We start from the raw sequence: 72,089 nt of genomic DNA on the forward strand, positions 1-72,089 counted from the left end.
TGGTTTAAAAAGTAGAATTGTGGCAAAGAGTCAAACTTTAGCGTAAAGAGCGAGGGATTGCGGAGGGGACAACTCATTTCATATACGGAGTAATTTTTGTTCGTTTTAAGTTTTAATGTCGCTCCTTACTTTCAGCTAAAAAAATTATTTTTTTAATTTAATTTCTGAACGTTTTTGAATTAATGCATGTTTGGTTTTGGCTCTCCGCACATAAATTATTAAAATGAAATTTGTATATTAATTCTTTTTTTGGCTAAATGGCTTTCTCTTAGTTTTGATCAGACGATTTTGAGAAATAAGGGGTAGAGAAGGAGGCCTAGTTGCCCTCCAATTTTTCGGTTACTTAAAAAGGCAACTAGAACTTTTAATTTTTAACGAACGTTTTTATTAGTAAAAAAATACGTAACTTAAGAATTAACTGACGTAACAAACTTTCATAACCTTATATTTTTATTATGTATACGAGGGGGTTTGTACCCTTGTTAATACCTCGCTCTTTACAATAAATCGTAAGTTTTGTCCCAATTCTTTAAGAATGACCCCTGAATCAGAAAGGCCGTAGAATAAATAGTTGAAATTACTAAAAATACTTTAGCATAAAGAGCAAGGTATTTATCTCCTCCTAAATACCTCGCTCTTTATGCTAAAGTATTTTTAGAACCCCTCATATGCGTAATAATCTCTGTTCGTTTTAAGTTTCAATGCTACTTCTTCCTTTCATTTGAAAAAACGTTTTCATGTTTATTTTTCATTGTTTTCTTATAGTAATGCTAGAGAATCCTGCGCCCTTGTCATTGAATTTTTCTTCCCCCATGACAGATTCCTCCAAGGAAAGATCCTCCAATATAGCCCCCTCTCCTCAGCCCCACCCCCAAACAAAATAAATCCCCCTGAAAACGTCTGTACACTTCCCAATAACCATTACTATATGTAAACACTGGTCAAAGTTTGTAACTTGCAGCCCCTCCCCCATGGATTTTGGGGGGGTAAGTCATACCCAAATACATAGTTATTATGGTTTTCGACTATGTTGAACAAAATGGCTATCTCAAAATTTTGATCCGTTGACTTTGGGAAAAAATGAGCGTGGGAGGGGGCCTAGATGCCCTCCAATTTTTTTGGTCACTTAAAAAGGGCACTAGAACTTTTCATTTCCGTTATAATGAGCCCTCTTGCGACATTCTAGGACCACTTAGTCGATACGATGACCCCTGGGGGAAAAAAAAGAAACAAATAAACACGCACCCGTGATTTGTCTTCTGGCAAAAAATACAAAATTCCACATTTTTGTAGATAGGAGCTTGAAACTTCTACAGTAGGGTTCTCTGATACGCTGAATCTGATGGTGTCATTTTCGTTAAGATCCTACGACTTTTAGGGGGTGTTTCCCCCTATTTTCCTAAATAAGGCAAATTTTCTCAGGCTCGTAACTTTTGATGGGTAAAACTAAACTTGATGAAATTTATATATTTAAAATCAGCATTAAAATGCGATTCTTTTGATGTAGCTATTGATATCAAAATTCAATTTTTTAGAGTGTTGGTTACTATTGAGCCGGGTCGCTCCTTACTACAGTTCGTTACCACGAACTGTTTGAAAACAATTTTTTTGTGATGGATGAATATATGACATCCCTTGTGCCCCATTCCCGAACCTGTCATTCAAGAAGGCTTAAAGTTTGCCTAAATAGGAAATACGAAAATTATTCGTGATAATTTTCCCACCATAAGTGTATTATATTGATCCCCAGATGCGGCCCTATAAACATATAATTTGCATAAGGCCCGCTCATTCAACATATTTTCGTCTGTATTAAGACTCAGCTGGTCAGCTAATCCATTTTCGCTCTCTTGATCATTGGCCCCTATGTGAGCTGGGGTGGTGTCCATTGAGATATTGGGGAGAATCACATTCTTCTCTCCAAGACGTTCTTTTTCAAAAATTTATCAATCCACTCTGGGTCATCGTTGTTATCAGAGGGCAAGTTGATAAGGAGATCATGATGAAGTAAATTACACATTATCAACATTCACCTTTCCAAAGCAATCTTTCCGTAATGTATTATACCATTCTAATTCGTTGTTATCAGAGGGCAAGTCAATATGTTGATTATCTTAAAATTGTACTGGCGGTGTCAACATTGTCAAAGAAAAAAAACTCTCCATGCGTAAAATTGAGCCGGCAACGAGAAAATAGGACATTTCGTATAGGAATTTAGGCAAATTCCCCGAGTGTAAAATTTCTCTTGAAAAATTGCCCCACTGGAAAATTCCCTCCTCATGGAAAAGCATTCTCATGGAAAATCCCAGCAGTAGATAATCCCCCCTCCCCCCAAAATATATGCTTACTTCCTTATAACAAATACGGTATGTAAACAGTGGGAAAATTTTGCAACTTAAAGACCTTTCCCCAGGGGCTGCGGGAGGGTAATGATATCCCAAAAGGTAGAGTTATTAGGCTCAAAATTTTGTTCGGACGATTTTGAGAAAAAGTAGCGTGGGAGGGGGTCTAGTTGTTCTCCATTTTTTTGGTCAATTAAAAGGTGCAATAGAACTTTTAGTTTCCGTTTGAATGAGCCCTCTCACGATATTCCACGATCACTGGGCCGTTACGATCACGCAAGGGAAAAGGAAAAACACAAATAAACAGCCATCCGTAATCTTTCTGGTCATCCGTAGTTCTTCTGGCAAAAAATATAAAATTCCACATTTTTTCAGATAGGCGCTTGAATCTTCTACAGGAGGGCTATCTGACACGATGAATCTGATGGCGTGGTTATCATTAACATTTCAAGACCTTTAAAGGGTGTTTCGACTTTAAAAAAAACATTCAAATTTTCTCAGGCTCGTAACCTTTGATGAATAAGATTAAACTTAATGAAACTTATATTTTAAATCAGCATAAACCTCCAATTCTTTTGATTCATCTATTGGCATCAAAATTCTGCTTTTACAGATTCGGCTACTATTGAGTCGGTTCGCTCCTTACTTACTGTTCGTTACCATGAACTATTTGATCAGTAACTATTTTAAAAGTGCTAAAATACTGTAGCATGATGTTTCAAGTTTTGATGTTGCTCTTTACTTTAAGTTGAAAAAACATTTTTTTTATTATTTAATACTGATTAAGAAGTAGATTTTGGCAGTTTAAGGCTATGTAATTATTTTAATCTTCTTTCATTCATCTTGTTATTTATCAATCTTAGTCTTTTAATTGATTGAAATTAAATAATGAGCCAGAAACCGTGCTGACCAACAATATTTTGGGGAGTCCTCTACGCCCGACGCCCCTGAAGGCTAGCTTTACTTGATTATTCATTTCAATTGCTGTTTGCTTATAGTTTCACTTGATTATTCAGTTTATTAACAATCCGTTCTAAGTTTTTTTTTTTGTTTATCCATAGTAGTATGTAATATTTTTAAGTTTGATGTGATTGATCAGCACAATTTATATTAATTTTTCAGGTTCATTTATGCCTACACAGTAATTTCAGTTCTTTGTCAGTTTGAACAATTAAAAAATCTTATTTCTGCTCTTTTTAACATCACTCTTTATTTTTCTTGAAAAACTTGTTTCTGCATTTTTTTTTGCTAAATCTTGTTTCACGATAATAACAACGTTATCTTTCCTTGTAGATAAAAGATTTCATAATTTGATTGTAAATATAGGATTAACTTAACACCTTTTCGTTTGTAAATTGACTTTCCCTATTTGCCCTGATAAGATTAGGACTGAACTTAGCTTTATTTTTAAAAAGTTGCTTTAGATAAGACGTGATCTGACTTTATTGGCTGATAAGATATTTGGCAAGGTTTTCACACTCTAAGTAAAAAGATTTAAAAAAGTAACATGTATCATTTGAATAAAGTACTTTTGAATGAAGAAACATGTGGGGGAAGCACAGAAGCTTTCAAAAGTAAAAACAGGTAAAGAAGGGTCGATTTGAACCACCAAGGCTCCTCTACTAGTTTCATCGGTTTGTTTGTTTATAAGAACAGTTTGACACATATGCCATTTTTTTTATAAAACACGTTATGAAAGAGATATTCATATTTATTTGTATTTAAGATATTTTATTTTTGGTTGTTATTCATCAGTTGTGAAATTCGTAAATACACTTGAACTTCTCCTGATGGTGAAACAAGAAACCAAATTGATCATTTTCTTGTATAAAATGACACAGACGTTATAAAGAGGATGTGGGAACGTTTTCTGGTGCAGATACACACCCAGACCACCTGCCACTGGGTGCTAAATTTTCACTTATCTTAAACACTGTTACGAAGAGCAAAAGGACTATTACGGTATTTTGGAAGCTTCGACTATTCGAAAGCTTCGGGACAAAATTGTCGGACAAGCCTATTGTTTTTAAAAGCCTATTGTCTTGAAAATACGTTTGCAAGCCTTGCGAGTTATGTTGTAGCTCTAACAGGCTATGGTAGTTGGAAATGTATTGTAGAGTGCATGTGAAGGGCCGCGGAAGACATTTTAAGATATACAATAAAGAAAAGGGGACAGTATGTCGGTGGCAATTCTTGGAAGGTCTTTGACAATATGCTATTATTCATCCGTAGAACGCACCTGAATCATCTCAACCTTTTTCTCAATATAGCCCTAGAAAGCGGGATTAAATCACACTTTTCGTACCGCATACTGTTAAAAAACACGGTTAGTCAGCCGGGTACATACAAGAATCCGTAGGTAATTTTTCTGGGAAACATCTAGCAGATCTTCACCCACTTTTCAGAACGCCCGTGCTTCAGAACCATACTTGACCACTGTCTTCACTGTAGCTTCTAATATTCTCATCTCGGTTTTAAGATTTAACTTTTTTCAACTATGAAAAAAAAAGTCTGAGTCTTCGATATTGTAATTTTAACATCTTTCACTGTTCCTAACGTCCTTACCAATAACACTACCAAGGTAAGTGAAGTTGTCCCCCTGATCAATCATTTCGTTGCCCAACATTACATTTTTATCTTCACTTATTCCTAGCCTTAGTGACTTAGTCTTCTTAATATTTATTTTCTAATCTATTCTAGCACCATGAAATCAAATGAATTTAGACAGAGGTCATAACAGCTTTTATTGACTTCCTAAACGTAGTTAACTTTGTCCACAGGGACTTTCTATAGAGAATCCTATGTCATTTGGGATTCCCCGACAGGATTGTGCGTATGATTGTTGCACTGTACGAAGAACAGCTGTATGCTGTACAGAGTGATGACGGAGACCTTACTGAATGGTTCAGTATAGTGTCTGGTGTCTGTAAAGGGCGTATTATGTCCTAAATGCTGTTTGGTATCCTTATAGAATTTATACTTCGAATATGTAACTTCAAAAGTGGAACAAAACTGAACCAGAGCCTTAATCTGTGTGACCAATCTGTGTCACCAAGCTGGCAAAACAAATTTTTGTCAACATGAATTTCAATTACAACGAAGAAAATGAAGATCACGCGAAAAAATTTGTAAATAAGTTATCCGCCTGTCCACTTCAAGTTGAACTGATGGACTTATGAAAATTGAAGAATTGAAGTACATTGGGATCTTCATTGCATTTGACTGGAGCCTTGAGCGTAAAATCTCTACATGTGATGTATATGTAGGAAACACTTTAAATTAGCTTAGGAATATGTAGAAGGATATGGTTTATTCCATGGTACTGAAGCTACAGGTCTTTAGTAATGACGTTCACTCCGTACTGATATACGGATGTGAATCATGAATGAATAAATGAATGAATGAACTTTATTACCCGTAAAGTATAAAAAACACAAAGTACGGAGTATTATAAATAAACAAAAACAAATACGATAAACAGCGAAGAAAAACAAAATTCAAACTAACAAAATGTGATCATGAGTGATCAGGATGTGAATCATGAGTGTTAACTAAGCAGCTCGAAAACAAATGCAGGGGTTTGGAAAACAATTGTCTCAAACACATCCTTAGAATTTGTCGGACTGACAGTATTACAAACGTTGTGATCAACACAATCACAAGTAGTCGGTGGCGTAAACGGGATAACACGGTTTACATGAGCAAAAGTCACCACTTTTAAGATTTATAGATTGATTGATTCTCTGAAATTTAAGTCTATCAAACACTTCATTGGACAACCAAAATCTAACATGCCTACAAATTCTACTAAAACCTATCTGTGAAAAATGGGTAATTTATATAATTCAGGGCCATCGCCCTTTTGGCTCTTGGGGTCTTGTTGACACCAGAGGCACACTTATTAGACTTTTCTATTGTTTTGAACGAAACGGTTATCACAAAATTTTGATTCCAATATGGTTCGGAGACGCGGAGGTATCTGAGGGACAGATGGAACTAATAAGGGGGCTCATTATGCTTTAGTCAGATTTGGTTCTGAAATTGGGCATTAGAACTTTCATTTCTTATCGAGTCTCAGTTGCCATGTTTTCCCTACGAAGTGGTCAAGGGGAAAAACAATATGGAGTTGGAATATGATTCTTTAATAGAGGAAAGATAGCGCATTGTCTTAATTTGTTGCCAAAAACCATTCCAAAACTGAGTATTAAGTTTGAGTATGCTCAATCACAAAGTTCAAAACTTTTAGCAGAAAAGAATTAGTTTCTTCGCATTCTAAATTCCTTAATAAGAATTATTCTACCTAAGTTCTAAAATTTCAACTAGCTAAGATGAATATTAAACTGTGTTTTATGAAAATATTAGTGAAACAGCGAAAAAACTGCTCTCGGGGATAGTGCTTATTTATTAGGTATTTTTGCATTTTGTTTGGAATTGTACAAAAATGATGTAATTTCTCTTATTGATAGTCATTCAACCTTCTTAGGGCAGAACTAAGGTAGTTAGACACTAAGTAAGAGCAATTCAACTATTCTATCATTTCAGTGAGCCATGTTAAGGCAATTGGAGACCCCAAATAAAAGGAGCAGCTTGACCCAATAGTAACTGAAACTGAAAAACATTAAATTTTGATAACGACTGACGCATTAAAAGAAATGGCTGATACAGAATATAAAACTGATTAAGTTTGATGTTACCAATTAAAAGCTACAACTCTGAGACGATATTACTGATTTTAAATAACTGGAGGAGACATCCCCAAAACTCAAACTGTCATAATGAAGACTACACCACACCTTAGGTTCAGCATATAAGAAAACCCTGTTATTGAGGTTTCAAACTCCTATCTAAAAATGTGGACTTTTGCATTTTTTGCCATAAAATCGAGGATGTATATTGATTCTTTTTTATTATTAAATAAAAAACAAGTTTTTTTTAACTGAAAGTAAGGAGCAACATAAAAACTTAAAACGAACAGAAATTACTTTGTATATGAAAGGGACTGCTTCCTCACCAACGCCCCGCTTTTTACGCTAAAGTTTGACTCTTTTTCTCAACTCTTCTTTTTAAAAGAGTAAAAAACTTTAGCGTAAAGAGCGAGGCGTTGGTGAGGAAGCAGCCACGAAGTAATTTCTGTTCGTTTTAAGTTTTAATGTCGCTCCTTACTTTCAGCTAAAAATTTTTTTTTTATTTAATTTCTGAACGTTTTTGAATCAATGCATGTTTTGATTTTGGCTCTCCGCAGAGGAATAATTAAAGCGAAATTTGCATATTTTTTATTTTTTTATTTTTTGGCTTGCAGGCTTTCTCATGATTTTGATCGAATGATTTTGAGAAAATAGAGCGGGGGAGGAAGCATAGTTGCCCTCCGATTTTTTGGTTAATCAAACAGTTAGTGGTAACGAACTGTAGTAAGGAGCGACCCGGCTCAATAGAAACCAAAACTCTAAAAAATGAAATTTTGATACCAATAGCTACATCAAAAGAATCGCATTTTAATGCTGATTTTAAATATATAATTTTCATCAAGTTTAGTCTTACGCAACAAAAGTTACGAGCCTGAGAAAATTTGTGTGATTTTAGAAAATAGGGGAAAACATCCCCAAAAGTCAAAATTACACCATCAGATTCAGCGTATCAGAGAACCCTACTGTAAAAGTTTCAAGCTCCTATCTACAAAAATGTGGAATTTTGTATTTTTTGCCAGAAGGCAGATCACGGATGCGTGTTTATTTTTTTTTTTTTTTTTTTTTTTTTTTTTTCCCAGGGGTGATCGTATCGACCCAGTTGTCCTAGAATGTTGCGAGAGGGCTCATTCTAACGGATATGAAAAGTTCTAGTGCCCTTTTTAAGTGACCAAAAAATTGGAGGGCACCTAGGCCCCCTCCCACGCTAATTATTTTCCCAAAGTCAACGGATCAAAATTCTGAGATAGCCATTTTATTCAGCATAGTCGAAAAACCTTATAACTATGTCTTTGGGGACGACTTACTCCTCCACAGTCCCCGTGGGAGGGGCTACAAGTTACAAACTTTGACCAGTGCTTACATATAGTAATGGTTATTGGGAAGTGTACAGGTGTTTTCAGGAGGATTTTTTGGTTGGGGGGAGGGGTTGAAAAGAGGGGGATATACTGGGGGAACTTTCTATCGAGGAATTTGTCATGGGGGAAAAAAATTTCCATGAAGGGAGCGCAGGATTTACTAGCATTATTTTAAAAAAACAATGAAAAAATAAATATGAAAAAGGTTTTTTTCAGCTGGAAGTAAGGAGCAGCATTAAAACTTAAAACGAACAGAAATTATTACCCATATGAGGGGCTCAACTCCTCCTAATACCTCGCTCTTTACGCTAAAGTATTTTTAGTAATGTCAACTATTTATTCTACGGCTTTTGTGATTCAGGGGTCATTCTTAATGAATTGGGCCAAAATTTAAGATTTTGGCACAAAGAGAGAGGTACTGACGAGGGGGCGAACCCTCTCATATGTGTAAGAAAAACATGAGAATAAAAAATTCTTTACGTAAGCTAGTTTATAAGTTACGTATATCTTTTACTAATAAAAAGATTCGTAAAAATTAAAAGTTCCATGTTTTAGAGTTTTGGTTACTATTGAGCCGGGTCGCTCCTTACTAAGTTCGTTACCACGAACTGTTTGATTCTTTTCCCCAGGCGAGACCACATCAAACCAGTGGCTCTAGAAGGTCAAAAATGGGCTCATTCGAACAAAAATTAAAAGTGCAAGTCCCTTCTTTATATGGTAATAAAGATTGGCCCGTAACAAAGTTGCGTTTTCTGCCATTTTACCGCACCAATCTACAGTATTGCCCAAAAAGGACCAAGTTGCTATGGATTGAAAATTCTGAGATAGCCTATGGATTTATAAATATAAAAATACTATATATTGAGCTTCCCAGTTACAGAGGAAGCAAAACCAAACGGTAACGCATTCCTTACAGACAAATCACATAGTCCGTACGAGATAAATGGTTACGGTGCCATTGACGTTAATTCTTAATTTTAAGGATTAATATTAATTTTTGGAATAAATCCAAAAGCTAATTTAAATTATCCGGGAGACTCAATGCTCTAATAAACCAAATGGGTAAGTCCCTCAAAAGGAGAAGATACAACTCTGACTAAGGTTAGGGCTAGAAAAGTAACTCAAAGGATTGGATTGACAACTTATTTCAACACAGAAATAGGAAATCTCGGTTAAAACAAAGTGACGAAAAGGTTTTGTTATTACTATTTTAACTTTACATTTAAAGAAATTGTGACAGGGCAGGTGGTTGCCATAATTAATTTAAGAAAGATTACTTACCAAAGTTCCTTTCCTTTCAACTCTGATCTCCTCAGAAGATAACCCAAATCTCCTTTCACCTTCTATCTCTTATTTACTTAGCGCTTCATTGTGATTTGTTCAGGGACTGGTTTTGTCTCGACCCCTTTCTAAATTTTAGGCAATCCATAGCCTCTTATAAATAAGTAGTTTTCGCCTTTATTTTTGGGCCTTGCTTCTAAAAACTTGCAATGTCGTAACATCTTACGATATTCATTTTAGTCATTTAAAAAACTGGTCTGAATTGGGTCTTCAATTATTTTTTACGGTTCAAATGTTTTAATAGTTGCTATCCTCTGAAACAAAGAGATGTCAATTCATTTACAACTGATATTTTATTAAGGTTGATATAAAAAGCGAAGGTATTTTCAAGTTTTACATTGAAAATTGCTGGCTAACTAAGATAGCAGGTTTATATTCGACTTGTTGGAAAAAGATAACTTCTAGACAGAAGATTTTCATGGTATAAACCTCACTATGACAGACTTTTATATAAAAAAGAAGCTAATAGTGCATTATTAACGAGATAGTGTGTAATCAGCCCATTAGCATATCAATGTATTAAAAGCCATATAAGTATTAAATTTGCACGACATTACCTCACGCGCGTTTTTCCTGTGCACTATACTAGGCTAATCTAAAAAACGAGATATCTTTGTCTTATAATAAGCTTGTATGCGATTAAATATACAAGAAACACAATTTCGTCAACATGTAACCTTTCAATAGTTTTGCTTCATATACATTGAAGACGACTTCATTCTTCATGTTACATTTTCCGACCAGTTTCAAGCGCGATATTCACATTGTGGTCGATATTGTGGCAATAAAGTTAACATTTAAATTGTTACCACTTCTTACAACAAATGGAGAATTGTAACATTGAGCACGCAATTATACATAAGACAAAATACTGCTTTCATTGGACTTTTAGCCGAAAGATGGCACGTCAAGTAAAACTTTTAGTGATATGTTTTCCATACTTAAAATCTCATTTTCCTTTTCAAGTTTCTTGATGATCCCGTCTTTATTTTCCATTTCTTTCTCCAGTATTTCAACAGTTTTTTGAAGTTTTATAATGTCGTTTTCCATATATTTTCTTCTTTCGATTGACTTCTTCCTGAATCTGTTTGCAGCTTCTCTGTTCCGCCGTCTCCTTAACTCTATTCTTTGAAGAATAATATCAGATCGATCCATTCTCACTGGAATAAGTATGTTATCATTATTATTTTTCTGTGCTTTCACTATAACTGATTCTTCTTTCCCATTATTATCATCCAAATTAAAAAACTGGCCTGGTATCGTATTACTGGTTCCAGGTTGAATCATACTCACTTGAGCATTGGTATCATCATTTCTTAACATCTGCTCCTCTGCTATAGCCACTTTTCCGTTATCACAAGTGAGCTCAAAATCAATGGACTGGCTTGCATTTGTGCTTGATAAATCGTATAGAATACAATTATCCGCAATGACCATTTTATAGTCACCTCTATTCTGAAAGTTGGAAATAGCTGATTCCGTTTTCACGTTAAAAACATTCAAATTTAAGAACTGTCCTGAGACTGCATCGTCAATATTCTGTTGAATGGCATTCAACGAGACATAATTCAGGTCTTCATTCAGAGTCTGCATCTTAGTAAAGTCTTTCTCACCATTAATAGCCTCCTTATTGAGCAGAAACTGTCCTGGGATTGCCTGGTTGATATTATGTTGAACGATATTTATATCAAAATGGCTCTTTTGTTCATACGGAGTTTGCATACTTTTAATGGTTAACTTTTTCTCTTCGTTAATAACATCCTGATTTACTAGCAACTGTCCTTGGATAGCACCGTTCATATTATGGTGAATAGCATTCATTGGAATGTGATTCAGTTCTTCATTTGGAGTCTGTATTCTAGCAGTGCCTAAATCTTGTCCACTATTATTAAAATCCTCATTTAGTGGATGACCCCGAATTGGTTTATTTGCTTTTGTACTGCTGCTCTCAAAGAAGCATTCCTGTTGTTGTTCCTCAGTCTCGTTTCTCAAGGTGCTTGGAGCTAATAACACATCCAATAAAAGGGACCGTTTTGCTTTATCGAAATGTGGGGCCATTTGCCTGCAAATTTAAAAAAGGTAAAAAATCCACACACACAACCAACAATTTCATTAAGAAAGGGGGCGTAGAGAAAAAACTCTGGTAATGTTTCAAACACATTTTTTGCACTTCCTTCAATGACGACACAACGACAATCAGATCTAACATGTTTTTAGATTTTGGGCTGAATGTCCTTCTCTATTGTGGGTATGGAACTAAATACTTGAGGTCTTTGTGGTAAATAGACTAGTAAACAGACCGTATGAGCTTGCATTAAATAATACTGTAACAGTGATACATAAAGCAGGCAAAGGAGAGCAATAGCTAAGTAAAGCTTTGAAAGAATCTTTCTGTTCAGACTAAGCTATAGAGAGACAAGATAACGCTTAGGATAGTAAGGTAATTCATATATAGCAAGAAAACTCGCAAAATGACTATTTAGTATCAAATAAAGCACTCTACCACTGAAAAGAAGAGAGTCCTATGCATTTAAGGGTTTTTTTCTTACCTAGCTATTATGTATCAAAGGGGAGATTGCCAAAAGTTCTGAGGAGATTCTAGTACCTTCTCAATTCGAAAGTGATGGGAGGGCAACAAACCCTTTCCATGTGCCTCTCTTAACCCCCAAGACATCCGATCCAAACTTTGTGACGGTCATCTTGTTTAAATTATTCAAAACGTTAAATATACGTGCTTTCTTGGATGACACTTCTGGGAAGAGGGCCATAATAATACTAATTGCTGACATAGGTCTTGTGATGCAAATAGGGGGCTTGTTTGACGGTGAGTGTTCGATTTACTAAAATTTTAAGACATCGTTCTCTGAGTCTAAAATATCAAAGAGTTTGTTTGAAAGGGGGAAGGGGGGAGGTGGCTAGGGGCAGACAAGCATCCAAGAAGTTTTTCCAGGAAACGCACACCCCCCCCCTCCTAAAAAAATTAAATTCAGATAAGTAATTGAAGTTTCTTAGAAAGTTATTTTCGTCTAGTTTTATGTAATTTTAGTATAAGCAGAATCATATTCTTAATTCCTTGCGCCAACAATACCCCAATGCAGACGGAGAAATAAAAAAAATACTGTTTCCTTTCAAAATGAAGCTTCTACTAGGGGAGGAGTAGGGTTGAATCAAAATATCTCGAGGAAAGGTCACGGGGTGAGCTCTGAAATATCAGGTACTACTGGGGAGAGAAAGGGTGTTGGCTGGAACAGAGGAATCTAAATTTTTTACTGGGATGGGGGGAGGGTATAAACATTTTTGGTCTCTGTTTGATCAGAACAGTTTTTGCTATAAGCACCTGTGGGACTCATAATCTATGCAGAGTTGAAAAGTATAGATAGTCAAAAGACAGTATGTGATGCCAGTTTATAAAAAGACTTTATCTGCAATACGCCGGGAACAGCTTGGGGTATCTGGTTGAAATTTTTAAGGAGTGTTGATAGGGGTGTCTGCGTGTTTGAGTGGATGTTGGATAGTGTCTGTGTCTATCTTTATGTTTGTGTTTGTCTGAATATGTATTGTCTCTCTGTTTTCTCTCTCACTCTCTCTCTCTCTCTCTCTCTCTCTCTCTCTCTCTCTCTCTCTCTCTCTCTCTCTCTCTCTCTCTCTCTCTCTCTCTCTCTCTCTCTCTCTCTCTCTCTCTTTGCCTGTGAGTGTCTTAGTAGGTGTTTGCTTGTTTCTTTCTTAGTCTTAGGTTGTTTGTGTTCCTGACTCTACGCATATTTTTATGCATAATCTCTATGTGTTTTTATGCCTGACTCTGTGTGATTGTATATTTTGGCCTCTCTCTGTCTATATGTTTGTGTGTGTGTGAGTTTCTGTGTGTTTGTGTGTGTGTGTTTGTGCGTGGTAGTGGGAATTTAATTGTCCCCGTGTCTTTCTTTGTGTGTTTATATATCTGACTCTCTGTGTTTATGTGTATTTTCTCTCTATCTCTCTCTCTGCACCTGTCAGTCTGAGCGGGTTTGCGCTTGCCTCTGTGTTTGTATTTGTGTTTCTATATGTCTGAATCTATGTGTTTGTATATGTTTTGTTCCTCCTCCTCTCTCTCTCTCTCTCTCTCTCTCTCTCTCTCTCTCTCTCTCTCTCTCTCTCTCTCTCTCTCTCTCTCTCTCTCTCTCTCTCTCTCTCTCTCTATGCCAGCGTGTCTGAGCGGATGTTTGATAGATCTTGTGTGTGTCTTCTTGCGTCTGAATCTGTGTGTTTGTAAGCGTTTTTGTCTCTCTCTTTCTCTCAGTACTTGTGTTTCTGAGCGGGTGTTTGCTTCTCCTTGTATCTTTCTTCGTGTGTTTGTTGGTCTTAATCTGTGTTTTTGTATGTGCTTTTGTTTCTCACTCTCTCTCTCTCTCTCTTTTTCTCCCTCTCTCTCCCTCTCTCTGTGTATGACCAGATGTTTGCTTTTCTCTCTGTCTTTTTTAGCATATTTGTTTGCCTGACTCTCTGAATTTGGGGGTGTTTTCCTCTTCTCAATCCCTGTGCCTTTGTGTCTACGCATGATGTTTGATTGTTTCTCTGTGTCTGACTCTTTATGTTTGTATGTGTTTTCTCTTACTCTCTGCACCTGTGTGTCTGAATGGGATGTTTCCCTCTTTCTCTCTGACTGTTCGTCTGACTCTCTGTGTTTGTAGGTATTTCTCTCTCTCTCTCTCTCTCCCTCCCCCTCTCTCTCTCTCTCTCTCTCTCTCTCTCTCTCTGCCTCTGTATCTGAGCGGGTGTTTGCTTGTTTCTTTGTCTAGATCTGTGTGTTTTTATGTCTGACTGTGTTTTTGTCTGTGTTTTTATCTCTCTGTGCCTGTGTGTCTGAGCAGTTTTTTTGCTTGTCTCCCTCTCTCTCTCTCTCTCTCTCTCTCTCTTTCTGCCTGTGTCTGACTGGCTTTTTCTTCTCTCACTATACCTGTTTGTCCAAATTGGTGTTTGCATGTTTCTGTTTCTGCATTTGCAAGTGTGAATGTCTGACTCTGTGAGCTTGTCCGCGTGATTCTCTCTCTCTCTCTCTCTCTCTCTCTCTCTCTCTCTCTCTCTCTCTCTCTCTCTTTCTCTGTGCCTTTGTGTGAGAGGGTGTTTTCTTGTCCCCGTGTCTATCTTTGTGTGTTTGTGTTTCAGACTCTGTACGTTTCTAGGTGTTTTTGTCTCTGTCTCTACGTGTCTGTGTGTCTGAGGCGGTGGTTGCCTTTCTCTGTGTTTTTTTTGTGTTTGTTTGTGTGTCTGACTGTGTGTTTGTATTTGTTCTTGTCTCTCTCGCTTTGTGCTAGTGTAGCTGAGTGGATGTCTGTAGCTTGTGTCCCTCCTTCGGTGCCCAAGTATCTGACTAAGTGTTTGCTTGTCTCTCTCACTATGCCTGTGTGTCTGAAGTGGTGTTTACATGTTTCTCTGTCTGTATTTATGTAATTGTATGTCTGACTGTGCATGTTTTTATATGTTTCTTTCTCTCTATCGTTGTGTTTGAGTGGGTGTTTACTTCTCCCCTTGTCTGTCTTTGTGTGTCTGTAGGTCTCTCTCTCTCTCTCTCTCTCTCTCTCTCTCTCTCTCTCTCTCTCTCTCTCTCTCTCTCTCTCTCTCTTTCTCTATGCCTGTGTACCTGAGTGGATGTTTGCTCGTTCCATTGCGTTTCATAGTGTAGCTTCCTCTGTGTGTTTGTAGGCGTTTTTCTCGCTCTGTCTCTGCGCCTGTGCGTACGAGTGACTTTTTCACTTGTCTCTATCCCTTTCTGTGCCTATATGTCTGAGCGGGTGTTTTCTTATCCCCGTGTCTGTCTTTATGTGATTGTATTTCAGATTCTGTGTTTTTTTGTGTATTTTTGTATCTTTATCTCTCTTTTTGCCTTTGTGTCTGAGCAGCTGTTTTCTTGTCGGTATGTCTGTCTTTTTTATCTGAATCTGTGTGTTTGTATTTTTTGCCTCTCCCTCCCTCTCTCTCTTTCTCTCTGTGCCTCTGTGTCTGACTACATTTTTTATTATCTGTCTCACTATACTTGTGTGTCTCAGTGAGCATTGGCCTGTTTTTGTGTCTTTCTTTACGTGTTTCTATGTCTGACTCTGTGTGTTTGTATGTATTTTTGTCTCTTTCTCTGTCTTTGTGCTTGCTTGCCTGACTTAATCAAATCTAAGTAACCGAACTGTCAAGACCATCCAAAAAAAATATACAATCCAAAAAAAAGAAAAAAATGTGTTCGAATAATTGACAATACCTGAATATTAAGTGACAAAATGTCTGGGTAGGGGCATTAGGAGCATTTAGAGGTAGGATATGACGAACATAAGTCCCTTTAACAAATGCCAAAGCAGTTGATTCATTGGGAAGTATAAGTTGGCGGGTTTCTGTTGCCTAAGCGCATGTCACGAAAAAAAGGGGTAGCAAATTTGTCACTTTTTTATTCACTATAATTCGGTTCGTATTATAAAGTACCGATTTACTTTATTCAAGCTCGCGTCAAAACCAGTTTCATACAGCCAAAAATATAAACAAATATTTGAAATAATTGTCATGACCTGTTTATTGGGTATTATTGTAACTGGTTACAATAATACCTAATATCACTGAAGGCAGGATAAACTCTAATCATATCCTGAGAGTCATTCTCCCAAATTTTGTTCTAATGTGATTTTGCTAATGATGTATTCATGGGAGTAATTAGAGGGTCAGGCGTAGAGTGTGTAGTATTGTCCCCCATAACTAATATATGCAATAGTTCGAGGATGATTAGTGAGGAAAGAACTACTACTTTTGTAGCATTAGGGGGAGAAAAGGACTTCAAGTATTTTTCTTAGAAGGGGGGATGTTGGGATCGAAAATCTTTGTCAACTATATGCCAAAAATTTTCGGATTATTAGCCCTAATTGAAATTCCAATCTATACGCGGTGAATTCAAGAGATACAAATGAAACAGTATGCTTTTTTGTGTAGCTCATAGTGAGAAAGGTAAGGGTAAATATATTCCCGGACCCTCAGGGGGTTCCAAAATACGGATTTAAGTTATCTAGTTAGTTTTACTTTGACTTAAACTAAACATTTCCTATAAATGTCTGCAAGATTGAATTTTGGAGCCACAAAACATATTCATTAAAATCTAATTGAGAGGGCATTATTTTGGAATTGCCTTTTAGCATTGCAAGTGTGCAAGGCAACTGCTGTAAGTGGATGCCGAAATTCAGGACAAAAAAAAATAAATGAATAACATGATTTAAAATTTGAATTTTAAGTTACAGAAAAGAAAATCTCACTATAGCTTTGTTTTGCATATTGCAATGTTTCTTATCTATTGCTTTTTTTATTTTTGCTTAGGTATAGAAATCTCTTTACAAAAATTAACTAGTAATACATCTTTTGTCTTTATTATCCGTGCATTATTACTTATTATAAATAATCAGTACAAATGCACTTTCATTTCGTTTGTCTATTAAAAGCATATTGTATAGCACTTGCCGACAAAATGGTTTTGTTCAATAAGTCTTAGGGATTATACTGTTAAAGTTAATTAATTATTGAAATAATAAAACAGTTTCTCTTCAATCCTTATTTGATTCAAAACAATTACTATGTGCCTTCAAGATACACGGGCAGCCAAACACTGACAAGCTAGATCCTTGGTAGGGTAAACTTGAAAAAGACTCCAAAAGAGGATAAGAGAAGGTACGTAATAATTTTTACGAGATAAATAAAACTGACTTATTAACTTCAGCTATATAGTGTAACTATAGACATGATTAAAATTAATAGGCCACCACGATCTAGTTTTTTCTTTAACATAAACGCTTTTTCAGTTTACTACAGTTATAAATTATTTTGTTGATAAATTATTCATACACATTTCAACTTATTGAAATATATAGGTCTATTATCAAAATAATATTTCACTTTAGTCATACATAACTGGTTTTAGTTATCCGAAGTTATTTCAAGTCTCCCTTGCAGCTTCTCCAATGCCCATTATTCTTGAGGCCTTAAAGGTTTGATTTTTATGGCACTTGGTATTTACTAAGTGACATATAGCAATCGTGATTTCTGTCCGTCGGTCTGGCTGTCAGTCAGTCTGTCAGTCCTGGTTTTCTAGTTCGGGTACTTCCAGATAAACAAGGACAATGAAAGTTGGCAGGCGTATCAGGGTTCAGACCAGATTAGATTAGAAATAGTTCCTTTCTCGATTCAACCATCTTGGGGGGGGGGCGAGCGAATGAGATAATTGAGAAGAATTTTTATTTGCGATAAAACAAATGGTTGTTCTTCTTGCATGTATCTCGTTGGTTTTGTGGTATGATTCTTGGTTTTGGCGATAGAGGTCTGAGGTTCGAATCCTGGACGAACTCAATTTTTACTTGAGGAAGACCTGAAACTAGATACGTGATCGACATAGCAATCACTAAAAGTTTGCGAATTTTTGACTTTCTTATGATATACAAGTTTTATATCTATTATAGTCAAAGAATAAAGTAAATCAGCCTAATCATATAATTATAATAAAGAAAAACTAATATAAAGGCAGCCTAATAATCCTAATTAGATCGTAAGTTATTTTTTTTACCATTTTACTAATCTATATATATATAAAAATAAGTTGTCTGTCTGTGGATCTGTGGATCAGGTGACGTCATGTTTCTGTGTCGGCTGACGTCATGTTTTCGACTGACGAAATTACGAAATTACATTGGGACACAAATGACGACCAGGACACCGGCACATAGGGAATATAAATGACGACCGGGACACTCAAAGAGAAAGCGACCGGGACACAAGGAATGTTCAATTAGCAATCACCATCAACAAAACACCGTCAACAAACCATCACAAATGACGACCGGGACACAGGGAGTATAAATGACGACCAGGACATAAGTAAAAAAAAAACTAAAAAAAAGGTAAAAACTACAAAAAAACTAAAAAGAAAAAAACAAACTAAAAACTAATAAAAAAACTAAAAAAACTAAAAAACTAAAAAAACTAAAAAATAAAAAAAACTAAAAAAAGGAAACAAAAAGAAAAATAAAGGAGAAAAACAAAATTAAAAAAATAAAAATAAAAAAAAACTAAAAAGAAAAAAGAAAAAAAACTAAAAAAACTAAAAAAATGTAAAAACCAAAAAAAACTAAAAAGAAAAAAAGGGGAAAAATACAAAAATTTATTTCATCATTTACCATTTCAAAAACGAATGTATATACAGACTGGGACACCGGAATACAAATGACGACCGGGACACAGGGAATATAAATGACGACCGGGACACAGGGACACAACTACAACGGGGACGCCGGGGGGCACAGGAGGATATATAAATGACGATGGGGACACAGAGAATGTTCGATTAGCAATCACCATCAACAAAGCTCAAGGGCAATCATTAGAATCATGAGGTATAACTAAAAAAAACTAAAAAAAGGCAGAAAACTAAAACCTAAAAAAAGACCAATTCAAAAACGAATGTATATACAGACTGGGACACCGGGACACGAATGACGACCGGGACACAAGGAATATCAATGACGCCCGGGACCCTCAAAGAGACAGCAAAGAATGTTGTATATTCGCAAGTTTTACGTAGTTAATAACATATATATATATATATATATATATATATATATATATATATATATATATATATATATATATATATATATATATATATATATATATATATATATATATATATTCACAGGTCGGACATAGGGACACAACTACAATGGCGCGTAACTAATATGGCGCGTAACGACTTATGTGCGCGGGGGGCTTGGGGGGCGCGAAGCGCCCCCACCAACTAGGTGTCGTCTATATATATAAAAATAAGTTGTCTGTCTGTCTGTGTGTCAGGTGACGTCATGTTTCTGTGTTGACTGAAGTCATGTTTTCGACTGACGAAATTACGAAATTACATTGGGACACAAATGACGACCAGGACACCGGCACATAGGGAATATAAATGACGACCGGGATACTCAAAGAGAAAGCGACCGGGACACAAGGAATGTTCGATTAGCAATCACCATCAACAAAGCACCGGGACACAAATGACGACCGGGACACAGGGAGTATAAATGACGACCAGGACATAAGTAAAAAAAAGCTAAAAAAAAACTAAAAAAGGTAAAAACTACGAAAAAACTAAAAAGAAAAAAAAACTAAAAACTAATTAAAAAAAATTAAAAAAACTAAAAAAGAAAAAAAATAAAAAAAGGAAAAACAATGAAAAATAAAGGAGAAAAACAAAACTAAAAAAAATAAAAATAAAAAAAAATAAAAAGAAAAAAGAAAAAAAAACTAAAAAAACTAAAAAAAAGTAAAAACCAAAAAAAAATAAAAAGAAAAAAAGGGGAAAAATACAAAAATTTATTTCATCATATACCATTTCAAAAACGAATGTATAGCCTATACAAACCGGGACACCGGGATACAAATGACGAACGGGACACAGGGAATATAAATGACGACCGGGACACAGGGACACAACTACAACGGGGACGCCGGGGGGCACAGGGGGATATATAAATGACGACGGGGACACAGGGAATGTTCGATTAGCAATCACCATCAACAAAGCTCAAAGGCAATCATTAGAATCATGAGGTATAACTAAAAAAAACTAAAAAAAGGTAAAAAACTAAAACCTAAAAAAAAGACCAATTCAAAAACGAATGTATATACAGACCGGGACACCGGGACACAAATGATGACCGGGACACCGGGGACACAGGGACACAAATACAACGCGGACGCTGGGGGGCACAGGGGGATATATAAATGACGACGGCGACACAAGGAATCGTCGATTAGCAATCACCATCAACAAAGCTCAAGAGCAATTATTAGAATCATGAGGTATAGATCTGAATACGGATTGTTTTCCCATGGACCATTATATGTTGCATGTTCAAGAGTCGGTAAACCTGACAATCTATTTATATGCACAGACAATTGGACAGCAAAGAATGTTGTATATTCGCAAGTTTTACGTAGTTAAAAACATATATATATATATATATATATATATATATATATATATATATATATATATATATATATATATATATATATATATATATATATATATACACAGGTTGGACATAGGGAGACAACTACAATGGCGCGTAACTAATATGGCGCGTAACGACTTACGCGCGTGGGGGGGCTTGGGGGCGCGAAGTGCCCCCACCAACTAGGTGTTGGGGTGGCGCGAAGCGCCACCCCAACAGCTAGTACTATATAATTGATAATCAACGAAGCACTTCTATATCATGGACAATGGGAATTTTCATGTAACTGTTTTTATCTTTTAGAAGAGTTTTAGAAGTCCAACGTTAGGTTAAACAATTTACTGGTAAATTTTGTATGACAATCGATTACAAATACGCAAAATATAATTAATAACACAGAAATCTCTGTTTGTATCTTTTCTTTGGCTGTTTATGCGGTTATACAATATTGACAAAGTCTATGAAAATTGATAAAATATGTACTTTTTCGATTATGGCCAAGGGAAAAGAGGCGGAGAAGAGCATCGTAAAAGAATGAAAAAAAAATAGAAAATGCAATGAAAATGAAATAAAACACTGGCAAGTTTAAAAAAAAACATAAGACAACAGAAAAAGCTTACACAGCAAATAGAAAAGTCGATTTTCGGGATCGGATGCCTTAATTGTACTTACATAACGACAACACGTCCAAACAAAGTATTTGAAGTATTCCATCTTACCCAGTACCCGAACTAAGCTTCTGAACGAGGATCACCCAAGATGATATATCTTGTACCAATGCTTTGGCAAGCATTAACCAGTGCTTGTCAAATTTATGGCCAAATATGTGGCCCATCTTTCAGCAAACACCAATTTTTCAATTTCCTTCCTATTCTTCGAATCCGCCATGTTGGTAAGAGTTCAAAAAAATATATGTGTAATAAGGCATTATTTGGGGCGATTTAAAGTGTTTCCAAGCCAGTAGAGCCGAAAAAGGTTGACAACGCTTGACACTTTGTCGATGTTGAAACAAGGTCGGTGGATATCGTCGTTCAAAATTGTATCTGATTTCAGGAAGCGCGAGACTGAACACATGCAACTGTGGCCAAAAACGTCTAGAACACGTCCCTGAGCTGCTTTGGCGGGCCACCATTCAACAATCTCGTTCACAATCTAATATATCGAAGGCGAAGGACCCTTCGAATCCATGTCGAGTCCCAAAAAAACACCAAAATGTCAACTTTCCCAAGTGAGAAATTATTACGGGTAGGCTGGTAATCGTTTTTAATGTTCAAAAGAGAATTTTGTTTTATTCAGGTTTATTCATAGACTTAGGTACACCACGAAATGGGCCACATCGTGAAGTATTTACTTGGCTAAGTTTGGGCTCGGCGTGAGAAGAATTACGTCGTTTGAGCAGTCAAGGTCCGTCAAGTTAACATTTCTTCTAACTATTATTTCTTTGAATCTCGGTAGCGCATGGTGTAAAATCCAATCCATACAGTAATTAAATCGGCCAGATGAAAGCGTAAAGGCTTGTTTCAAACCCCAAATCTCATCAAACAAAAACGACTCTTCCCCATAGCCTCTAACTCAGGATATACGTCCTTCGTAGCAATGCTTCCAAGGTGTCGATCCAATGTGTCGACGAATCCTTGTAGCATGCCATCTGGAAGGAAAAGTTTCTACAAGGCTGATCATTCACCTGTATCAAAGGCTATAAATAAACTGTATAGTTGATGAATATATTTATAAGGTGGAGATTGTAATTTTCGCCTTGCTGCAAGTTCATGTGGGAGACAAATCCTTATTTGATTTTCTTCTAGCAGACCAGAAAATGTATAGATTTTCCCGTTTTCACGTATCGTTGTAGTCAAATGGCTAGAAAATAACTTGGCCACAATGTCAATGAAAGATATTCTTCTGTAATTAGCATAGTATTCAGCTTTTCCAAAAACGGGAAGGATGACTGAAATTTTTTAGTCTTTTGGGAAAATTTTGGTTTTCTATATTTCTGTAAATAACAGCAGTATCTGATTTGTAACTAGATGGTGTGTAGGGAGCCTTGTAATGCTCAGACGGAGTACTATCCTCACCAGAAAACATGTGTTGGTTGAAATTTTGGACTACGCTGATAGTTTTGTCAAGGTCTTGCGGAGACGTGTTTAAAACTTAATGCCCCTTGGAGACCGAGTGTCTTTGCCACTTTTCCAGTCATATTTACATTGTGGTTTAGAAACTTACTAGATTAGATTTTTGATTGCTCAGCTTCTTGAGCATAATCAGTTATGGCATTGCCTTGTTTACCTTTTACACAATCAGAAACAGATGATTTCTTTCAAGTTCCTTCTTCAAAAATTTAATATACACGTCTAGACTCGTTGTTTCGCACTGCTCTTCTAGAGTATGAGCAGCTTCTTCCTAGTGAAGGATGTGCTTGTGTGACATGCTTTCTCAGCTCAGCTTTCGAGGCTTGCCAAGGAGGCTTAAGTACGCATCTCTTCGATCAATTTCAGAGTCTTTTGGAAAGTCAGCTCTATTTAGAGGGGTGGGAGTAGCTAAGCATATCGGAAGCAACGTAGCAGTGGAGGCCTCAAACATTACGCCTAAAGCATTACGCCTGTTTTGGAGCTAAAGGTGAAAATCACGTTTCACATGATCAGAATCGGGGTTGGTGGTGTTCAGTCTTCTCATTGGTGCTTGTTTCTTTATTGTGCTACGGTGGAGAAGGATCTTTGCTTCAGCTTCTGAAAGTTTCCAAGAAGGCTCACCTTCTCGGCATCGTATTGCATATGCACAGCGAGTGATCACGGTGCACGTTTAATTGAGTCCATGTACCCGAACCATCGTCCATCTGACCACAAGTCCACATAAAGACACAGTTAAGTAAACCCCCTTGTATGCCAAACTTCGTGCAACTGAACCCTCACGTAACTCGACAACTGGACCCTCGTACAATTAAGTTCAATTTAGCTAAACCCTCGCTCAACTGAGCTCCCTTGCATCCATCCCCACTTAATTGAACCGTCATGCAGCTGAGCCCCTGTGCAACTCAGCCCATTTAAATGAGCCCTCGTGCAACACGACACACGTACTACTCAACTTCATTTAGCCAATCCCTTTTTCAAATAAATCTCCGTGGAAGTTAATTGCATTTAGATAAACCCTCGCTAAAGTAAACCCTATTTATGTCACCATCATTTAACCCAATCATAATGAATGAAACTCAGCCCCCATCTGGATTCAGCTCTGTCTGACTGAACTTTACCCAAGACCTAAGAATAAGTTTGAACTAAAACTGAGTAGAAGCTCCAAATTTGATCTTTGGGCAAGCCGGGAACTGTTTTTTGGGCAAGCCAAGTTAAAAAATCTTTCAGGAATAGGTTTATCACTGAAATCATAGACGATAGATTTTTTTTCATTCTATTGTAAGATATGAGCTTTTTAAGTTAGTTCTTGGGTAAGGATTTGTCAATGGGCAAGTGAAAACTTTAATTTTTTGCCCGGTTCCCTAGGCTTTTTTCAGTTTGACTTTTAGGTTAAGTTGCGTAATAGAATATTGTTTGCGTTATTCCACAGAAAATCAACCAGTAAATGGCAACCAATGTTAAACATTTTGAAAAAAAACCTCCTGATTTTTCTGTCTGGATATACATAATCAGAATTTTTTTCTATTTCGGACCTTACAGCAAATCGTAATTTTGATGAAAAAAAAAATGAATCTCTATGTACTCCCAAAATATAAGAAAAACTGCATTTGTTAATAAATGAAAATTTTTTCCAAAAATTTCTATTTTATGCTAGGGGTATTATCACAAAACATACAGTTAAATTATTGTTTTTTTTTAATCAAATTCATCCACTAGGGTCTATTCTATACTGTTATAAAACGAAGCGGATTAGGTCAGTAAAAGTGAACAGTAACTATAAATGGTTCCCTATGGTTTCACGACTTTTCAATGTACGCTCGAGCTCCACGTAGTTTCATCTATTTGGTCTTCAGTAGCATCATTATAGTATTATATACTACTTTGAAACATATGTTGAATAGTCTACCCTTTTAGCAAATAAAGGCAATTCTCGGGTTAACAGGGGCTCACACAAGAAGTGTGTGATGAACTGAGGAGCTCAGGATAAATCCCACCCCATGAAGTCCAGATCCATCATGTACTCCTGAGTCAAGGAAATGATAATTCTCCTATGATTATGCTTAAAGTATATCGTCGGAAAAACACCTTCAATTCTCGTCTCAGAAAGACTAAAAAATCTGCTTTATGTTTATGCGATTCGTAAGCCCTGAATTGGCAAGTTATCTCTTTTTTCATGGATCTTACATTCTAAAAAACACTCAAAGGATACTGTTTTATTTTTTATTTTTCTTCATTGATGTGGGTTGGGGTTATGGGTCTGTTTGAATCCAAAGGGTATTCACCACTAAAGTCGTCGTTGAACAGGTACAACATGCTTATAAAATTTCTGATGGGGACAATAAGTTTCAGGAATCTTGTCGATGAAGAGCGGTATTTTCTCTGTTGCTGGTGACCTAAGGCTTTCATCCTGTTGGTTACGCATGTTTTGATGAAATGACGAAGATATTGATAATAACTTAGTCTCTTTGTCATGCACCATTAACTATAAGATCTATACCCTTAGAGCATAGAGACAGTCTATCGTCAGTAGTAGGCAAACTTTCAATGACTACGTCATGGTTTCAACACGGTGTAACAAATGGAGAAGAAGTAAACCACTCGGGGCTATTATATTCACCAATTAATAAGGGCACTTTTTGATTCTGCTGTCTCTTGTTTACATAATCAAATTCAAACTTTCAAGTTTCATTTGATTTAACCAATTGTTTCGACAAATAGAGAAAGCAAGAAAAACTCCGGTCCCATCAAATGTCTTGGTCGCAGCAGAGCTTTGCTTCATAGCAGGAATCAGAACGGAGAGTAACTGATAAAATAGAAATTAATTCTTAGGTCAAAGTCCAAATTTATTTGTAAAAGTAACGTTAGCGTGATAGCTTCAAAAGATATAAAATACCTGTACCTATATTAAGTTTTAGTTTCGCAAAAATCAGCTCTGCGTGGCCTTGAAAAACATATAAAAAAGGTAAAGGTAAAGGATACGGCATTAGACTTTACAGTCCCTACCGGCGGTGCTGATTTCCGTTTCTTGGCCCTTCAGCCAGGAAGTGCAATAGGGGTTGGGGGCCAACCATCCCGTGCTTTCGCACACCCTTCCTGTTTACCTTCCCCAGATTTCTCCAGGTACCCATTTAAAGCTGGGTCGACTCTGGCTAAGCTTACAGAGTCACGTCACTGACTCCCGTCCCAAACTGAGCAATTGGGTACACTGGGATTTGAACCCGCGTGCTTTCAGACAAAGGATCCCAAATCCAGCGCACCAACCGACTCGGCTAGGACGGCATGAAAAACAAATGCTTAAGAATAATGATAAAAATTTGGAAGTTTTTATCCAAGTGATCTAGTTCGTTGCTCAGTCTCAAAAGCTGCTGAAAAATAAGCTACAACATGCCCGACAAAATTCAGAATCAGTTTCTTCTATATCACCAGAAAAATTGAAATGAATTTATCCACCTAATTGAATTGATTGTGAAGAATCTTGACCAAACACCTGATTTTGTACACCTGGACAGGTTTTAAAGTCATAAGATTTCTGTATGTTGATTTTCTTAATAAAAAAGAATCCATCATAGAATCATTCTTAGATCTTGGTCAGATTGAGTCCAAAGACGTTTCTAGCCTAGAAAGAGTCATCACAGAGAAACTGAAATCTGTTAAAATACTTCAAGGCACCTGTCGGTCGGTTATGACAACGCTTCAGTAACAACTGGGCAGATATCCGATCTTCAAAAGGAAATATATGCCAGAAATCATAGAGGAATGTTTGTCAACTGTGACAGCCCAAGCTTAGACTTAAGAGTGCCGGGAAATATGGGGGCTTACTACAGCAGTTTATTATATCTGTAACGGGAATCTTGAAAAAGATACAAAGACACAGTATTAGTTGAGAATAGTTGGGAACAGATTAGTATTGATGTCAACTTTTCAGACCAATTTCTTGCAGTTTCTTCCCATTCTGAAATACAAATGTAACGCTAAAATTAAGAAAGGGCGTCATTCATAAATCTTTGCTTTTTATCAACACAGTTTGACATAAATTAATGTTGGTGCAAACTCTTAAACTAGTTTCATGCAATTAAATTTTCCGCTGCGACACCGAAATTTCATGAGATATGTGGCGCAGCAAGTTTGGTGTCAAAATCAAGAAAAATGGCATGCCACTCATGAAATTCAGCTTTTTTCATTGACAGATGTGACTATGATGTCGCTTGGGATTTAGAACTAAAGAAGTTATGTTTAAGATCTGCAAAGTACAACCAAAATGCAATTTACTTACTCTCCTTTTAGTTAAATGCGATTCCTCCAATTTATTATTGCTTAATACGCATAATTCGTGGCTCTGTTAAGGAACATTTTGTAACTGAAGTTTCTTGCGTTTCAATTTGTCGTCGCTTATCAACGGGTGAAGTCATTTTTATAAACAAATCAAATATTTTGGTTTTGGCACATAAAATGGGAATATTGCCTCGATTTACTTACCATGATCATGCAATAGCCCAGTTAAAAAGATAAGCCAAATTTTTGCTTGGTTTACTGTTTTTAATTGGTTGCTATATTGGTTGGATTCAAGAATTTGAGCAGAAACATTCAAAGCAAAGAATCAAAGTGAAGGACTCAAAAATCTTCACAGACCCAAAACTCGAGTGGGACAGATAATAGCACTTGGAATATGCAAAAAAACTGCTAATATCCCAAAATGACCGTTCCAATGTCTTTGCTCAAGAGTAAAACTTACAAACATCGATGAGAATGAAATTTTTGCTGATAAGTCAATGCATAATTAAGTTTTCACTCTACATTGCGATATACCCTCACAAAGGGTCTTTGTTGCGGTCTACAATCTCATTTCTAGTAAAAAAAAAAAAAAAAAAAATCGAGAAGTAAACTTAATCAAGACAATGGTGGTCAGAATCATCTAGTGTTGTTTTCAAAACATTTTTTCCAAGTAGTTAGACATGTTTGATCTCAGGCCATAATACGCCAGAACGAAAACAAATGTCCCAGCTACTTCTGCCGACCGCAGTAACAAGTTCCAAGTAATTTTGATCCAAATAACCAGGAATTATATCAAGGAAATCTGTCACTTCATTTTACATCTCATCTCAAAGCATTTCGAAACAGTCCAGGTTTGCATGGCATCCCACCTCATTTCGGTTTCATAGGGGATTTCTACAAATTTTGTCAAAGATTCAAGAGTTGCGAGCTTAAAAACAGGATTGGCTGAAAGCTGGGGAAGAATTAATTTTTAAACGTAATGCGCACTAAATTCAAACGTAATCATTTCCCTCGTTTTAAGTTCTTTACCATGCCTCTATTTTTCTAAGAATATTCCATGATATTTTAGAAAATTTAGAGACTTTTCAAAGACTCAAAACTTGGAGGATAGAACCAAGAAAGATACTTGAATGCTAAGTTTAGAAAGATATAAATAACGTCGAAGACCACACTGCATTTCCATCACAAACACCAAAAACAAGAAGAAGAATAAGGAAATTTTTAAGATAGTGGGAAACAAATTAGAATGAATATTTCGGCCCTATGTTCAAGGGCCGTCCTCAGCAATACAAATAAGAAAAAAAATTACGAGAGGATAAAATCAATAAAACTAAAATTAACGGTTTTTCAAAACAGTCCCAGCATCCTTACCTCAGCGAATTTCTACCAGAAGTCCTGGTTGATCTATATGATTCTTAAATATGTATTTTAGTTTTGTTTCTTTTGGGGGAGACTTGATTCGATTTAAATTCAGCTTTGATTTCTAGTTGGTTTTTGAGTGTAATCCCACAGTATACACATGGTTTATAGTTGTTGTCCCCGCTGCATTATTATTATTTATATATTTTCTTATTTTTATTTTGTATTCTTTTTTTCTTTCTTTCTTCCTTATTATATTGACCTTAAATGACGTAGGGTATTCACACCATGTCAAACGTTAAGTTTTGGGTTAATCATATTTATTTTTTGTAAATTGTCGTTGAAGTTTTATAAATATATCATTAAGGCCAGTTTCCAGACAATTCCAGAATCTTTTGGAAAACCGTTACAATGAAGAGAGGTGCTTAAATGTTTAGATAAGCCAGCAGGTATTGGGCGTGTGACAGTTGAAGAACTCATACGATAAAATCTGTCCGCTCATCAAGTTCTGGTAGAGTAATTTCTCTCCGTGCTTTTGATCTACAGAAGTCTTTAGCTCTAGTTTTTAATTGTCTAGGTCTACCGCTAAATCTTATAGATTCAGCATTGTTACGGCATTTTATCTCTTGTTTTTATAGTATTTAAACTTCCAAAATATCTTTCTGCTTCGTGAATCATAGAACAGTATGCCATGAAAGGTCTTATTGTGATAATCAATAACTAATAATATAATTTTAGTTTGGCTGGGCTTTTGATTTCTCATAATTTTAACTTTATATTTTTTTAATTTATATATTATTGAGATACGAATGACTTTTTTCTAAAGTTGGGTGGAAAATTTATCCGACTTTAATGTTTCCCAAATTGAGATATCCTGAGTAATTTATTAGAAATTTTTTTTAAATACATTTTTCCTAATTGTTAAAATTTATGATGACATTGAAGAAATGTAATGTTATTTTGTGTTACATTGTATATGGCCAGTTTTGTTGATTTTGTTTTACTTTACCTTCTCAAATTGTAAAGCTCAAGAAAATTTATTGTTTTGAATTTTTGTTCATTCATGGCATTCTTTTCAACGTTCTCGGAATTTCTGATATAAAAAATCCACCAATCTTGGCTACAAGACTGGTGGTTTAAAATTCAGTGCGATACCCTTCAGTGGCTGGTACTCGGATTCAGAAATAGGTTCAAACATAGATTCAATCTCACACCTACAAGTAAATCAAATTTCTGGGTTAGAAATTCAATTTATTGCTTCCTGAAGGATTCAAGTGACCAAATTTATATTTTTAAAAACCCTGATAGTCGATATTTTTTATCCCCCACCCTCCCTTTACGACAACCTTCAACCACCAGATTATAATCCACTCTACCCGCTGAGTTCTGCGTTGTTGTTACTTTGTCTTTTTTTTTGAACGTAATATCTTATATTAAGTATTGTTTTTTTTTGTTTTCTAGGTCGCTTTGGTCAAATCACCTTAGCCTCTAAATATTTCAAGGGAAAATAATATTTAAATCTGAAACTGTAAAAATTACAGGATCATCACATACAGTTCAAACTCGTGTATTCATTGATTGACTCATTTATTGGGCAAAGTAAACTTTGCAGTTTTCCAAGGGCTAAGATTGGCTCTTTTTTAATGAAACCCCTTCCGTTTGAATGCCTGTTGAATGCAAGTAACAGAAAGTAAGGAGCGACATTAAATTTTAATACGAACAGAAATTATTCTGTATCTGAAAATGACTGTCACCTATTCAAGGCCCCGCTCTTTACGCTAAAGTTTGACTCTTTCTCACAGCTCCACTTTTTAAAACAAAAAAAAACAAGCGTGAAAAGTTTGGCATTGAAGAGGGGACAGTCCCTTTCATATACGGGATATTAAAAAAAAAATGCATAAAATACACACATTTTATTTTTACATCTGAGAACTGGATGAAATTTACATATTTGGAATTTATCTTTCCACATTTGAGAAACGAATTAAATATATGTATTTAAACCCTATTTTTGCATTAGATAAAGGATAAAATGTACGTATTTAAGAAATGGAACCAAGAAATGCACTTTTATATGTCGTTCTGATAATTAATTAACAAAAAAAGCAACATTTTCCCGTAGGAAGTCTCTTGTTTTCCAATAGTTCCTACAATAACGACATCAGTTTAGCGGTTGACCTCTTCAAAAGGGAAACATACTCATAAAAAGAAAGCAATATCATTCGATGTCTTATTTTATGCTTTTTTCAAACATCATGGTCTCTTTTCTATAAACATTGTAGCACATACAGTGTATTGATACCGCTTTTGCATTCTAGGTTATGCGCATGAAATGATGTTGTCAATTTGGAGTTCCAAGATTTGATTCCCGTAGTCGCGTCTACATTTGTAAGTGGTGACCCTCTGGATAATGGAGAAAAATTTTATACATCTCTCAAAAAAGGTTCGTTATTCAAGGATACACTTTATGCATTACATCCCGAACTTTTTCTTCTTTGTAGTTTTGCATTTGGAGAACTTAATATATTAATTCAGATTTTTACCTATGTCTGGGATTTTAGTTTGGATTTATTTCTCTAAAGATAGTAAAGTTAGATTTAGAATTCCGATCGCCTCAGAAATTATAATATTGTCTTTAGATGTCAAGCTTTAGGTCACTTCCTAACAGTAAGCTCTACAAAAAATATGGTTCAGTTCCACATTCTAGGGCTATAATGAGAAAAAGGTTGAGATGGCTAGGACACCTGCTGCAGATGAAAAATGACAAATTGTTCTTGTCCGAGAACAACGTCTAGGGCCAAACGAAAAACAGTGATAGCAGTGAGTACGAGGGTCCTGCTACCCTGGAAGTTGAAGTGCCGATAAGAAGCCAGATTTATAATATATCCCACGATCAAAAACGGTTAGCCATCATCTTTAAAAATTCCCTATTTACAGATGAATTTTACCTGCCATTAGAAGAGTGTTGCAATGAGTTATGCTTGACTCTGTAAAAAATTGGCTTCATTATAATGCGGCATAGAAATCTTCCACTTGCAACAGCCAGGGATTGAACCACGGCACCCGCGATTTGCAGACACTGCTTAATCCACTCAGCTACCACAAGGGTATCTATAAACTTTTTAATGTAGCTACTTTTTATTAATCACAGCGTGGGAGTGCAAAACTTAATATTGCAGAACCTATTTCGGGTAAAAAGCAACTGAATTATAGTTTGAAAGATAAAAACAAAATTAAATTTAAAATTCATATCATAATGACTTTTTTCGTCTGTTTTCTCTTTCCTGAATAAGTGATATTTCTGTAAAAGAAAGTTATGATGACAGATTTTTTTTTTCTTTTTTTTTTAATAGGACGAGTTACAATTAAGTAGCATTTAGACATAAGTCTAGCTACACTTGGAGGTAAATTTGTAGTTTATAACATAATTTAGCTACGATGTTAGTAGATATACTCCTTGATTCGCTTTTTTATTCGCTCTTTAATAATTATTAAGTCGATTCTGAGAAAAAATATATTTTGAGCTTTTAAAGGGCTCAAAACAGCCCAAAGTACGTAAAAAAAACAAAAAAAAAAAACAGCCCTAATGTCAACCTGAAGAAAGACATTGTTTTGAACGAACAAATGCAAATTAAAGGAAACAGAGATGATGTGGGCATTCAAGTCAATCTTAAAACGAACTAAAATTACTACAAATAACAGTGTGGCTTCTGGCTGCTCTAGCTTTGTAAAGGTTATATTTTTCTTTACTATCGAAGGGGAGTTCTGAGGTCATGATTTTTCTATTATGAAAGATTAAATTTATTTTATAATGTATATAATACACTATAAAATAATATATATTATTATATAATGTAAGAGGAAAAAAATATATATTTTTTTTTTAGCGGAAAAAAATAACCCAAAAGAAATACGGAAAATGCAAATAGTAATATCAAATCTTTTTTTTAATTATTTACACTCAATTGAACTGGAAAATATATATATTACTACTAGTTGTTGGTGTGACGCTTAGCGCCAACCCCCAAGCCCCACCGCGCGCGTAAGTCTTTACGGGCCGTATTAATTACTTGCAATTGTAGTTGTGTCCCTGTGTCCCACCTGTAAATGTATATATATATATATATATATATATATATATATATATATATATATATATATATATATATATATATATATATATATATATATATATATATATATATATATATATATATATATAAATATACGTAAATGTTTTTAACTACGTAAAACTTGTGAATATACAACGTTCTTCGCTGTCCCATCGTCTGTGCCTATTGTCTGGACATATAAATAGATTATCAGGTTTACCGACTTTTGAACATGCAACATAAAATTGTCCATTGGAAAAACAATCCGTATTCAGATCATACCTGATTATTCTAATGACACACACACGCTACAGGTTGGTGATAAAAAAATTTGTACAAAATAGGGCAATAAGAATACTTGGAAATTTCTTACATCGACCTTCAAAACTTGAAAATATTTCGGAAACTAAAACATTATTCCTCTTCTTAAATTTGTTAGATTTAAATGATATACGAATATTAAATACTTCCATATTGCATTTTCAAATCCAAAATTCTAAAAATTATTTCTATGACAAATCTCTGTTAATCTTACTTCCTCGTTCGGATTGTCGGAGGTCTAGGATGTATCAAATTCCTTTTGCAAGTTCTGAAAGGTCAAAGTTTTCGATTAGATACCAAATACCCTTCATTGCAAACAATCATAAGCTGAATGATAAAATTCTGTTTGATCCATCCCAAAAGTCTCAGCAAAAATCTCAGGTAAATTTAAAAAAGCAAATATTAAAGATTGTTTGCTAAAAATTTTGATTATTCACCATTGATGATGGAAATTTAAATTTTAAATTTAAATTATTTGATCTTCTTATTTGTGTGTTTGTTTTTGTGTCCCTGTGTCTGGGACGGCCTCCCACGCCCCTCCTGCCCGATATTTATATATTTACTTATGTTTTATGAGTTTTTTTTCTATTTTGTGTCTCTTCTACCGTATTATACTTTGAAATCATTATTACGATGAGATGTTGATGTTTTTTCTTATGTTTTTGCACTGTCCCAGCCTTACGAGCTCTGCTCTCTGTTGGGGCATAATATTGTTTATGTATTTTTTGAGTTGAATAAAAAAAGTTGAGTTGAGTTGAAAGTTGAGTTGAAACAGTTCCATGCTGATGTAGGCTTCAAACAATAATTTCAGCTTGAACTGTTCTCGATGAATGAAGTCATATGGTTTGTCATCTTTGGGTTGTTTTTTCATAAGATTATTTGGTAGAAAGCATTTCATTTTTTTACAGGTCAGACAAATAAAGTTATAATATATTTTGATAGTTTTATAGGGTACGTAGTTGTTCTTACTGTAGTAAATTTTTTTAACAATCATTGCACATACGATTCATTTTCTTTACAGTACTTGTATGATGTTTGCGATTTTTGTGTAAAATTAAAAAAAATTAACTCGAACTTGTAGCCAGCTTTATAAGTACGGACTTGAATAATAGAGGTAGGCTATAACTATTCGAACACCTCTCTTGCCGTTTCATTACCCTAGTTTTTAAAAGACAAACAAACTGACAGCCATTTTTTAAAAACAATGGCATATGTAGGAATAAATGGATTGTGTGTTTTTGGCAAGCCTACGTACCCAGGGGATAATCATGAACCTTCATACTATAATTGGTAAATTTTTTGTTGTTCATTTTTTTGACTTATAAAAGTGACTTATAAATATAGTGAACATACCACTCGATGTCTTTTTTATGTTCTTTACAAATATAACAATCACTTCTGTCGCAAGTTCAAATTTAAGCACAATTTGAGCTCTTGAAACCAAAATATTTCTAGTTTTGGGGTATAAACAAAGCTTAAAACTTTGGTCTCAGCATTGAACTTCTTGCAGAAGGACTATGTGGAATCAACTAGTGCTTTAGAAATCGATGTGAACAATCGGAAGTTTTAACTTCCTCTTGAAAGCGTTTACTTGGGTCCGAACGGACAGGATTCCCTCTGTACGTCAAGGTCAGATACCGCCGTCCCCCCTGATTCAATCGAAGTAGTTCTAAAAGCCGCACAGGCGTTCCATATCAAAGCAGTAGGCCAGATACAGAAAAGGTTCCATTTCGAAGACGACATTTACAAATATGCTGAAATTGTTGACCCGGTGTCAGCCCAATCACTTCAGCCTGCTTCTCTGCTACCTTTTGTTAGGAAGTATGGACAGATCCCATGGGACGGAACCAAAACCGAGTAGGAGTGGAGGAGGCAGAGCCTCATCGATATTGAAAACGTCAAAACAATGGATGTCGTGACCTGCTGGTGTTTGGTATTGGTGAAAAAAAAATGCTGCCGGAACAGAATTTGTATCCTAACCTGAAACCGGCAGTATTATTTATTTCCACTGTTCCATTTTCAAATGTCAATGTCGAGAGGTTTTCAGTGTTGTAAAAGTAGTAAAAACTGACCGTTAAAATAAATTGAAAACATAAACTTTCGGGGGATTCTAAAAACAAAATATGGAATGAAAAGGGCTCGAGAAAGTGTGGAATGTGAAGATGATTAGTTACTTCACCACATGAGAACGGTGAAAGCTTCAGCCATCATACAAAATATGTTGAAGATATATCAGGGGAAGATAAGGTCTGATTCCGTTTTACGAGTTACGGTTGAACAGTATGAAACATCTTGTACTGGAATCTACACTACAGTATTACATTTTCTTTTCTATTTGCTTAATATTATTTGAAGTATATTTGAAGCTATTTGTATTTAGCTGATGATTAAAAAGCACTTTAAACGGCATGACAAGATATTCTATTATGGTAGTGATAGCTAGACTTCAATCTAAGAAGCCAAAATATGTTACCTTTCAATGGTACGGGTAAAATGAGATAGGGAGAAGCGGTTCAGGGAGTAATTAGAAAATGGGAGATTTTTAGAGATTTTGGAACTGAAGATGGGGATTTCTAGGGATTTTTCAGCTCTTTATTAGGGATTTAAAAAATGATAAAGTGGAAACACTGGTACTTATGTTTCTGAGCGGGTGTTTGCTTCTCCCTGCATCTTTCTTCGTGTGTTTGTTGGTCTTAATCTGTGTGTTTCTATGTGCTTTTGTTTCTCACTCTCTCTCTCTCTCTTTCACTCTCTCTCTCTCTCCCTCTCTTTGTGTCTGACCAGATGTTTGTTTTTCTTTCTGTGTGTCTTAGCATGTTTGTTTGCCTGACTCTCTGAATTTGGGGGTATTTTCCTCTTCTCAATCTCTGTACCTTTGTGTCTACGCATGATGTTTGATTGTTTCTCTGTGTCTGACTCTTTATGTTTGTATGTGTATTCTCTCACTCTCTGCGCCTCTGTGTCTGAATGGGATGTTTCCTTGTTTCTCTCTGAATGTCCGTCTGACTCTCTGTGTTTGTAGGTATTTATCTCTCTCTCTCTCTCTCTCTCTCTCTCTCTCTCTCTACCGCTGTATCTGAGCGAGTGTTTGCTTGTTTCTTTGTCTAGATCTGTGTGTTTTTATGTCTGACTGTGTGTTTGTCTCTGTCTCTCCGTGTCTGTATGTCTGAGCGGGTGCTTGCCTGTCTCTGTGTTTTTCTTTGTTTGTTTGTGTGTCTGACTGTGTGTTTGTATGTGTTCTTGTCTCTCTCGCTTTGTGCTAGTGTAGCTGAGTGGATGTCTGTATCTTGTCTCCCTCCTTCTGTACCTAAGTATCTGACTAAGTGTTTGCATGTCTCTCTCACTATGCCTGTGTTTCTGAGGTGGTGTTTAAATGTTGCTCTGTCTGTATTTATGTAATTGTATGTCTGACGGGGCATGTTTGTATATATTTCTTTCTCTCTCTCGCTGTGTTTGAGTGGGTGTTTACTTCTCCCCTTGTCTGTCTTTGTGTGTCTTTAGGTCTCTCTCTCTCTCTCTCTCTCTCTCTCTCTATGCCTGTGTGCCTGGGTGGATGTTTGCTCGTTCCCTAGCGTTTCATGGTGCAGCTGCCTCTGTGTGTTTGTAGACGTTTTTTCTCCCTCTCTCTCTGCGCCTGTGTGTATGAGCGACTTTTTCGCTTGTCTCTATCCCTTTCTGTGCCTATGTGGCTGAGCGGGTGTTTCCTTGTCCCCTTGTCTATCTTTATGTGTTTGTATGTCGGATTCTGTGTGTTTGTATGTATTTTTGTATCTTTATCTCTCTTTGTGCCTCTGTGTCTGAGCAGATGTTTGCTTGTCGGTATGTCTGTTTTTTTTGTCTGAATCTGTGTGTTTGTATGTGTTTGCCTCTTTCTCCCTCTCCCTCTTTTTCTCTGTGCCTCTGTGTCTGACTACTTGTTTTATTATCTGTCTCACTATGCTTGTGTGTCTCAGTGAGTTATTGCCTGTTTTTGCGTCTTTCTTTACGCGTTTCTATGTCTGACTCTGTGTGTTTGTATGTGTTTTTGTATCTTTCTCTGTCTCTGTGCTTGCGTGTCTGACTTAATCAAATCTAAGTAACCGAACTTTCAAGACCAGCTTCATACAATCCAAAAAAAGAAAAAAATATTTTCGAATAATTGACAATACCTGAATATTAAGTGACAAAATGTCTGGGTAGGGGCATTAGGAGCCTTTAGAGGTAGAATATGACGACCATAATTCCCCTTTAACAAATGCCAAAGCAGTTGATTCATTGGGGAGTATAAATTGGTGGGTTTCTATTGCCCAAGCGCATGTCACGAAAAAAAGGGGTAGCAAATTTGTCGCTTTTTTATTCACTAAAATTCGGTTCGTATTATAAAGTACGTCCGATTTACTTTATTCAAGCTCGAGTCAAAACCAGTTTCATACAGCCAAAAATAAAAAATAAATATTCGAAATAATTGTCATGACCTGAATATTAAGTATTATAGTAACTGGTTATTCCTCTTTCAGTGAAGGCTTGTCCCCCATTACTAAGATATGCAATAGTTCGAGAATGATTGGTGAGGAAAGAACTACGACTTTTGTAGCATTAGGGGGAGAAAATGACTTCAAGTATTTTTCTTAGAAGAGGGGATGTTGGGATCGAAAATCTTTGTCTACTATGTGCCAAAGAATTTTCGGATTATTAGCCCTAATTGAAATTCCAATCTATACGTGGTGAATTCGAGAGATACAAATGAAACAGTATGCTATTTTGTGTAGGTCACAGCGAGAAAGGTAAGGGTAAATATATTCCCGGACCCTACCTCAGGGGGTGCCAAAATATGGATTTAAGCTATCTAGATAGTTTTACTTTGATTTAAACTAAACATTTCCTATAAATGTCTGCAAGATTGAATTTTGGAGCCACAAAACATATTCATTAAAATCAAATTGGGGGGCATTATTTTGGAATTGTCTTTTAGCATTGCAAGTGTGCAAAGCAACTACTGTAAGTGGATGCCGAAATTCAGAACGATAAAAGAAAATAAATGAACGGAATGCTTTAAAATTTGAATTTTAAGTTACAGAAAAGAAAATCTCACTATAGTTTTGTTTTGCATATTGCAATGTTTCTTATTTATTGTTTTTTTTTAATTTTGCTTAGGTAAAGAAATCTCTTTACAAAAATTAACTAGTAATACATCTATAGTGCTTATTATCCGTGTATTATTACTTATTATAAATAATCATTACGAATGCACTTTCATTTCATTTGTCTATTAAAAGCATATTGTATAGCACTTGCCGACAAAATAGTTTTGTTCAAAAGTCTTAGGGATTATACTGTTAAAGTTAATTGATTATTTAAATAATAAACAGTTTATCTTCAATCATTATTTGATTCAAAACAATTAGTATGGGCCTTCAAGATACACGGGCGGCCAAACATTGACAAGCTAGATCCTTGGTAGGGTAAACTTCAAAAAGAGTGCAAAACAGGATAAGAGAAGGTTCGTCATAATTTTTACGCGATAAAAAAAACTGACTTATTAACTTCAGCTACATAGTGTAACATGATTAAAAGTAATAGGACACCATAATCTAGTTTTTTCTTTATTATGAACGTTCGTTACAAAATAACCTTCTGTTTTTAGTTTACTACAGTTATAAATTATTTTTGATAAATTATTCATACAAATTTCAATTTATTGAAATATATAGGTCTATTATCAAAATAATATTTCACTTTAGTCATAAATAACTGGTTTTACTTATCCGAAGTTATTTCAAGTCTCCCTTGCAGCTTCTCCAATGCCCATTATTCTTGAGGCCTTAAAGGCATGATTTTTATGGCACTTGGTATTTACCAAGTGACATATAGCAATCGTGATTTCTGTTTGTTGGTCTGGCTGTCAGTCAACCTGTCAGTCCTGGTTTTTCTAGTTCGGGTACTTCCAGATAAACAAGGACAATGAAAGTTGGCAGGCGTATCAGGGTTCAGACCAGATTAAATTATAAATAGTCCCTTTCCCGATTCAACCATCTGGGGGGGGGGGGAGCGGTGAACGAGAAGAATTTTTATTTGCGATAAAACAAATGGTTGTTCTTCTTAAATGTGTCTCGTTGGTTTTGTGGTATGATTCTTGGTTTTGGCGATAGAAGTCCGAGGTTCGAATCCTGGACGAACTCAATTTTTACTTGAAGAAGATCTGAAACTAGATACGTGATCGACATAGCAATCACTAAAAGTTTGCCAATTTCTTGACTTTTTTTATGATATACAAGTTTTAATATCTATTCTCGTCAAAGAATAAAGTAAATCAGTCTAATCATATAATTATATTAAAAAAAACTAATATAACGGCAGCCTAATAATCTTAATTAGATTGTAAGTTATTTTTTTACCATTTTACTAACACTGTATAATTGATAATCTACGAAGCACTTCTTTATCATAGACTATGGACATTTTCATGCAACTTTTTTTTATCTTTTAGAAGAGTAAGTCCAAAGTCAGGTTAAACAATTTACTGGTAAATTTTGTATGGCAATCGATTACAAATACACAAAATATCAATACACCAAAAGAAATCTCTGTTTGTACCTTTTCTTTGGCTGTTTACGCAATTATACAATGTTGATAAAGTCTACGAAAATTGATAAAATATGTACTTTTTCCAAGCCAGTAGAGCCGAAAAAGGTTGACAACGCTTGAGATTTTGTCGATGTTGAAACAAGGTTGGTGGATATCGTCGTTCAAAATTGTATCTGATGTCCAGAAGCGCAAGATTGAACACATGCAACTGTGGCCAAAAACGTCTAGAACACGTCCCTGAGCTGCTTTGGCGGGCCGCCATTCAATAATATAAAATAGGGCTGCCCACACTATTGACTTGTGTATATTTACTACTTCGTTTACAATCTAATATATCGATGGACCCAATGTTGTTTGCAGAGCTGAGTGACAACTGCTTGAGCTGTAGGTATTCTTCGGTTGGCACCTTAATCGTATCCTCCCTTCGAATCCACATCGAATCCCAGATAAACCAAAATATCAACTTTCCCAAGTGAGAAATTATTACAGGTTGGTTGGTAATCATTTTTAATGTTCAAAAGAGAGTTTTTGTTTTATTCGGGTTTATTCATAGGCTGAGGTACGCCATGAAATGGGCCACATCGTGAAGCATTTACTTGGCTAAGTTTGGGCTCGGCGTGAGAAGAATTACATCGTTTGAGCAGTCAAGGTCCGTCAATTTAACATTTCTTCTAACTATTATTTCTTTGAATCTCCGTAGCGCATGGTGTAAAATCCAATCCATACAGTAATTAAATCGGCCTGATGAAAGGGTAAAGGCTTGTTTCAAACCCCACATCTCATCACACAAAGACGACTCTTCCCCATAGACTCTAACTCAGGATATATGTCCTTCTTAGCAGGCCTCCAAGGTGTCGATCCAATGTGTCGACGAATCATTGTAGCATGCCATCTGGAAGGAGAAGTTTCTACAAGGCTGATCATTCACCTGTATCAAAGACAAAAACATAGTTTATAAATATATTTATAAGGTGGAGATTGTAACTTTCGCCTTGCTGCAAGTTCATGTGGGAGACAAATCCTTATTTGAGCTTCTTCTAGCAAACCAGAATATGTATAGATTTTCCAATTTTCACCTATCGTTGTAGTCGAATGGCTAGAAATAACTTGGCCACAATGTCAATGAAAGATATTCTTCTGTAATTAGCATAGTATTTCTTTTTGGCTTTTCCACAAACGGGAAGGATGACTGAAATTTTTTAGTCTTTTGGGAAAATGTTGGTTTTTTATATTTCCGTAAATAACAGCAGTATCTGATTTGTAACTAGATGGTAAGTAGGGAGCCTTGTAATTCTCAGACGGAGTACTATCCTTACCAGAAAACATGTGTTGGTTTACACTGATAGTTTCGTCAAGGTCTTGCGGAGACGTGTTTAAAACTTAATGCCCCTTGGAGACCGAGGGTGGCGTCTTTGCCACTTTTCCAGTCATATTTACATTGTGGTTTAGAAACTAATAGATTAGATTTTTGATTGCTCAGCCTCTTGAGCACAATCAGTTATGGTATTGCCCTGTTTACCTTTTACACAGTCAGAAACAGATGATTTCTTTCCAGTCCCTTCTTCAATAATTTAATACACACGCCTAGAATCGTTGTTACGCACTGCTATTCTAGCGTATGAGCAGCTTCTTCCCAGTGAAGGATGTGCTTGTGTGACGTGCATTCTCAGCTCAGCTTTCGAATGCTTGCCAAGGAGGCTTAAAGTACGCATCTCTTCGATCAATTTCAGTCTTTTGGAAAGTCAGCTCTATTTAGAGGGGTGGGAGTAGCTAAGCATATCGGAAGCAACGTCAGCAGTGGAGGCCTTAAACATTACGCCTAAAGCATTACGCCTGTGTTGGAGCTGAAAATGAAAATCACGTTTCACATGATCAGAATCGAGGTTGGTGGTGTTCAGTCTTCTCATTGGTGATTGTTTCTTTATTGTGCTACGGTGGAGAAGGATCTTTGCTTCAGTTTCTGAAAGTTTCCGAGAAGGCTCACCTTCTCGGCATCGTATTGCATATGCACAGCGGGTGATCACAGTGCACGTGTAATTGCCCCCATGTACCCGAACCATCGTCCATCTGACCACAAGTCCAAATAAAGACCCAGTTAAGTGAACCCCCGTGTATGCCAAACTTCGTGCAACTGAACCCTCGCGTAACTGGACCCTCGTACAATGAAGTTCAATAGCTAAACCCTCGCTCAACTGAGCTCCCTTGCGCCCATCCCAACTTAATTGAACCGTCGTGCAACTCAGCCCATTTAAATGAGCCCTCGTGCAACACGACACATGTACAACTCAACCTCATTTAGCTGATCTCTTTTTCAAATAAATCTCCATGGTAGTTATTTCCATTTTGATTAACCCTGGCTAAAGTAAGCCCTATTTATGTCAACATCATTTAACCCAATTATTATGAAATTCAGCCCCCATTTGAATTCAGCTCTGTCTGACTGAACTCTACCCAAGGCCTAAGAATAAGTTTGAACTAAAACTGAGTAGAAGCTCCAAATTTGATCTTTGGGCAAGCCAAGTTAAAACATCTTTCAGGAATAGGTTTATCACTGAAATCATAGACGATAGATTTTTTTTTCATTTTATTTTAAAACATGAGCTTTTTAGTTAGTTCTTGTGTAAGGATTTGTCAATGGGCAAGTGAAAACTTTATACCCGGTTCCCTAGGCTTTTTTCTGTTTGACTTTTAGGTTAAGTTGGGTAATAGTATATTGTTTGGGTTATTCCACACAAAATCAACCAGGAAATGGCAACCAATGTTAAACATTTTGAAAAAAACCTCCTGATTTTTCTGTCTGGATATACAAAATCAGAATTTTTTTCTATTTTGGACCTTACCGCAAATCGTAATTTTGGTGAAAAAGGGATTTGAATCTCTATGAATATAAAATATTAAAAAATATAAAAAAAACTGCATTTGTTAATAAATGAAATTTTTTTCCAAAAATTTCTATTTTATGCTAGGGATATTATCACAAAACATATAGTTAAATTATTGTTTTTTTTTTAAATCAAATTCATCCACTAGGGTCTATTCTACACTGTTATAAAACGAAGTGGATGAGGTCAGTAAAAGTGAACCAATAATTCTACATGGTTTCACTAAGGTTTTGTTGTACAGGAGTTGAATGAGGTTCCATTAAAGGGGAATTCAGTTGCACTTGGATTCAGATAAATGAGGGTTCAGCTACATCGGTTCAGTTGCATTGAGTTAGTTACACAAGGTTTCAGTTACAATCGAACCGTCAATCAAATCATGGAATGACTCGTCAACTCAGCCAATTTGGCCGTTTTCTTCTAATGCTACTACGAGGTAGTCCCCTTCTTAACGATTTTTCAATGTACACTCGAGCCCCACGTAGTTTCATCTATTTGGTCTTCAGTAGCATCATTGTAGTATTATATACTACTTTAAAACATATATTGAATAGTGTACCCTTTTAGCAAATAAGGGCAATTATCGGGTTAACAGGGGCTCACACAAGAAGTGTGTGATGAACTGTGGAGCTCAGGATAAATCCCACCCCATGAAGTCCAGATCCATCATGTACTCCTGAGTCAAGGAAATGATACTTCTCTTATGATTATGCTTAGAGTATATCGTCGGAAAAAAACGCCTTCGATTCTCGTCTTAGAAAGACAAAAAACCTGCTTTATGTTTATGCGATTCGTAATCCCTGAATTGGCAAGTTATCTCTTTTTTCATGGATCTTACATTCTAAAAAACACTCAAAGAATTCCGTTTTATTTTTTATTTTTCTTCACTGATGTGGGTTGGGGTTATAAGTCCGTTTGAATCCAAAGGGTATTCACCACTAAAGTCGTCGTTGAACAGGTACAACATGCCTATAAAATTTCTGATGGGGACGATAAGTTTCAGGAATCTTGTCGATGAAGAGCGGTATTTTCCCTGTTGCTGCTGACCTAAGGCTTTCATGCTATTGGTTACGCATGTTTTGATGAAACGAAAATGATATTGATAATAATGTAGTCTCTTTGTCATGAGCCGTTAACTATCAGGTCTATACCCTTAGAGCATAGAGACAGTCTATCGTCAGTAGTAGGCAAACTTTCAATGACTACGTCATGGTTTCAACACGGTATAACAAATGGAGAAGAAGTAAACCACTCGGGGCTATTGTATTCACCAATTAATAAGGGTACTTTTTGATTCTGCCGTCTCTTGTTTACATAATCAAATTCAAACTTTCAATTTTCATTTGATTTAACCAATTGTTTCGACAAATAGAGAAAGCAAGAAAAACTCCGGTCACATGAAATGTGTTGGCCGCAGCAGAGCTTTGCTTCATAGCAGGAATCAGAACGGAGAGTAACTGATAAAATAGTAATTAATTCTTAGGTCAAAGTCCAAATTTATTTGTAAAAGTAACGTTAGCGTGATAGCTTCAAAAGATATAAAATACCTGTACCTGTATTAAGTTTTAGTTTCGCAAAAATCAGCACTGCGTGGCCTTGAAAAACATATAAAAAAAGGTAAAGGTAAAGGATACGGCATTAGACATTACAGTCCCTATCGGCGGTGCTGATCTCCGTTTCTTGGCCCTTCAGCCAGGAAGTGCAATGGGGGGCCAACCATCCTGTGCTTTCGCACACCCTTCCTGTTTACCTTCCCTATATTTCTCCAGGTACCCATTAAAAGCTGGGTCGACTCTGGCTAAGCTTACAGAGTCACACCAATGACTCCCGTCCCAAACTGAACAATTGGGTACACTGGGATTCGAACCCGCGTCCTTTCAGACAAAGGATCCCCAATCCAGCGCACCAACCGACTCGGCTAGGACGGCTGCGACTCGGCTAGGACGGCATGAAAAACATATACTTAAGAATAACGATAAAAATTTGGAAATTTTTATCCAAGTGATCTAGCTCGTTGCTCAGTCTCAAACGCTGCTGAAAAATAAGCTACAACATGCCCGATAAAATTCAGAATCAGTTTCTTCTATATCACCAGAAAAATTGAAATGAATTTATCCACCTAATTGAATTGATTGTGAGGAATCTTGACTAAACACCCGATTTTGTACACCTGGACAGGATTTAAAAGTCAAAAGATTTTTGTATGTTGATTTTCCTAATAAAAAAGTGTCCATCGTAGAACCATTCTTAGATCTTGGTCAGATTGAGTCCAAAGACATTTTTAGCCTAGAAAGAGTCATCACAGAAAAACTGAAATCTGTTAAAATACCTCAAGGCACCTGTCGGTCGGTTATGACAACGCTGCAGTAACAACTGGGCAGATATCCGATCTTCAAAAGGAAATATATGCCAGAAATCATAGAGGACTGTTTGTCAACTGTGACAGCCCCAGCTTAGACTTAAGAGTGCCGGAAAATATGGAGGCTTACTACAGCAGTTTATTATATCTGTAACGGGAATCTTGCAAAAGATACAAAGACACAGTATTAGTTGAGAGTAGTTGGGAACAGATTAGTATTGATGTCAACTTTTCAGACCAATTTCTTGCAGTTTCTTCCCCTTTTGAAATACAAATGTAACGCTAAAATTAAGAAAGGACGTCATTCATAAATCTTTGCTTTATTATCAACAGGTTTGACTATACTTTGGTTCCGGCAATAATCTTAAATATAGGACCGAGATTTATTTCCGATGATTTGGTAGGATTCAGCTAATACACTAATTCAGCTTTATGGTAATGAATGCAGTAGTTTTAGGGGAAGGTAATGTCAATTGTATTTTCAGCATGTATGATTTCATATGAAATTCACTTAAAGAATCAGTAGTTGGGTTTTATAAAAAAAAAAGCTGCGTGTTAATCCTTGAATTACCGCAAAGTGGACATTGTGCAAAATTATGTCATGGCCTTATTATGGTCAAAGTTGACGATAAAATCCAAATTACGCAAGACCATAGCGCCAATCATATTCCTCGTTCAAAATTTCTCGGGATGAACATAGTTCAATTTTAAAGCATAAAATTTTTGACTGACAAATCGAAGCTGAGATTTAAATGCAATTTTTAAAACTAGAAAAGGTGGAAAATTAAAACAGTAGTTTTTCTATTTTTAACACGAATCTGACTAAAGTTTAGGAAAGGTAGTATTAATACTTTTTTTAGTATTAATAGAACAGTTTGACATAAATTAGTGTTGGTGCAAACTTTTAAACTAGTTTCATGCAATTAAATTTTCCACTGCGGCACCGAAATTTCATGAGAAATGTGGCTCAACAAGTTTGGTGCCAAAATCAAGAAAAATGGCATGCCACTCATGAAATTCAGCTTTTTTCATTGACAGATGTGACTATGATGTCGCTTGGGATTCAGAATTAAAGAAGTTATGTTTAAGATCTGCAAAGTACAACCAAAATGCAATTTACTTACTCTCCTTTTAGTTAAATGCGATTCCTCCAATTTATTATTGCTTAATACGCATAATCCGTGGCTCTGTTAAGGAATATTTTGTAACTGAACTTTGTTGCGTTTCAATTTGTCGTTGCTTATCAACGGGTGAAGTCATTTTTATAAATAAATCAAATGTTTTGGTTTTGGCACATAAAATGGGAATATTGCCTCGAGTTACTTACCATGATCATGCAATAGCCCAGTTAAAAAGATGAGCCAAATTTTTGCTTGGTTTACTGTTTTTAATTGGTTGCTATATTGGTTGGATTCGAGCAGAAACATTCAAAGCAAACAATCAAAGTGAAGGACTCAAAAATCTTCACAGACCCAAAACTCGAGTGGCCCAGATAATAGCACTTGGAATATGCAAAAAACAAACAAAAAAACTGCTAATATCCCAAAATAACCGTTCCAATGCCTTTGCTCAAGAGTAAAACTTACAAACATCGATGAGAAGGAAATTTTTGCTGATAAGTCAATGCATAATTTAGTTTTCACTCTACATTGCGATATACCCTCACAAAGGGTCTTTGTTGCGGTCTACAATCTCATTTCTAGTAAAAAAAAAAAAAAAAAAAAAAAAAAAAATCGAGAAATAAACTTAATCAAGACAATGGAGGTCAGAATCTTCTAGTGTTGTTTTCAAAACATTTTTTCCAAGTAGTTAGACATGTTTGATCTCAGGCCATAATACGCCAGAATGAAAACAAATGTCCCAGCTACTTCTGCCGACCGCAGTAACAAGTTCCAAGTAATTGTGATCCAAATAACCAGGAATTATATCAAGGAAATCTGTCACTTCATTTTACATCTCATCTCAAAGCATTTCGAAACAGTCCAGGTTTGCATGGCATCCCACCTCATTTCGGTTTCATAGGGGATTTCTACAAATTTTGTCAAAGATTCAAGAGTTGCGAGCTTAAAAACAGGATTGGCTGAAAGCTGGGGAAGAATTAGTTTTTAAACGTAATGCGCACTAAATTCAAACGTAATCATTTCCCTCGTTTTAGCGTTTTAAGTTCTTTACCATGCCTCTATTTTTCTAAGAATATTCCATGACATTTTAGAAAATTTAGAGACTTTTCAAAGACTCAAAACTTGGAGGACAGAACCAAGAAAGATACTTGAATGCTAAGTTTAGAAAGATATAAATAACGACGAAGACCACACTGCATTTCCATCACAAACACCAAAAATAAGAAGAAGAATAAGGAAATTTTTAAGATAGTGGGAAACAAATTAGAATGAATATTTCGGCCCTATGTTCAAGGGCCGTCCTCAGCAATACAAATAAGAAAAAAAATTACGAGAGGATAAAATCAATAAAACTAAAATTAACGGTTTTTCAAAACAGTCCCAGCATCCTTACCTCAGCGAATTTTTACCAGAAGTCCTGGTTGATCTATATGATTCTTAAATATGTGTTTTAGTTTTGTTTCTTTTGGGGGAGACTTGATTCGATTTAAATTCAGCTTTGATTTCTAGTTGGTTTTTGAGTGTAATCCCACAGTATACACATGGTTTATAGTTGTTGTCCCCGCTGCATTATTATTATTTATATATTTTCTTATTTTTATTTTGTATTCTTTTTTCTTTCTTTCTTCCTTATTATATTGACCTTAAATGACGTAGGGTATTCACACCATGTCAAACGTTAAGTTTTGGGTTAATCATATTTATTTTTTGTAAATTGTCGTTGAAGTTTTATAAATATATCATTAAGGCCAGTTTCCAGACAATTCCAGAATCTTTTGGAAAACCGTTACAATGAAGAGAGGTGCTTAAATGTTTAGATAAGCCAGCAGGTATTGGGCGTGTGACAGTTGAAGAACACATACGATAAAATCTGTCCGCTCATCAAGTTCTGGTAGAGTAATTTCTCTCCGTGCTTTTGATCTACAGAAGTCTTTAGCTCTAGTTTTTAATTGTCTAGGTCTACAGCTAGATTTTCCAGATTCCCTCTGTGTCCCAGTCTGTGATTTCTCTTTGAGTGTCCCGGGCGTCATTTATATTCCTTGTGTCGCGGTGTCCCGGTCGTCAGTTGTGTCCCGGTCTGTAATTTCTCTTTGAGTGTCCTGGTCGTCATTTATATTCCCTGTGTCCCGGTTTTTAGTTTTCTTTTTCTCCTTTATTTTTCATTTTTTTTTCCGTTTTTAGTTTTTTTTTTCTTTTTCAATATTTAGTTTTTTTAGTTTTTTTTATTAGTTTTTGTTTTTTTTCTTTTTATTTTTTTGTAGTTTTTACCTTTTTTTAGTTTTTTTTTGGTTTTTAGTTTTTTACCTTTTTTTTAGTTTTTTAGCTTTTTTAGTTTTTTTAGTGTTTTCTTTTTAGTTTTTTGGTAGTTTTTACCTTTTTTAGTTTTTTTCTTCTTTTGTATTAATGCTTTAGCCAAGGTTCGACCCTGGAACCTGTCGGACCTGGAACCTGGAACATACCGCTTTACCAATCCAGCTAATTCGGCTAGAATACATTTGTTTTTGAATTATATATATATATATATATATATATATATATATATATATATATATATATATATATATATATATATATATATATATATATATATATATATATATATATATATATATATATATATATATATATATATATATATGTTTTTAACCACGTAAAACTTGCAAATATACAACATTCTTCGCTGTCCCATTGTTTGTGAATATAAATAGATTGTCAGGTTACTGACTCTTGAACATGCAACATATAATTATCCATGGGAAAAACAATCCATATTCAGATCTATACCTCATTATTCTAATAATTGCCCTTGAGCTTTGTTGATGGTGATTGCTAATCGAACATTCCCTGTGTCCCCGTCGTCATTTATATATCCCCCTGTGCCCCCTGGAGTCCCCGTTGTAGTTGTGTCCCTGTCGTCATTTATATTCCCTGTGTCCCAGTCGTCATCTGTGCCCCGGTATCCCAGTCTGTAGTTTCTCTTTGAGTGTCCCGGTCGTCATTTATATTCCCTGTGTTCCGGTGTCCCGGTAGTCATTTGTGTCCCGGTGTCCCGGTCTGTAATTTCTCTTCGAACATTCCCTGTGTCCTGATTGTCATTTATATATCCCCCATGTGCCCCCGGCGTCCCCGTTGTAGTTGTAGTCCTGTGTCCCGGTCGTCATTTATGTTCCCTGTGTCCCGGTTTCCCAGTCCGTAATTTTTCTTGAGTGTCCCGGTCGTCATTTATATTCCCTGTGTCCCGGTCGTCATTTGTGTCCCGGTGTTCCGGTCTGTAATTTCATCAGTTGACAAACAAGACGTAAGTTGACAAACAACTTCATGACGACATATAGCTCAATCCTTATAATAACGTCAGTCGACAAACATGACGTCAGTCGACAAACATGACGTCAGTCGACACACAAACACGACGTCAGTCGACAGACATAACACACAGACAACTTATTTTTATATAGATACTAGCTGTTGGGGTAGCGCGAAGCGCCATATATATATATATATATATATATATATATATATATATATATATATATATATATATATATATATATATATACTAGCTGTTGGGGTGGCGCTTCGCGCCACCCCAACACCTAGTTGGTGGGGGCGCTTCGCGCCCCCCCCCAAGCCCCCCCGCGCGCGTAAGTCGTTACGCGCCATAATAGTTACGCGCCATTGTAGTTGTGTCCCTATGTCCCACCTGTGAATATAGATATATATATATATATATATATATATATATATATATATATATATATATATATATATATATATATATATATATATGGTTTTAACTACGTAAAACTTGCGAATATACAACATTCTTTGCTGTCCCATTGTCTTTGCATATAAATAGATTGTCAGGTTTACCGACTCTTGAACATGCAACATATAATGGTCCATGGGAAAACAATCTGTATTCAGATCTATACCTCATGATTCTAATGATTGCCCTTGAGCTTTGTTGATGGTGATTGCTAATCGACCATTCCCTGTCCCGGTGTCCCGGTCGTCATTTATATCCCCCTGTTTCCCCCGGTGTCCCCGTTGTAGTTAAAAACTGCTAATATCCCAAAATGACCGTTCCAATGTCTTTGCTCAAGAGTAAAACTTACAAACATCGATGAGAATGAAATTTTTGCTGATAAGTCAATGCATAATTAAGTTTTCACTCTACATTGCGATATACCCTCACAAAGGGTCTTTGTTGCGGTCTACAATCTCATTTCTAGTAAAAAAAAAAAAAAAAAAAAAAAAAAAATCGAGAAATAAACTTAATCAAGACAATGGAGGTCAGAATCTTCTAGTGTTGTTTTCAAAACATTTTTTCCAAGTAGTTAGACATGTTTGATCTCAGGCCATAATACGCCAGAATGAAAACAAATGTCCCAGCTACTTCTGCCGACCGCAGTAACAAGTTCCAAGTAATTGTGATCCAAATAACCAGGAATTATATCAAGGAAATCTGTCACTTCATTTTACATCTCATCTCAAAGCATTTCGAAACAGTCCAGGTTTGCATGGCATCCCACCTCATTTCGGTTTCATAGGGGATTTCTACAAATTTTGTCAAAGATTCAAGAGTTGCGAGCTTAAAAACAGGATTGGCTGAAAGCTGGGGAAGAATTAGTTTTTAAACGTAATGCGCACTAAATTCAAACGTAATCATTTCCCTCGTTTTAGCGTTTTAAGTTCTTTACCATGCCTCTATTTTTCTAAGAATATTCCATGACATTTTAGAAAATTTAGAGACTTTTCAAAGACTCAAAACTTGGAGGATAGAACCAAGAAAGATACTTGAATGCTAAGTTTAGAAAGATATAAATAACGACGAAGACCACACTGCATTTCCATCACAAACACCAAAAACAAGAAGAAGAATAAGGAAATTTTTAAGATAGTGGGAAACAAATTAGAATGAATATTTCGGCCCTATGTTCAAGGGCCGTCCTCAGCAATACAAATAAGAAAAAAAATTACGAGAGGATAAAATCAATAAAACTAAAATTAACGGTTTTTCAAAACAGTCCCAGCATCCTTACCTCAGCGAATTTTTACCAGAAGTCCTGGTTGATCTATATGATTCTTAAATATGTGTTTTAGTTTTGTTTCTTTTGGGGGAGACTTGATTCGATTTAAATTCAGCTTTGATTTCTAGTTGGTTTTTGAGTGTATTCCCACAGTATACACATGGTTTATAGTTGTTGTCCCCGCTGCATTATTATTATTTATATATTTTCTTATTTTTATTTTGTATTCTTTTTTCTTTCTTTCTTCCTTATTATATTGACCTTAAATGACGTAGGGTATTCACACCATGTCAAACGTTAAGTTTTGGGTTAATCATATTTATTTTTTTGTAAATTGTCGTTGAAGTCTTATAAATATATCATTAAGACCAGTTTCCAGACAATTCCAGAATCTTTTGGAAAACCGTTACAATGAAGAGAGGTGCTTAAATGTTTAGATAAGCCAGCAGGTATTGGGCGTGTGACAGTTGAAGAACACATACGATAAAATCTGTCCGCTCATCAAGTTCTGGTAGAGTAATTTCTCTCCGTGCTTTTGATCTACAGAAGTCTTTAGCTCTAGTTTTTAATTGTCTAGGTCTACAGCTAGATTTTCCAGATTCCCTCTGTGTCCCAGTCTGTGATTTCTCTTTGAGTGTCCCGGGCGTCATTTATATTCCTTGTGTCGCGGTGTCCCGGTCGTCAGTTGTGTCCCGGTCTGTAATTTCTCTTTGAGTGTCCTGGTCGTCATTTATATTCCCTGTGTCCCGGTTTTTAGTTTTCTTTTTCTCCTTTATTTTTCATTTTTTTTTCCGTTTTTAGTTTTTTTTTTCTTTTTCAATATTTAGTTTTTTTAGTTTTTTTTATTAGTTTTTGTTTTTTTTCTTTTTATTTTTTTGTAGTTTTTACCTTTTTTTAGTTTTTTTTTGGTTTTTAGTTTTTTACCTTTTTTTTAGTTTTTTAGCTTTTTTAGTTTTTTTAGTGTTTTCTTTTTAGTTTTTTGGTAGTTTTTACCTTTTTTAGTTTTTTTCTTCTTTTGTATTAATGCTTTAGCCAAGGTTCGACCCTGGAACCTGTCGGACCTGGAACCTGGAACATACCGCTTTACCAATCCAGCTAATTCGGCTAGAATACATTTGTTTTTGAATTATATATATATATATATATATATATATATATATATATATATATATATATATATATATATATATATATATATATATATATATATATATATATATATATATATATATATATATATATATATATATATATATATATATATATATATATATATATATATGTTTTTAACCACGTAAAACTTGCAAATATACAACATTCTTCGCTGTCCCATTGTTTGTGAATATAAATAGATTGTCAGGTTACTGACTCTTGAACATGCAACATATAATTATCCATGGGAAAAACAATCCATATTCAGATCTATACCTCATTATTCTAATAATTGCCCTTGAGCTTTGTTGATGGTGATTGCTAATCAAACATTCCCTGTGTCCCCGTCGTCATTTATATATCCCCCTGTGCCCCCTGGAGTCCCCGTTGTAGTTGTGTCCCTGTCGTCATTTATATTCCCTGTGTCCCAGTCGTCATCTGTGCCCCGGTGTCCCAGTCTGTAGTTTCTCTTTGAGTGTCCCGGTCGTCATTTATATTCCCTGTGTTCCGGTGTCCCGGTAGTCATTTGTGTCCCGGTGTCCCGGTCTGTAATTTCTCTTCGAACATTCCCTGTGTCCTGATTGTCATTTATATATCCCCCATGTGCCCCCGGCGTCCCCGTTGTAGTTGTAGTCCTGTGTCCCGGTCGTCATTTATGTTCCCTGTGTCCCGGTTTCCCAGTCCGTAATTTTTCTTGAGTGTCCCGGTCGTCATTTATATTCCCTGTGTCCCGGTCGTCATTTGTGTCCCGGTGTTCCGGTCTGTAATTTCATCAGTTGACAAACAAGACGTAAGTTGACAAACAACTTCATGACGACATATAGCTCAATCCTTATAATAACGTCAGTCGACAAACATGACGTCAGTCGACAAACATGACGTCAGTCGACACACAAACACGACGTCAGTCGACAGACATAACACACAGACAACTTATTTTTATATAGATACTAGCTGTTGGGGTAGCGCGAAGCGCCATATATATATATATATATATATATATATATATATATATATATATATATATATATATATATATACTAGCTGTTGGGGTGGCGCTTCGCGCCACCCCAACACCTAGTTGGTGGGGGCGCTTCGCGCCCCCCCCAAGCCCCCCCGCGCGCGTAAGTCGTTACGCGCCATAATAGTTACGCGCCATTGTAGTTGTGTCCCTATGTCCCACCTGTGAATATAGATATATATATATATATATATATATATATATATATATATATATATATATATATATATATATATATATATATATATATGGTTTTAACTACGTAAAACTTGCGAATATACAACATTCTTTGCTGTCCCATTGTCTTTGCATATAAATAGATTGTCAGGTTTACCGACTCTTGAACATGCAACATATAATGGTCCATGGGAAAACAATCTGTATTCAGATCTATACCTCATGATTCTAATGATTGCCCTTGAGCTTTGTTGATGGTGATTGCTAATCGACCATTCCCTGTCCCGGTGTCCCGGTCGTCATTTATATCCCCCTGTTTCCCCCGGTGTCCCCGTTGTAGTTGTGTCCCTGTGTCCCGGTCGTCATTTATATTCCCTGTGTCCCGGTCGTCATTTGTATCTTTTTTTCTTTTTTAGTTTATTTAGATTTTTCGATTTTTTAGTTTTTTTACTAGTTTTTAGTTTTTTTTTCTTTTTAGTTTTTTTGTAGTTTTTACCTTCTTTTTAGTTTTGTTAGTTTTTTTTTTTACTTATGTCCTGGTCGTCATTTATACTCCCTGTGTCCCGGTGCTTTGTTGATTGCTAATCGAACATTCCTTTTGTCCTGGTCGCTTTCTCTTTGAGTGTCGTCATTTATTTTTTTCTTTTTTAGTTCTTTTAGTTTTTACCTTTATTAGTTTTTTTTTAGTTTTTTAGATGAAAATTTTTTTTAGTTTTTTCCTTTTTTTCTTTTTAGTTTTTTATTGGTTTTTACCTTTATTTTAGCTTATTTTTCAGTTTTTTCCTTTTTTTATTTTTTTTTTATTTTTTATTTTTTTTAGTTTTTTACCTTTTTTTAGTTTTTTTAGTTTTTTAGCTTTTTTACTTTTTTTATTAGTTTTTAGTTTTTTTTGTAGTTTTTGCCCTTTATTAGTTTTTTCAGTTTTTTTTTTAGTTTTTTATTGGTTTTTACCTTTATTTTAGCTTATTTTTCAGTTTTTTCCTTTTTTTTTAGTTTTTTTTAGTTTTTAGTTTTTTTAGTTTTTTACCTTTTTTTTAGTTTTTTAATTTTTTTAGTTTTTTAGCTTTTTTATTTTTTTTATTAGTTTTTAGTTTTTTTTGTAGTTTTTGCCTTTTTTTAGTTTTTTTAGTTTTTTAGCTTTTTTCATTTATACTCCCTGTGTCCCGGTGCTTTGTCATTTATTTTTTTTCTTTTTTAATTCTTTTAGTTTTTACCTTTTTTAGTTTTTTTTAGTTTTTTAGATGAAAATTTTTTTTAGTTTTTTCCTTTTTTTCTTTTTAGTTTTTATTGGTTTTTACCTTTATTTTAGCTTATTTTTCAGTTTTTTCCTTTTTTTTAGTTTTTTTTTATTTTTTATTTTTTTTAGTTTTTTACCTTTTTTTAGTTTTTTTTAGTGTTTTTAGTTTTTTAGCTTTTTTACTTTTTTTATTAGTTTTTAGTTTTTTTTGTAGTTTTTGCCTTTTTTTAGTTTTTTCAGTTTTTTTTTAGTTTTTTATTAGTTTTTACCTTTATTTTAGCTTATTTTTCAGTTTTTTCCTTTTTTTTTAGTTTTTTTTAGTTTTTAGTTTTTTTAGTTTTTTACCTTTTTTTTAGTTTTTTTAGTTTTTTTAGTTTTTTAGCTTTTTTATTTTTTTATTAGTTTTTAGTTTTTTTTTGTAGTTTTTGCCTTTTTTTAGTTTTTTTAGTTTTTTAGCTTTTTTATTAGTTTTTAGTTTTTTTTGTAGTTTTTGCCTTTTTTTAGTTTTTTTTAGTTTTTTAGCTTTTTTATTTTTTTATTAGTTTTTAGTTTTTTTTGTAGTTTTTGCCTTTTTTTAGTTTTTTCAGTTTTGACGTCACCTGATCCAGTTTTTTCAGGTGACGTCACCTGATCCATCCATCCACAGACAGACAGACAACTTATTTTTATATATATAGATATATATATACTAGCTGTTGGGATGGCGCTTCGCGCCACCCCAACACCTAGTTGGTGGGGGCGCTTCGCCCCCCCCCCCCAAGCCCCCCCGCGCGCGATTTCTCTCCGTGCTTTTGATCTACAGAAGTCTTTAGCTCTAGTTTTTAATTGTCTAGGTCTACCGCTAGATCTTATAGATTCAGCATTGTTACGGCATTTTATCTCTTGTTTTTATAGTATTTAAACTTCCAAAATATCTTTCTGCTTCGTGAATCATAGAACAGTATGCCATGAAAGGTCTTATTGTGATAACCAATAACTAACAATATAATTTTAGTTTGGCTGGGCTTTTGATTTCTCATAATTTTAACTTTATATTTTTTTAATTTATATATTATTGAGATACGAATGACTTTTTTCTAAAGTTGGGTGGAAAATTTATCCGACTTTAATGTTTCCCAAATTGAGATATCCTGAGTAATTTATTAGAATTTTTTTTTTAAATACATTTTTCCTAATTGTTAAAATTTATGATGACATTGAAGAAATGTAATGTTATTTTGTGTTACATTGTATATGGCCAGTTTTGTTGATTTTGTTTTACTTTACCTTCTCAAATTGTAAAGCTCAAGAAAATTTATTGTTTTGAATTTTTGTTCATTCATGGCATTCTTTTCAACGTTCTCGGAATTTCTGATATAAAAAATCCACCAATCTTGGCTACAAGACTGGTGGTTTAAAATTCAGTGCGATACCCTTCAGTGGCTGGTACTCGGATTCAGAAATAGGTTCAAACATAGATTCAATCTCACACCTACAAGTAAATCAAATTTCTGGGTTAGAAATTCAATTTATTGCTTCCTGAAGGATTCAAGTGACCAAATTTATATTTTTAAAAACCCTGATAGTCGATATTTTTTATCCCCCACCCTCCCTTTACGACAACCTTCAACCACCAGATTATAATCCACTCTACCCGCTGAGTTCTGCGTTGTTGTTACTTTGTCTTTTTTTTTGGACGTAATATCTTATATTAAGTATTGTTTTTTTTTGTTTTCTAGGTCGCTTTGGTCAAATCACCTTAGCCTCTAAATATTTCAAGGGAAAATAATATTTAAATCTGAAACTGTAAAAATTACAGGATCATCACATACAGTTCAAACTCGTGTATTCATTGATTGACTCATTTATTGGGCAAAGTAAACTTTGCAGTTTTCCAAGGGCTAAGATTGGCTCTTTTTTAATGAAACCCCTTCCGTTTGAATGCCTGTTGAATGCAAGTAACAGAAAGTAAGGAGCGACATTAAATTTTAATACGAACAGAAATTATTCTGTATCTGAAAATGACTGTCACCTATTCAAGGCCCCGCTCTTTACGCTAAAGTTTGACTCTTTCTCACAGCTCCACTTTTTAAAACAAAAAAAAAACAAGCGTGAAAAGTTTGGCATTGAAGAGGGGACAGTCCCTTTCATATACGGGATATTAAAAAAAAAAAATGCATAAAATACACACATTTTATTTTTACATCTGAGAACTGGATGAAATTTACATATTTGGAATTTATCTTTCCACATTTGAGAAACGAATTAAATATATGTATTTAAACCCTATTTTTGCATTAGATAAAGGATAAAATGTACGTATTTAAGAAATGGAACCAAGAAATGCACTTTTATATGTCGTTCTGATAATTAATTAACAAAAAAAGCAACATTTTCCCGTAGGAAGTCTCTTGTTTTACAATAGTTCCTGCAATAACGACATCAGTTTAGCGGTTGACCTCTTCAAAAGGGAAACATACTCATAAAAAGAAAGCAATATCATTCGATGTCTTATTTTATGCTTTTTTCAAACATCATGGTCTCTTTTCTATAAACATTGTAGCACATACAGTGTATTGATACCGCTTTTGCATTCTAGGTTATGCGCATGAAATGATGTTGTCAATTTGGAGTTCCAAGATTTGATTCCCGTAGTCGCGTCTACATTTGTAAGTGGTGACCCTCTGGATAATGGAGAAAAATTTTATACATCTCTCAAAAAAGGTTCGTTATTCAAGGATACACTTTATGCATTACATCCCGAACTTTTTCTTCTTTGTAGTTTTGCATTTGGAGAACTTAATATATTAATTCAGATTTTTACCTATGTCTGGGATTTTAGTTTGGATTTATTTCTCTAAAGATAGTAAAGTTAGATTTAGAATTCCGATCGCCTCAGAAATTATAATATTGTCTTTAGATGTCAAGCTTTAGGTCACTTCCTAACAGTAAGCTCTACAAAAAATATGGTTCAGTTCCACATTCTAGGGCTATAATGAGAAAAAGGTTGAGATGGCTAGGACACCTGCTGCAGATGAAAAATGACAAATTGTTCTTGTCCGAGAACAACGTCTAGGGCCAAACGAAAAACAGTGATAGCAGTGAGTACGAGGGTCCTGCTACCCTGGAAGTTGAAGTGCCGATAAGAAGCCAGATTTATAATATATCCCACGATCAAAAACGGTTAGCCATCATCTTTAAAAATTCCCTATTTACAGATGAATTTTACCTGCCATTAGAAGAGTGTTGCAATGAGTTATGCTTGACTCTGTAAAAAATTGGCTTCATTATAATGCGGCATAGAAATCTTCCACTTGCAACAGCCAGGGATTGAACCACGGCACCCGCGATTTGCAGACACTGCTTAATCCACTCAGCTACCACAAGGGTATCTATAAACTTTTTAATGTAGCTACTTTTTATTAATCACAGCGTGGGAGTGCAAAACTTAATATTGCAGAACCTATTTTGGGCTAAAAAGCAACTGAATTATAGTTTGAAAGATAAAAACAAAATTAAATTTAAAATTAATATCATAATGACTTTTTTCGTCGGTTTTCTCTTTCCTGAATAAGGGATATTTCTGTAAAAGAAAGTTATGATGACAGATTTTTTTTTTTTTTTTTTTTTTTTAATAGGACGAGTTACAATTAAGTAGCATTTAGACATAAGTCTAGCTACACTTGGAGGTAAATTTGTAGTTTATAACATAATTTAGCTACGATGTTAGTAGATATACTCCTTGATTCGCTTTTTTATTCGCTCTTTAATAATTATTAAGTCGATTCTGAGAAAAAATATATTTTGAGCTCTTAAAGGGCTCAAAACAGCCCAAAGTACGTAAAAAAAAAAAACAAAAAAAAAAAACAGCCCTAATGTCAACCTGAAGAAAGACATTGTTTTGAACGAACAAATGCAAATTAAAGGAAACAGAGATGATGTGGGCATTCAAGTCAATCTTAAAACGAACTAAAATTACTACAAATAACAGTGTGGCTTCTGGCTGCTCTAGCTTTGTAAAGGTTATATTTTTCTTTACTATCGAAGGGGAGTTCTGAGGTCATGATTTTTCTATTATGAAAGATTAAATTTATTTTATAATGTATATAATACACTATAAAATAATATATATTATTATATAATGTAAGAGGAAAAAAATATATATATTTTTTTTAGCGGAAAAAAATAACCCAAAAGAAATACGGAAAATGCAAATAGTAATATCAAATCTTTTTTTTAATTATTTACACTCAATTGAACTGGAAAATATATATATTACTACTAGTTGTTGGTGTGACGCTTAGCGCCAACCCCCAAGCCCCACCGCGCGCGTAAGTCTTTACGGGCCGTATTAATTACGTGCCATTGTAGTTTTGTCCCTGTGTCCCACCTGTGAATGTATATATATATATATATATATATATATATATATATATATATATATATATATATATATATATATATAAATATACGTAAATGTTTTTAACTACGTAAAACTTGTGAATATACAACGTTCTTCGCTGTCCCATCGTCTGTGCCTATTGTCTGGACATATAAATAGATTATCAGGTTTACCGACTTTTGAAAATGCAACATAAAATTGTCCATTGGAAAAACAATCCGTATTCAGATCATACCTGATTATTCTAATGATTGCCCTTGAGCTTTGTTGATGGTGATTGCTAATCGAAAATTCCCTGTGTCCCCGTCGTCATTTATATATCCCCCTGTGCCCCCGGCATCCCCCTTGTAGTTGTGTCCCTGTGTCCCGGTCGTCATTTATATTTCCAGTATCCCGGTCGTCATTTGTGTCCAAGTGTCCCAGTCTGTAATTTCTCTTTGAACGTCCCAGACGTCATTTATATTCCCTGTGTCGCGGTGTCCCGGTCGTCAGTTGTGTCCCGGTCTGTAATTTCTCTTTGAGTGTCCTGGTCGTCATTTATATTCCCTGTGTCCCGGTTTTTAGTTTTCTTTTTCTCCTTTATTTTTCATTTTTTTTTCCTTTTTTAGTTTTTTTTCTTTTTCAATATTTAGTTTTTTTTAGTTTTTTTTTATTAGTTTTTGTTTTTTTTTCTTTTTATTTTTTTTGTAGTTTTTACCTTTTTTTAGTTTTTTTTTGGTTTTTAGTTTTTTACCTTTTTTAGTTTTTTAGCTTTTTTAGTTTTTTTAGTGTTTTCTTTTTAGTTTTTTGGTAGTTTTTACCTTTTTTAGTTTTTTTCTTCTTTTGTATTAATGCTATAGCCAAGGTTCGACCCTGGAACCTGTCGGACCTGGAACCTGGAACATACCGCTTTACCAATCCAGCTAATTCGGCTAGAATACATTTGTTTTTGAATTATATATATATATATATATATATATATATATATATATATATATATATATATATATATATATATATATATATATATATATATATATATATATATATATATATATATATATATATATATATGTTTTTAACCACGTAAAACTTGCAAATATACAACATTCTTCGCTGTCCCATTGTTTGTGAATATAAATAGATTGTCAGGTTACTGACTCTTGAACATGCAACATATAATTGTCCATGGGAAAAACAATCCATATTCAGATCTATACCTCATTATTCTAATAATTGCCCTTGAGCTTTGTTGATGGTGATTGCTAATCGAACATTCCCTGTGTCCCCGTCGTCATTTATATATCCCCCTGTGCCCCCTGGAGTCCCCGTTGTAGTTGTGTCCCTGTGTCCCTGTCGTCATTTATATTCCCTGTGTCCCATTCGTCATCTGTGCCCCGGTGTCCCAGTTTGTAGTTTCTCTTTGTGTGTCCCGGTCGTCATTTATATTCCCTGTGTTCCGGTAGTCATTTGTGTCCCGGTGTCCCGGTCTGTAATTTCTCTTCGAACATTCCCTGTGTCCTGGTCGTCATTTATATATCCCCCATGTGCCCCCGGCGTCCCCGTTGTAGTTGTAGTCCTGTGTCCCGGTCGTCATTTATGTTCCCTGTGTCCCGGTTTCCCAGTCCGTAATTTTTCTTGAGTGTCCCGGTCGTCATTTATATTCCCTGTGTCCCGGTCGTCATTTGTGTCCCGGTGTTCCGGTCTGTAATTTCATCAGTTGACAAACAAGACGTAAGTTGACAAACAACTGACGTCAGTCGACAAACATGACGTCAGTCGACACACACACACACGCAGACAACTTATATATATATATATATATATATATATATATATATATATATATATATATATATATATATATATATATATATATATATATTATATATATATATATATAAATGTATATGTATATATATATATATATATATATATATATATATATATATATATATATATATATATATATAAATGTACATATGTATATATATATATATATATATATATATATATATATATATATATATATATATATATATATATGCATTTATATATGTATAAATATTTATATATATATATATATAATATACTAGCTGTTGGGCTGGGGCCACCCCAACACCTAGTTGGTGGGGGCGATTTGTGGCCCCCCAAGTCCCCCCCGCGCGCGTAAGTCGTTACGCGCCACATTAGTTACGTGCCATTGTAGTTGTGTCCCTGTGTACCACCTATGAATATAGCCAGATTTATATATGTGTGACACTCAAAGAGAAAGCGACCGGGACACAAAGAATGTTCGATTAGCAATCACCATCAACAAAGCACCGGGACACAAACGACGACCGGGACACAGGGAATATAAATGACAACCAGGACACTCAAAGAGAAACTACAGACTGGGACACCGGGGCACAAATGACGACCGGGACACAGGGAAACAACAACAACGGGGACGCCGGGGGGCACAGGGGGATATATAAATGACGACAGGGACACAGAGAATGTTCGATTAGCAATCACCATCAACAAAGCTCAAGGGCAATCAACATTCTTCGCTGTCCCATTGTCTGTAATAGAATCCCATTGTATATAAATAGATGGTCAGGTTTATCGACTCTTGAATCTGCAACATATAATTGTCCATGGGAAAACAATCCGTATTCAGATATATACCGCAATTTTCTATTGATTGCCCTTGAGCTTTGTTGATGGTCATTGCTGATCGAATATTCCCTGTGTCGCTGTCGTCATCTATATATCCCCCCTGTGCCCTTCCCGCGTCCCCGTTGTAGTCGTGTCCCTGTGTCACGGTCGTCATTTATATTCCCTGTGTCCCGGTCGTCATTTGTGTCCCAGTGCCTCGGTCTGTAATTTATATTTGAGTGTCCCGGTCGTCATTTATATTCCCTGCGTCCTGCTCGTCATTTGTGTCCCGGTGTCTCGGTCTGTAATTTCTCTTTGAGTGTCTCGGTCGTCATTTATATTCCTTGTGTCCCGGTGCCCTGGTCGTCATTTGTGTCCCGGTGTCTCAGTCTGTAACGTCATAAAGTCATCAATGGCTCTGGTGGTGCAGCCAGTTGAGGAAGTTTAACTTTTCCTGGGGTGCAACACATTCCCATTTTTTTTTCTTGTTCTTGTGATTCCTCGGTACGCTTTCTTTTGGCATTATCTCTTTGATTCGCTAGCCTGTTCTCACGTTGTTCTTGTGATTCCTCGGCATGATTTTTTTCGGTAATTTCTCTTTGAGCCTCAAGTCTGTTTTCACGTTGTTCTTGTGATTCCTCGGCATGCTATCTTTTGGTATTATCTCTTTGAACCGCGAGCCTATTTTCACGTTGTTCTTGTGATTCCTCGGCATAATTTTCCGTTAAAATGAAGTAACTTCTTCATTTTATTTTCCAAATTATTCCATAAAAACAAAAATTGATACTTTCAGTTACATTATCTTTCAGTTAAAAAGACTTCGACTGTACTGTGTACCATTTATTTTATTCACAAAGAATAGATTAGAGGCATTTTTTCTATTATTATTTTTATTTGCTAAAGCAATTACTTTTAATGCAACATATTAGAAGTTTTCTCGATTTGACCCAGCTCTAAATGGGTATGTGGAGAAATCTGTGGAAGGTAAGCTGGAAGGGCGTGCAAAAGCAAAGATGGCTGACCCTCAGCCTCCCATTGCAATACGTGGCTGAAGGGACAAGAAACGGAGATCAGCATTGCCAGTTTGGAACTTAAGTGTCTAGTGCTGCAACTGTTTCTCATAAAATTCTACTATCTAAGCTACATAATTGCAGTGCTAGAGGACAAGCGACTCTCCTAATTGAATCTTACTCCAAGGACAGAAAACAAATATTGGATGCGAATGGCTACATTTCAGATGAGGAAACTCAATCTAATGCTGTGGGGGTTCCTCAGGGATTCATACTTGGACCACTGTTATTTCTTATCCATGTAAACGATCTCCCATCTAAGCCTAATATGCCATAAGACTGATACGGATCTCAGTTTACTGTTTGCTGATGAAACAGCCAACTCTACCTGCGACATAGATCATCAATCTCTAAAATCAAATCTCGAATTATCACTGAGAAAGATGCTTCACTGGTTCCATTGTAACAAATTAGTTGTCAACACTTCAATGACTCTTTTTATGTTTTTTTTCTTTTCAAGAACATCTACTGCAGTACCAACGTTACAAGAGGTTAAAGTCACATTTGAAGGTCGAGTAATAAAAATAAATCGAGTGCTAACAACTCGCTATCTTAGAGTCATTGTTGACCAGAAATTAAGCTGGAAACCTCATATCACTAGCCTAAGGCTTAAGTTAGGAAGGGACGTAGGTGTAATGCATCTTCTTAAATTTTTCCTTCCTTTTTTATGCTTTAAAATCAATCTAATATTCTCTTGTTCATTCGTATATTAATTATTGTTCGATTATTTATTGGAGTACGTTTCAGTCACATACTGTGAAGTTACAAAATAAAGCAATGAGAATCCTTATGATGTTATTTTTTTCCCCAGTATCTCTTTCTGATAAATCTCAAACTAAAAGTCTTTACAGTTATTTTAATATCATTCCGGTTAGACAAATTTTAGCTTTTTAATGTATACTTTTTCGTGTTTGTTATCTAAAGGATCTGCTACCAGATTGTTTTAAATCTTTTGTCCAGATCCTCCCTCAGTCCGATCATATAATACTCGTTGTTCTTTTGTAAGCTTCCTGTGCCTTTTATTGCCTCGCTGTTTACGCTAAAGTTTGACTCTTTGCCACAATTCTTCTTTTTAAAACAATTAAAAGCTTTAGCGTAAAGAGCGAGGCGTTGCGGAGGGGACAACCCATTTTATATACGGAGTAATTTCTGTTCGTTTTAAGTTTTAGTGTCGCTCCTTACTTTCAGTTAAAAAAACTAGTTTTTTTTTATTTAATCGGACAAAGAATGACAATAATTTTAATAAATGTTTTTTGGCATTTATTTTTGGTGCGAGATAGAGTGAGAAGTGTGATGACATCTGTTTCTTCTGGGTTTGTTTTTTTATACCGTTTATATTCTCGCCCGGCTTTCGAGCCAGTCTCCCTGCCGGGGACGTTATGTGAATAGTTTTAAATATGTATAGTTAAAGAATAATAAAAAAGCTTGAACTTGAACTATTTAAAACGATTGCTCCTTGGACATAAATAGAATTGAACCAAACGCACTAAAATTGGACTTGATTTCGTACGTACTAAAATCAGACACGATTATTCAAGTCTTAATTATCTTGGATCAATTTGATTTCTAATTAACAAAATAAGAAAAACAAGTTTTTCAACTGAAAGTAAGGAGCAATATTAAAACATCAAGCGAGCAGAAATAATTACGTATACGAGGGTTAGTCCCCTCATCAATGCCTCACTCTTTACGTTGAAGTTCAAATTTTGTTCCGACTCCTTAAGAGTAACCCCTGAATCACAAATTTCGTTTAATTACAATAAATAGCTCTTTTGAAAGTGCTAAAAAAAAACGTTATCGCAAAGAGCGAGATATTGACGAGGGGGCCAACCCCCTCATATACGTAATAATTTCTGCTCGTTTTAACTTTTATGTTGCACCTCACTTTTCGTAGAAAAAAAATTTCCAATTTGATTTCTGATCGTTTTTAAATAACGCTGGGATGTCCAGCGTCCCTTCATGGAAAATTCTCTTCCCCCATAAAAAATTCCACCATGGAAAGATCCTCCCACGTAAACCTCTCCCCCCAACCCGCCGCCACACAGGATCCCCCTAAAAACGTATGTATACTTCCCAATAACCAACATTATATTTAAACAATTGGCAAAGTTCATAACTTGCAACCCTTCCCCTGGGGACTCTGATTTCAAATACATTGTTATTGGATTTTTCGGCTATGCTGAAGAAAAAAGTTATCTCAAAATTTTGACCCGGTGACTTTGGGAAAAAATGAGTATCGGAGGGGGCCTAGTTGCCCTCCATTTTTTTGGTAGCTTAAAAAAGGCACTAAAACTTTTAAATTTCGTTCGAATGAGCCCTCTCACAACATTCTAGGACCACTGGGTCGATACGATCAGCCCTGGAAAAAAAACATATAAAATGAACACGCATCCGTGATCTTTCTTATGGCAAAAAAACAGAATTCCACATTTTTGCAGATAGGAATTTGAAACCGCTACATTATGGCTTTCTGATAGGCTGAATCTCATGTTGTGATTTTTATTAAGATTCTATTACTTTTAGGGGGTGTTTCCCCTTTTTTCGAAAATTATGCAATTTTGACCGTGCTTGATAAAACCTATATATTTAAAATCAGTATAAAAATCCAATTCTTTTGATATATCTATTGGTATCAAAATTCTCTTTCTTAGTTTCGGTTACTATTGAGCCGGACCGTTCCTTATTTACAGTTCGTTACCACGATCTGTTTGATAAAATTGGATACAACTCATTCAAAATAAAATGTCGAATAATGAACTTTAGTGACGATCTTATTACAAACTAAATTATTGGAGAGATCTGTATCCCTGTAAGGCTTTTTCATTATAGCCATAATAGGACTATTGGCTTGTAGAAGTCCTATTACAGCTTTGTAAAATTGAAAAAAAAAAAATTCGGTTTCCCCTTGTTTCCCATTTCTTTTCGTCCAGTTTAAATTATGACAAAAAGATATTTTTTTTTGTTTCTGATGCATTTTCAAGTTTTGAAGGCTGATGCAAAATTATGACAAATTAATTATGACAAAGATATTGTCATAAATTTCACTTATGAAATTAATTATGACATTTTGTCATAAATTATGACAAAGATATTGTTTTTGTTTCTGATGCATTTTCAAGTTTTGAAGGCTGATGCAAAAAATTCCTAAGTATTTTTACTTATTTATTAAAATGAACAATTGAGCAATAGTTCATATAGGAAGCCATTAAAGAATGGTAAATTGTTTCTAATATAGAAAATGGAAAAATGTTTTTAACATAATACATCGACTGGATATTTTGAGAAAGTTTTACGCTTAAATGATCAGTGCAATCTTAAAATGACTAAAAGGGAGCAAGAAAAACTCCTTTGCTCCTTATATAGGGAGATACTACAATACCCTCTGTTAAATTTATTGTATTCCACAGGGTTCCGGAATTAGCAGATTGCTACGTAGCTGTAGAGTACCATCTCGGAGGGGATAAGTTTGTTGTTTTTTTTTCTATTTTTTGCATTGGAAATGTTCCTATGATTTTTGGACTATTGGTGATAAAATGGCTATCTCACAATTTCATTTGGATGCGTTTTAAGAAAAGAGAATTCAGGGAGGGGGGCTAGCTGCTCTCCGTCAAGTTTGATTCTTAAAAGGGAACTAGGAGAATACACTTTAAATTAAATGAGTCTCTTCTAAAGTTCACACGACCACCCCTTTCATAAGAACCTTAAATGCCTCGGCATATAACTTACAACACACCCTCAAACATTAGGGATTCTATCCAGCCCAGACGCCTTATTGTACGATCTTTGGGTGATTTTTCAACAAATGGCTATCTAAAAATCTTTATCGTATGCATTTGTAGAAAATATGACGTAAGAGGGTGGGGCTGTCCCCGATCACTTTGACTTTTTATGAGGAATTATAACATCTGATTTCCAATCCATTGAGCCCCCTCCGGAGTTGATACAACCACCCTTTTCATAGAAACCTTATATGCCCTTGGGGCATAACTCACAACCCTTGCGCTGAGGACTGGGGGGAGGAGTGCCTTTCTCAAATATATAATTTCCAGACCGTTCAACTACGCTGAACACAATGGCCATCTTAAAATTTTGATTAGATGTGTTTTGGCTTGTTGACCTCCAATCACTTTTGACTATTAAAAATGATCCTTTCAATTTTCAATCGAATGAACATTTTTTGAAGTTTCTACAACAACAAATGACCATCTCAAAACTTATATCAGATGCAATTCGGGAAAATATTAGGTTTTGAGGGAATAGGGGGCCTATCCACCATCCAATCACTTTGAATCTTAAAAAAAGCATTAGAAAATCTGATTACCAATCCAATAACCTCCCCTCCGAAGTTTATACGACCACCCTTTATATTAAAACCTCTCATGTCCCCAGGACATTACTTAAAACCCTTACTCTGAAGGCTATGAGGGGGGAGGATCACCACCCTCAAAGACACAATCTCCGGAACTTTTAACAACACTGAACAATACGGCTATCTGAAAATTTTGATTAGATGTGTTTAGGGAATGCTGGGCAAGGGGGAGAGGTTAGTTCCCCCATAATTACTTTTGGCTATTAAAGGGGCACTAGCCCCTTCAATTACCCTCCAATCACTTTTGACTATTAAAAAGGTCCTTTCAATTTCCATCGAATAATAGCTTTTTGAAGTTTCTACGACAGCAAATGACCATCTCAAAATTTAAATCAGATGTATTTCGGTAAAATTACGAGGCGCGGGTGAGTGTATCCACCCTCCAATCACTGAATCTTAAAAAGGGAACTACAAATTCTAATTACCAATTCAATAAGCCCCCTCTAAAGTTTAAACGACCGCCCTTTCTGTATAAGCCTTATATTTCCCCAGACCATAACTTACAACCCTTTCCCTGAGGGCTGTGGGAGCGGGGTGGTTTGTCATCCTCAAATACATGATTTCCGGACCATTCAACTACGTTGAGAAAAATAACTATCTCAAAATTTTGATTGGATGTGGTTGAGGAAATGATTGACGTGAGAGGGGATTAGTTACCTTCCATTCACTTTCAACTGTTAAATAGGGCGTTAACCGTTTTAATTTACCAGGGTATAACGTATAACCCTTGCCCTGAGGGCTGGGGGGATGTCATCCCCGAACGGCGTTTGCCGTTTTAGTTTACAATTGAATGAGCCCTTTTCGAAGTTCCTACGACAATTCCTTCGATACAAAATGCCCTTGTCTCACACCAAAATAAAATAATAATAATACATTGTGCCCACATTGCTCTTTATCTAGGCAGCGCTATTGCGCTACCTATGAAACCTTATAGGCTTTCAGGGTATAATCCTTGCCCTGAGGGCTGGGGGGGGTGTCATCAACGAAGAAATAAATTCTTTACTTTTCAATTACGTTTAACAAAATGACTATCCCAAAATTTTGATTGGATGTGTTGGGAGAAATGGTGGGAGTCGAAGGGGGTTTAGTTGCCCTCCAAACACTTTCGATTATCAAAAAGGGAACTAGCCCTTTCAATTTCCAACAGAATTAGCGCTTTTTGAAGTTTCTACGACAACAAATGGCATTCTAAGAATTTCAATTAGATACCTTTCGGGAAAACACGAGATGTGGGGGCTATCCACCCTTCGATCACTATGAATACTATAACGTCTGATTACCAATCTAATGAGCACCCTACAAAGTTAATACGATCACCTTTTCTATATATATATATATACCTTATATATCCTCAGGGCACAACTTACAGCCCTTGCCCTCAGGGGTATGGGGGATGTCATCCTCAAAGAAATAATTTTCGGACTTTTCGGTTATGTTAAACAAAATGGCTATCTCAAATTTTAATTTGTTGTGTTAGGGAAAAGGTTGGCGTGGGAGGGGGTTTAATTGCCCTCCAATCAGTTTCAACTATTAAAAAAGGCACCAGCCCTTTCAATTTCCCATCGAAAGAACCTTTTTAGAAGTTTCTACGACAACAAAAAGTCATGTCAAATTTCTATTAGATGCTTTTCGGGAAAATACGAGGCGTGGCAGGGGGAGGGGTATCCAGCCCCCAATCCCTTTCAATCTTAAAAAGAGCACCATAACTTCTGATTAGCAATCCAATGAGCCCACTCTGAAGCTTATACGATCACCCGTTCTATATAAATCTTTCATGCGTTTAGGGCCTAATTTACAATACTTGCCCTGAGGGCTGAAGGAGGGTTGTCATCCTTAGATACATAGTTTCTGGTCCTTTCAACTATGTTGAACAAAATGTCTATCTCAAAATTTTGATTGAATCTGTTTGGGGAGGTGATGGGCGTGGACGGGGGGGGGGGGTAGTTGCCCTACAATTACTTTCTAATATTAATAAGGCAGTAGCCCTTGCAATTTCCAATCGAATGAGCTCTTTTCGAAGTTGGCTGGGTATCCACCCTCCAATCGCTCTGAATCTTAAAAATAGCACTAGAACTTCTGATTACCAATCCAATAAGCCCCGTCTGAAGATTATGAATCTTAAAAAAAGCACTGAATTGAGAAAAAATACTGAATCGAGAATAATGAAATAAAAAGAGAATGAAAACAAGATGAATCTTAAAAAGAGCACTAGAACTTCTGATTACTTATCAAATGAGTCCCCTAAAAAAATATAGATTAATGTGCACTGTCAAATTTAATATTTATATGCTGATAATAATTCCTCAAAATGATAATGACATTTGATTTATTAAAGTTGTAAAAATTAAAATTGTTTTCCAGTGAGGTGTAAATCATGTTCTGGCCTTGGAAAGGCATAGGGGTTTTGGGCTTTACTCATGTTAATTTCTGTTCGTTTTGAGTTTGACTCGTTTAATTACAGTAATTTCTGTTCGTTTTGGGTTTCATTTATTTATCAATGTTGATTTGAGTAATTTTACACTTGGTAGATTATTTCATTTATTTTTTACTCATTTTTGGTTTAGTGGAGTTCTTTACTTTTATTTGAAAAACTTAGTTTGTGGTGAAAAAGAAAACAATAGCTTAACCTTTTTGGTTTTTCTTTAAGAATTTATAGTTTGGCATGCCATTTGTATGCTGGAGAAAATGTTTCAACAATTTTTAACATCATATGCCCTTTTAAAAATCTGAACACAAATAGTAGTGTTTAATTTAGTTAGATACCTCCTCTAGTTAACCTGATAAATAAAACAATACCATTCGCAAAATAAGTATCTATGCTTTTTACACCTTGGATACACTTACATTAATATTGACAATCAGCATATACACAGTGCTTTTGATTTAACCTTGAGGGAACATTTAGTTTTTAAACACAATGGGCAAATTGCATAACTGTGGGAACTAACCTACGCCATAGCCCTAGAGATGCAGTTACGATTCCGTTCAGCTTTGCTGAAGAAAATGGCTTTCTTAAATTTTGATCGGAAGTGTTTGGATAATTATGAATTAAAGAAGAGGGCTGATTGCCCTATCAGTTTTGACTTTTAAAAAGGGTACTAGGACTTTGGATTTCCAATCAAATTAGATCACTTAAAATATCTATGATATTACAAGCTATGAAAGAGTAGCGCTGCCTATGATATTGCTAATATGCCCTTTTAATACTTGGTTGCGTACAGTTTTTTTTTTTTTTTTTTTTTTTTTTTTTAAATTGAAACTTCTAAACATTTCAACTTAATATAGTGTCTTCTGGCTAGTTCAAAATCTCTCACAACTTACCTGAAAAGTCTAACTTAATAATGTAAGGCGCTATTGTGATATTACTTTTTTCATCCTATTGAAAAATTGTCAATCTATATGATCATAGTTCATTTTGATTTAGTTCAGCATCCGGCTAAATATTCCTTGAAAGCTTCACCTTAATAAGCTTAGCCTGTGTAGTAGCAATAGTTGTAGTGACATTAGTAGCAGTATGCAAGTATCAACTTATTTTCAACATCCCTTTCAACACATGATGAAATTTTCCACTTAATACTATCAACCGGTATTGAAGCATTACTGATGTGTCCTCATGACAACCTGTGTGGGAAGGCGTGTTTCGATTTATTTCAATACAGTTACAATATTGCCCAAAATTTTCGCCTTAATACCCTTCGGCTTATTATTATTAGTAGTAGTAGCTCCATTAGTTATAGTAGTAGCAGTAGGTGTAAAGTTAATAGTAGTAGTCTTAGATTTAGTAGCAGTAATAATAATAGTAGCAGTAGCAGTCGTAGTAATTGTAGGAGTAGAAGCAGTAGTATTATGATGCAAATATTGTCTTTAGGTTAGTTCAACATACCCCAAAACAGCATTACAAGCTCTAACTTCACCCACGAAACTCTTCATAAGATATTGCTGATATGCCCCTTTGACAACCTGCACCCAGATAGCAAGTTGTCATTCTTACAATATAACGTTTCAGGAATATTCTCCGAAAATTTGTCAGAATATTTCACAGCAGTAGTATAATTGCTCAATTAAATACTACTAGCCATCGCTATGATATTGTCGATTTGCTCTTTTGATAACCTGTATATTCATATACTTCTTGAAATTTTCGGCTTAATGCTATTAACTTTACAAGTAGTTGCGATAGAAGTAGCAGCTGGAGCAATAGTAATAGTAGTGGTAGAACTAGCAAATGGTGCAGGTGCAGCTATATTAGTAGTAGTGTGCACATATTGCCTTTTGGTCAATTGATCTTCCCCTTTAAGTAATCTCCGAGAGTTCCAACTTAATACACAAATCAATTCTGTAGATACGCTATTTTGACAATCTAAATGCACAGTCTCTTTTGTTAGTTCGAATTTGCCATCTATATTCTCTCAAATTTTTCCTTCATGGACGTAGCCTTAAAAGTACTATTATAACAGTAGTTTCGGTGGTAGTAGAAGTAGTTGCAGTGTTAGTGTAGTGGCAGTATTAATAGCGGTAGCAGCATTTGCATATTGCCTTTTGGTTAGTTAAACATCGCTTTCATGATGCCCCAGAAGATTCACCTTGACACGGTCAGCCGTTCCAAAAATATTGTTGATGTGTGCTTTTGACACCCTTTTCACCTTAAGAACTCTAAGCCTTACAAGTTGTTGCAATTGAAGTAATTTAGTAGCAGTAGTAGCATAAGCAAAAATAGGAATGGCATTAGTGTTAGAAATGACATGCATATATTATCATTTTGTCAATTGATCTTCCCCTTTAAGTATTCTCCGAAAGTTTCAACTTAATACCCAAATGAATTCTTGAGATACGCCCTTTTGACAATGTACATGCGCTTAGTGTGTTTTGACCTAGTTCAAGTTCCTCCTCAATATTCTGACAAAGATTTACCTTTATTCATGTAGCCTTAATTGTGCTAGTTAGTATCATAGAAATAATGGTGGCAGTAGGAACGGTAATAGCAGCAGTATTAATAGCAGTAGTAGCAGGTACATTTTGCCTTTTGGTCAACTGAACATCCCACTCATGATGCCCCCCAAGTTTCCTCTTGATATGATAAGCCGTTCCAAATTATTGCTGATATCAGCAGTCTGTATACACATAGTATACTTTTATTTAGTTCATCTTTCCCCTCAAGTTTCGTCAGATATAGCAGTTCGTCAGATATAGCAGT

At 35.4% G+C, this 72,089-nt stretch overlaps 1 protein-coding gene and 1 long non-coding RNA gene across 3 annotated transcripts; one reads left to right on the top strand and one right to left on the bottom strand.

Annotated features, from left to right (window-relative positions):
• The first annotated feature begins 3,864 nt into the window (after positions 1–3,864).
• On the top strand, positions 3,865–58,717 carry LOC136038152 (uncharacterized). Its single transcript, XR_010620135.1, has 4 exons — positions 3,865–3,926; positions 30,799–30,923; positions 57,032–57,156; positions 57,651–58,717. It is a non-coding gene; the product is annotated as an uncharacterized LOC136038152 (long non-coding RNA).
• LOC136038150 (uncharacterized) lies at positions 10,336–45,943 on the bottom strand. 2 transcript variants are annotated; one of them, XM_065721196.1, is made up of 2 exons: positions 45,840–45,943; positions 10,336–11,785 (listed from the first exon to the last, which is right to left on the bottom strand). In XM_065721196.1, the coding sequence occupies exon 2, from the start codon at positions 11,779–11,781 to the stop codon at positions 10,612–10,614; it is 1,170 nt and encodes a 389-aa protein (XP_065577268.1). In that variant the 5' UTR covers positions 11,782–11,785; positions 45,840–45,943; the 3' UTR covers positions 10,336–10,611. The 2 variants fall into 2 exon arrangements, with proteins under 2 accessions (XP_065577268.1, XP_065577267.1); XM_065721195.1 differs by lacking the exon at positions 45,840–45,943 and adding an exon at positions 27,123–27,259.
• Positions 58,718–72,089: the final 13,372 nt, after the last annotated feature.

Source organism: Artemia franciscana, chromosome 17 (genome assembly GCF_032884065.1).
Source record: "Artemia franciscana chromosome 17, ASM3288406v1, whole genome shotgun sequence".
NCBI lineage: Eukaryota > Metazoa > Arthropoda > Branchiopoda > Anostraca > Artemiidae > Artemia > Artemia franciscana.

What these genes read in the sequence shown, in the direction of transcription:
- LOC136038150 (XM_065721196.1), bottom strand. Translation starts at nt 11,781, where the DNA reads ATGGCCCCACATTTCGATAAAGCAAAACGGTCCCTTTTATTGGATGTG.